This window comes from Carcharodon carcharias, chromosome 13 (genome assembly GCF_017639515.1).
Source record: "Carcharodon carcharias isolate sCarCar2 chromosome 13, sCarCar2.pri, whole genome shotgun sequence".
Taxonomy (NCBI): Eukaryota; Metazoa; Chordata; class Chondrichthyes; order Lamniformes; family Lamnidae; genus Carcharodon; species Carcharodon carcharias.
The window spans coordinates 104,766,947-104,839,035 of record NC_054479.1 but is presented as its reverse complement, the minus strand read 5'-3'; the positions used below and the strand labels follow the sequence as shown (position 1 = coordinate 104,839,035).

The 72,089-nt window shown below is 40.9% G+C and overlaps 1 protein-coding gene across 4 annotated transcripts; it reads left to right on the top strand.

The window, feature by feature from the left end:
* Nucleotides 1-36,314: 36,314 nt before the first annotated feature.
* On the top strand, nucleotides 36,315-62,485 carry LOC121285968 (inhibitor of nuclear factor kappa-B kinase-interacting protein-like). Of its 4 annotated transcripts, XR_005944857.1 has the most exons (4): nucleotides 36,315-36,786; nucleotides 39,617-39,734; nucleotides 49,487-51,764; nucleotides 61,410-61,449. XR_005944857.1 is itself a non-coding variant. In XM_041202959.1 (3 exons), the coding sequence occupies exons 1-3, from the start codon at nucleotides 36,596-36,598 to the stop codon at nucleotides 62,166-62,168; spliced, it is 1,068 nt and encodes a 355-aa protein (XP_041058893.1). In that variant the 5' UTR covers nucleotides 36,315-36,595; the 3' UTR covers nucleotides 62,169-62,485. The 4 variants fall into 4 exon arrangements, 3 of the variants coding, with proteins under 3 accessions (XP_041058893.1, XP_041058894.1, XP_041058895.1); XM_041202959.1 differs by lacking the exon at nucleotides 49,487-51,764 and having other exon boundaries at nucleotides 61,410-62,485; XM_041202960.1 differs by lacking the exon at nucleotides 61,410-61,449 and having other exon boundaries at nucleotides 49,487-52,236.
* The last annotated feature ends 9,604 nt before the right edge of the window (nucleotides 62,486-72,089 follow it).

Genomic DNA, 72,089 nt, shown 5'->3' with positions numbered 1-72,089 from the left:
GCTTATATTTCACCCCTTCCTGGGATTCACCTAGTTCTGTTGAAGGGTCATGAGGACTCGAAACGTCAACTCTTTTCTTCTCCGCTGATGCTGCCAGACCTGCTGAGTTTTTCCAAGTAATTCTGTTTTTGTTTTGGACTTAACTGTGATGTCTCTGTAAAGTTGAAAGCATACCAACACTCCCTTTCAAAGCTCACATATGAATCAACTTACTTGAATGCTTAGCACGCACAGAACCCTAACTCCAACAGGAATTCCACAATTTCAAGAAAGCAACGGTTGGAATTGTCATAGAACAAAAATATATGTATATTTTAACTGAGGAAATATTCTTTGAAAATTAAAATTTATCAGGGTAAATAGCTAGAGCCAGAAGTGTAAAGTTGTTTTTAACTATAAAAATTATGTACTTGTTTTAAACCTTGCACATGTTTACACAAGGGGAGCAGTTGAAATTGCAGTAAGATAACTATAGTGTTTGATGGAATGCAGAAATTTACTCATGTGCAACTGTGCTCATTTTTAAAACTAGAGTTACATATTTCGCACATGAGAGAATAATGAATGTTACTCCTTTTGTTAAGATAATGAATAATGAACAAGCCCCCTGTAATCTTGTGATAAACCACACAATGTGATTTTAGCATCTGATTACAAAACGCTTTATGTATCTGATATCTGAATACTAAGAATGGTATGATATATAAATGCTTAATGTGAATTTACATATAACCTGAAGGATTTGTCAAAGATAAAGACATCCATTTACTAGTAGTGTCCTTTTGGTACAATTTCATCCTTTGCCTTTTCTCTGACATTTTTTGTGAACAGTTTGAATCATGCACATGTTTTAAGGTCATTCAACCACCACACGTTTTAAGGTCATTAAACATCTCACATGCAGTCTCAAAAAGCCCCAAAAAGCTGACAGCTCTAGAATCCCTAAGTTGTTGCAAAGGCTTTTCAATTTAATTCCTTTACTTGCATTGGAAGAAGAAACATCAGCAGATGAAAGACTGAGGGGCTTTTGAAAGCTTGTGAAAGTATAAAATTGGTGGTGCGTTTCTTGAAAAACCCAAGAGTATGCTCTACTGGAAAAATTAGAATTGTTCCGTTAAAATAATGCAATCTGATTGTCTTAAGCATGTTTATACTTCATAAATTGATAGTTTTTTAAAATCAGAATAAAGACAGAAAACAAAGTGATACTTGGGCTTTTAATTGATCATCACTTCTCTGAAAGTCACTCTCCCAGATCCAATCCCAATCCTGGTCCAGTTCACAGAGGAACTCTGTCATCTCCTGGAATAATTTGTACATGCACTGTCCCACCCAACTCCTTCCCTTTCAAATTTGTTCTGGCATTCTCAACACCCTGGGCATCCTCCTCAACCACCAGCCAACCCCCAAATTCCCCCACCCTGCCACGTTAATGCTGACACTCTCTTTCGCAATGCTGACTCTCGCTTCAGTTCCATTCCAAAGTACACTCCCAGCTTCTCCGCTTTTTCCTTCAAAGACACTGCCTGCAGTATTTACCTCTTCCCTTGCCCTTAATTTACTTCTTCCTTCACTGCCATCTATTTCCTTCTTGCTTCTCTTCCCCCTGTATTACTATTTAGTTCTTCTTCTCCTTTTTATGGGTATCCATTGTCATTCATTCATTCCAATCCACATCCCTCTTCCTTCAATGCCACAATAAAGCTGTTGATGGAAGTGATTCCAAATGCTACATACTTAGTCAGAAATTCCACTATTGTGTTAATACCAAATGGGTTCTTGTAAGAGTGGTGCTGAAGAAGAGTTGGATATGGATTGTTGTCAGCAAGTGGGAATATAATGACTACAACCAAAAAATACTGCCCAGTTAAAATACTAATCATTAGCACACCTGCTTTTGGATTCGCCTACATTATTGGCAATATGGCAACTTTTAGCCAACCATCAAGATGTCCAAATAATGTGGACTACAAGATTTGCATCCGGGATCTTGTTTTATTCTCCAGGTACATATACATTTGAAATGACTGTCAGCCGTTTTAACCGCATTTTTCTGAAGCATACCTTCCTTATAAATTTTGGTTTGCAAACTGTTTTGTAGGATTAGTTCAATTGAAAACTGAGTGGCACTTGTTAACAAAGGTCAAGTGCTTCATATCCAATTGTCAAACTGGCAAATTTGCATAATGTCATCAAGCCAACTACTGGAATGGCTTAATTTACAGATGGTGCTAATCTATCATGTGGTAACAGAAAATTACAATCATTGCTTTGCAGTAATGTGCTGAAGTCCCTTAATGCCCCCACAGTGAAGTTTATCCTGCTAAGGAAACAAAAATTATATCAATCCAGCATGAAATCTCAGTACAGAATCAAATGACATGAATAAATAAATAAGGCCTGTATGTGCATCCAGAGGGACACTGAAAAATCAGTATTAAGATTGACAAGCTGGTTCTATGGATAAGCTGAAAAATTTGAAACAAGTAAATAGACACTAATAAGGAGGATAAATAATTGTATACATCACAGAAAATTTGTTTTACAATAATACATGATGTAATAGTTTTACATTCATCTTCTTCCTTTGGCCTTTCCCATGTCACATGGGACCACTACAATGCTGGTTGATCACCTTGATGTAAGCCATCATTTTTTGGATTTGGTGGGTGGTTTTAGAGCTGGATGCCTTCCTGTCACTAACCTCACCCAATTATTCAGGGCTGGGAACTAGAGCATGGCTGATCAGGAATCTCTCCTGTTCTTACGGCCTGCTGGGAGGATTTGCACATTGCCAATCAACCTGTTTAGCCATGTTATGAATACACCTTCCTTGGTCATCAAGTCCTGGAATGAGATTTGAACCTGGAGTTTCTGGCTCAAAGTGAGCGACGCTACTCACTGCACCTCAGAGACCTCCACATAATAGGTCTACATTCATCCTATTCCCAACTGTTTAATTCTGTAAGTATGCATATACAATTCAGTAAGTCCTTGCTTTAAGTCACCTGGCTTTATTTTGTTTCATTTTAATGTTGTTTATTCTTTATAGCCTTTTTCCTGATTTGTGTCACCATTCTCATTTTTACTTCATTTATTTGTATCGTTGGCATTGCAATTCCACATCGCCATTGTCATCGGCAATGGAAGATTGTTGGGAGGTGTGTCTGCAACCTCAGGTGATGGCTTGGGGAATTCACAGATTAACCCTGCTCCCACCCTGCTTGTTGCTTCGTTCCTGCCCTGCTCAATGCGCCACTTCCACCCTGCTCACTGTCTTGCTCGCTGCACTGCTCCCATTCTGCTTGCTGCCTCACTCCCGCCCTGCTCACTGCCTCGCTCCAAATGGCCAAAAGTACTACAGTATTGATTCATTGTTTCCACAGGGGAGACTCACTGGGGATCAGAGAGAGACTTGCTGGGGATCGAGAATGGAATCAGTGGGGATCAAGGAGAGGCTTGCTGGGGATCAGGGGAGAAACTCACTGTGGAACCTAACTCCAATTTATACATTAATTCTTGTGGAAAAATCTGATTTGCTTATTGTTTCACTTAAAGTCACACTGTTAAAGGACTCAATTAGGGCATTAATTGAGGAATTATTATCCTTATTTGCTAATATTCAAGTTTCATGCCTCAAAAGAGCTTCAATATAAGATTGAGGATGATCAAATAATCAATTAATCTTTTTGCTGATGAATTATTTTGGACATTCTTTCACAAGACTTGAAATATACCAATTCAGCTGCAGTACCATGGAGTGAAAATCAAAACGAGGAACAAATGGTCCCTGTCACTGGCTTATCTAGCTGTATAGAATTTAGTTTGCTTCAAGGCACCGAGATGGAAGACTCTGCTGCTCCTGCTGCTGCTGCTCCTTCGAGAATAATACTCAGTGAAAATTGAAGAAAGAATTAACAGCTGGCCCATAATTAGTCTCTAAAGGGACTACAACTACTGCCACCGATACTTCTGCATGGATGCACTGCAAAGGAATCTCCTGTCAGATTTCACTTCATCACGTCCACAGAAGAAACTAGTACTGATGATATTTTATTTAACTTAAATCTGCAAAGAAACAGAGAGGCGCTCCATCGGTCATAATCACAAACTGATAGCATTTTCTAAAGGGTATTTCTGTCTTAAGTTTCTGCCTTGCAAAACAGAAAGTAACAAAAAAAATAGTGATTGAGAAAGGTCATTAAATACAACAAGATTGTCCCTTTCTGATAGGTCAACTCCACCTATCCCTCATCACCATTTCTCTTCATTCATGTCTCTGATCAATTTCCCAGTCGCTGATTGTGAAGAAAGGGCTGATTCATGGGCGATTCAACATGGAGATAGAAGTGGAATATACGCTACTTCACAATGACATTGAGAGTGCATGGAAATTCCATGAACCACCCTATATTTGCAACTGTCAGTTTCTGCTATTGCCAACATGGCTATAATTGAATCCAAGCCAACTGCGTTTAGCAAGTCAGCAGTGACTTTACAGATGTTCCCATGAGAAAATCTATGCAATAAGTCTCTTTTTTGAGTGGTATTGGACAGAAAGTGGAGGGAAAAGGGCAGGTAAGTCTACCATAGCATTCCATGTCCTAAAAATGGCCACTGGAATTTTTTGGAAACTACCACAGAGACAGTCCTGCTACCCTCTCTATCACAAGTAAATAGTGGATGTGGCTTTCTTCTTTCTCAGCCCTACCACCTTTTAAGGAACAACACCAATATTAAAAGAATATTTTGTTTTTTGGCAGTGGAATGCATTTGATTTATGTGCCAAGAATTAGCTAGTTCCTAAATTTTACAATTAGAGATGAAAGAACTTTGTTGATGCTCTTTTGATTGCAAATGATGACCTCTACAGTTTTCAATACACACATGGAAAGTAAAATGTTAATGGTATGTTAATTATGTTGTTAAGGTATACAGGTGAAGATCATTATTCACTTAAGTACCTAGAACACATAAGAAAGATGGCTGGGACACTGGGATTGTGGGGGTGATTGTGGAGGGAGGGTAAGTTGAAGGCAGCCGTATGTAATGCTGCATTGTGTAAATTAATCTAGTATCAAGAAAAGTATTATCATCTAGTTTTATACTTTACCATCTGGCTACAGATCCACTTAACATGGTAGCAGAGAATGGTTGCCTACAAGTGAAGATTGGAAACAAATAACTTTTTTTCAGACAGAGGATTGTAATCAGAATTACTTCTGTGGTGAATGGCTGAATCCAAATGCAAATTGTCAGGGTATGATTTCCAACCAATGTTCTCCAAATCTAAACCTTATGACTAACGGAAAAATGAAGTGAATATATAGACACAGGTTACAGCCTTACCAAAGTGAAAACTAAGCCTGGCTTGGCACTCTCACTTCCTAATGAAAGTAAAATCAGAAGCAAAGTATTTTGTGAGTTCGACGCCCATCTGTTGGATACTGAGGAAGGTTTAGAGCTTATATTAAGCTTTATAGATAAAATTTACACAAAAGATGATCAATGAGACATGGTCAGGCTTCGATAAATTTCGGAAGACGGATGGACATAGGGGAATATATCACAGACTTTAATAAACTATACAAAAGATTGAAGAAGTTCCAATTTGAAATTCCTTGTTCAGTTCAGTGCTCACTTTCAAATTGTTGGATCGCGCTAAAGTGTCAGAAGAGACGCAATTTTGGGTCAGATGTCTGATGCTTTAAAAAAATCCTGGGAAAGCAGTTATTTCCAACAGCTTTTATGGCACAAATGGAGCATTCTGCAGAGTCACAGAGGATGGAAGACTCAAGGATTATGGTCTTTTGAGGTCATTTAAATATGGGGCGTAGGCATCATCATAACAGACAAAAAAAATTAGGATGAAGGCATTTTTGGCAGATGGCAGGATTAATAATAACAGATGAATGAACCCCAGGTATGCCTGGGGAACTGTTAGCAGGTGTTGCAAATGTGACTAAAAATATAATTTTACAGTAAATTACCCAAACTGGAATAGGAGGGTTTTTGAAGCAACTCGACGCAGAAAGTTCAGAAGTAGAAGATGACGATATTGATCAGTCTGAGGGAATTATACTGGTCACAAGAAGCTTCAGTCAGTAATGAGTGTACTTGTCGTGGATTCATTTAATTGCACCATGTTGGACAGCAGTTGCAACTCAACAAAATGTGGAAAGGTTTGGTTAAAATGTTATTCAGATTCACTCTTCTTGCACTCCTGGTCTACGCATGCATAAAAGATCTGAGGCCCATCGGGAGTTGAAGTTCCCGACCTCCGCTCTTAACGTTAAGGAAAGTTTGACTTTCATAACAGATCAGAAACAAAAGTCAGTACATGTAACAAGTAGGATTAGCAGGATTTAAATATCATAGAACGATCACAACTCAAAGCTTCTGTTTTTCTTTCTCATTCCCATTCTTTAACTTGGCAAAGAATGTTTTATATAAGTCCACAGCCCAATTGTCATTGTTTTCATTAGTTGTAGGCATAATTTAATCTTTAAGCTCATTTTCCGAACTTAAACGTGATAAATTCTCATTTCAGGACAATAAGATCAAAATGGCTTTTTTGTGAGCTAGCAACTCGTTTCTCCTCTCATTGAAATCTCTTTTAGCTGTTTTAAGGGTGTTATTGAGCATGTTCACATGAAAGGGTTTGGTATCCCTGCTTGGTTTGATCTTTGAACATTATAAGGGGCAGAATTTTACCCTTGGCATGCAGGCTCGCCGGGGGCAGACCTGTGATCAGCAGCGCACCGCAATTTTATGCTGGTGGACCAATTAAAGCCTGCCCAAAGTAAAAGGTGGCTGAAGAATCTGCAAGAAGGGGCAGGCGGTGGGGGGGGGCATGACATCCGCCGGGTCCAATGGCAACCCAGCGGCTGATTCAAAAATGGCTCAGGCAGCCCCTGGAAGGCTGCCACGGAAGGATGCTGATGTCTCCATGGATCCTGTCGCGGTTGGACACAGCAGGCGGGAGGGCAGGTTGGTGGGCAGAAGGATCCATGTTTCTTGGATGAGTGCCTCGTAGCCCTCCTGGAGGAGGTTGCAGCCAGGAGGGAAATCCTTGTCCCCAGAGATCAGAGGAGGAGGCTCCCACATCTTGCCAAAAAGGTCTGGAAGGAGGTGGCATCTAGAATCAGCAGCCACGACATGGTGAGGCGTACATGGGTGCAGTGCCGGAAGTGCTTCAACAATCTGCTGCGATCAGGAAGTGTGAGTACCGTGTTGACATGGGTCACTTTGCAGAACAGTTAAGAGCTGCCCATCCCCCCGTGGACCTCAGAGGTGTTAGAGTGTCATCTCTGTGGACTCCTTTCAGGGTGCTCCAGATGATAGCAGCAGCTCCTCCACCTCTCTGCCAGTGACCATGGCATCTGATGAGGCTGCAGCTGCTGGGACAGTCCTGTTTGTGGATTTTGGGTAGGAGGTAGAAGCGGGCCATCCGAGGTTGGGAGACTATGAGGTTGGAAGCTGTGAAGGGAAGATCTCCAGAGGAGCTGAGGTTAGTGACAGTCCTGGAAACAATGGCTTGATGTTCAGTGGTGGGGTCATGATCCAGGGGGAGGTAGGAGGAAGTATCTGCGAGTTGACACTCAGCCTCTGCGAGGTAGAGGTCAGTGTGCTAGACAACAACAGCACCACCCTTGTCAGCAGGTTTGATGACAAATTCAGGGTTGGACCTGAGAGAACGAAATGCGGCAAGTTCAGAGAGAGACAGTTAGAGTGGGTGAGAGGAGCAGAGAAATTAAGATGACTGATGTCACGCCGACAGTTCTCAATGAAAAGATAAAGATCAAGAGCAGGTAAGAATCCAGAGGGAGGGGTCCAGGTGGAGGGAGAATATTGGAGGTTGGTAAACGGATCCATTGAACGGGGAGAGGACTCCTGCCCAAAGAAGTGAGCACAGAGGCAAAAGCAGCGGAAGAAGAGTTCAGCATCATGCCGAGCCCGAAATTCATTGAGGTGAGGGCGTAAGGGTAGGAAACTGAATCCTTTGCTGAGCACTGAACGTTCAGCATCAGAGAGGGGAAGGTCAGGGGGTATGCTGAATACATGGCTGGAGCTGGGATTGGAAGACAGGGTGGGGACAGAGGGACTGGCAGGGGTGGAATGTCTTGGATGGACGTTGGTGTTGATGAGTTATTGGAGTTTGCGTTCCTTTGCATCGGAAAAAAAGAGACAAATTTTCTTGTTAAGGCGTCGGATGAGACAAAAAATAAAATGAAACTGGGGGCAAGGACAGCTTAGAAATAGGGTGCGTCGGCGCTGCTGGAGTGAGAGGTTGAGTGTGTTCATATGGCGGCAAATGGCACTGAGTGTGGCTCTCAGGATGCGACAAGAATAGCAGTCCGAGGAGCGTTGTATGTCCCAGAGATACTTGTAATCCTGGGTGGGTTCGAAACATGAAGGGTGGAAATTCAGTTGGAATCCATGTGGGGTAAGTTGGAGACGGGGACAGTCACTGAGGAATGAAATATGGCTGTGAAAGCAAGTTTTAGTAAACACCTTGTCAAACACCAGGAGAGAAATGGAAAGCAATGAAGGTGAACAAGGCAAAAGAAATAGGCGGAAATCCTGTCAGAGAGAAGAGCAATACTTCTTCAAGGTAGACATTCCTAGAAAAGAGATGGCAGTCAAATTAAATACTAAGATAAAAGCAAAATACTGCGGATGCTGGAAATCTAGAACAAAAACAAAAATACCTGGAAAAACTCAGCAGGTCTGACAGCATCTGCAGAGAGGAATGCAGTTAATGTTTTGAGTCCGAATGACTCTTCGTCAGAACTAAGGAAAATTAGAAAAGAGGTGAAATATAAGTTTAAGGGGGTGGTGGGACAGGTAGAGCTGGATAGAGGGCCAGTGATAGGTGGAGATTGCCAAAAGATGTCAGAGACAAAGGGACAAAGAGGTGTTGACGGTGGTGATATTAGCTAAGAAATGTGCTAATGGGGACATTAAGGGTGGAAAGCAAGACGAGCAAGTGACAGATAGCCCTAGTGGAGGTGGGTTGGAGGGGAAGTCGAAATTGGCTAAAAGGTAGAGATAAAACAATGGATGGAAATACATTTAAAAATAATAGAAATAGGTGGGAAAAGGAAAATATACATAAATTATTGGAAAAAGGGGAACGGAAAGAGGGTGAGGAAGGAGAAGTGAATTCATGATCGAAAGTCATTAAACTCAATATTAAGTCCGGAAGGCTGTAAAGTACCTAGTCGCAAGATGAGGTGCTGTTCCTCCAGTTTGCATTGAGCTTCACTGGAACATTGCAGCAGGCCAAGGACGGACATGTGGGCATGAGAGCAAGGTGGAGTGTTGAAATGGCAAGCAACAGGGAGGTCTGGGTCATGCTTGTGGACAGACTGAAGGTGTTCCGCAAAGCGGTCACCCAGCCTGCATTTGGTCTCTCCAATGTAGAGGAAACCATATTGGGAGCAGCAAATACAGTGGACTAAATTGAGGGAAGTGCAAGTTAAATGTTGCTTCACTTGAAAGGAGTGTCTAGGCCCTTGGATGGTGAGGAGGGGGAAGTAAAGGGGTAGGTGTTGCACCTTCTGCGGTTGCATAGGAAGGTGCTGTGGGAGGGGGTTGAGGTACAATGGGTAAGACACACACTTCTCATCAACACCCTGTATTAATACATTCTGCTTCAACAAACTTTCTGTCCAAATCATTTACTAAAAATAAGCTGAGTTGAACCAGTACCTCTCAGGATAACAATTTTTCTGGGCTCTTTCTTGGACAAAAATGAAGTGACTTCCACTTCCACTATAAATCCCTTTTCATCTTTTTCAGTCTATCCACCCCTACTGTAAAAACATTAATAGCACTGGATTTCTAACAAGTTTCACTTTCTGGTATAACATTCTCTGTGGTAATCTCTGTTACTTGCACCAGTGTCACTGTTTTAACTCAGAAACATAGAAACTAGGAGCAGGAGAAGGCCATTTAGCCCTTTGAGCATGCTCCGCCATTCATTATGATCATGGCTGATCATCCAACTCATTAGCCTGCTCCCGCTTTCTCCCAATATCCTTCGATCCCTTTTGCTCCAAAAGTTATATCTAACTTCTTCTTGAAAACATACAATGTTTTGGCCTCAACTACCTTTTGTGGTAACGAATTCTACAGGCTCACCATTCTCTGGGTGAAGAAATTTCTCCTCATCTCAGTCCTAAATGGTTTACTCCGTATCCTCAGACTGTGACCCCTGGTTCTGGACTCCCCCACCATTGGGAACATCCTTCCTGCAACTACCCTGTCTAGTCCTGTTAGAATTTTATAAGTTTCTATGAGATTCCCTCTCATTCTTCTGAACTCCAGTGAATATAATCCTAACCAACTCAATTTCTCCTCATATGTCAGTCCCACCATCCTAGGAATCAGTTGGGTAAACCTTCGCTGCACTCCCTGTATAGCAAGTCCATCCTTCCTCAGATAAGGAGACCAAAACTGCACACAATATTCCAAGTGTGGTCTCACCAAGGCTCTGTACAATTGCAGCAAGACATCCCTGTTCCTGTACTCGAATCCTCTGGCTATGAAGGCCAACATACCATTTGCCTTCTTTACCGCCTGCTGCACCTGCATGCTTACCTTCAGCGACTGGTGCACGAGGACATCCAAGTCTCATTGCACATTCCCCTCTCTCAATTTATAGCAATTCAGATAATAATCTGCCTTCCTGTTTTTGCTACCAAAGTGGGTAACCTCACATTTATCTACATTATACTGCATCTGCTCTACATTTGCCCTTTCACACAGCTTGTCCAAATCACACTGAAGTATCTCTGCCTCCTCCTCACAGCTCACCCTCCCACCCATCATTGTGTCATCTGCAAATTTTGAGTTATTATACTTAGTTCCCTTATCTAAATCATTAATATATATTGTGAATAACTGGGGTCCCAGCACCGATCCCTGTGGTACCCCACTAGTCACTGCCTGCCTATCGGAAAAAGACCCGTTTACTCCTACACTTTGTTTCCTGTCTGCCAATCAGTTTTCCATCCATCTCAATACACTACCCCCAATCCCATGCGCTTTAATTTTATATGCCAATCTCTTATGTGGAACTTTGTTGAAAGCCTGAAAGTCCAAAGAAGCCACATCCACTGGGACCCCCTCATCAACTCTACTCGTTACATCCTCGAAAAATTCCAGTAGATTTGTCAAGCATGATTTCCATTTCATAAATGCATGCAAGCTCTGTTATAATAGACTCTAGAATTTTCCCCACTACCATCGTCAGGCTGACTGGTCTATAATTCCCTGTTTTCTCCCTACCTGTCTTTTTAAATAGTGGGGTGACATTAGCTGCTGTACAATCTGTAGGAACTGTTCCAGAGTCTATAGAATCTCAGAAGATGATCACCAATGCATCCACTATTTCTAGGGCCACTTCCTTAAGTACTCTGGGATGTAGATTATCAGGCCCTGGGGATTTATTGGCCTTCAATCCCTTCAACACCATTTCCCTACTAATACTGATTTCTTTCAGTTCCTCCCTCTCACTAAAACCTGTGTTCCCCAACATTTCTGGTATGTTATTTGTGTCCTCCTTTGTGAAGACAGAGCCAAGATATGTATTTAGTTGGTCAGCCATTTCTTTGTTCCCCATTATAAATTCCCCTGTTTCTGACTGTAAGGGACCTACATTTGTCTTCACCAATCTTTTTCTCTTCACATACCTATAGAAACTTTTACAGGCAGTTTTTATGTTCCCCGCAAGCTTACTCTCATATTCTATTTTCCCCTTCTTAATCAATCCCTTGGTCCTCCTTTGTTGAATTCTAAACTGCTCCCAATCCTTGGGTCTGTTACTTTTTCTGGAAAAATTGGTATGCCTCTTCCTTGCATCTAATACTATCTCTAATTTCCCTTGTAAGCCATTGTTTGGTCACCTTTCCTCTTTTACTATTGCACCAGACAGGAATAAACAGTTGCTGCCATTCACCCATGCGCTCTTTGAATGTTTGCCATTGCCTATCCACTGTCATCCCTTTAAGTAATGTTTCTGAATCCATCATAGCCAACTTGCGCTTCATATCATCGTAGTTTCCTTTATTAAGATCCAGTACCCTAGTGTCAGAATCAACTACGTCACTCTCCATCTTGATGAAGAGTTCTATCATATTTTGGTCATTTATCCCCAACGGGCCTCGCACAACTAGATTGCCAATTATTCCTTTCTCTTACAGAATAGCCAGTCTAGGATGGCCTGTTCTCTAATTGGTTCCTCAACGTATTGGTCCAGAAAACCATCCCATATACACTCCAGGAATTCCTCCTCAACGGTATTGTTACTAATTTGATTTGCCCAATCTATATGCATATTAAAGTCACCCATAATTACAGATGTTCCTTTCTTGCATGTGTCTCTAATTTCCTGTTTAATGCCATTCCCAGCTTCACCATTACAGTTTGGGGGTCTATATACAACCCCCACTAACGTTATTTGCCCCTTAGTGTTTCTCAGCTCTACCCATACAGATTCCATGTTGTCTGGGTTAATATCTTTCCTCACTATTGCATTAATTTCCTCTATAACCAACAATGCAACTCCACCACCTTTTCCTTTCTGTCTGTCCTTCCTAAATACTGAATACCCCTGGATGTTCAGTTCCCATCCCTGGTCACCCTGCAGCCATGTCTCCATAATCCTGACTATATCATACCTGTTTACATCTATTTGCACAGTTAATTCATCCACTTTATTGTGAATGCTCCTCACGTTAAGGCACAAAGCCTTCTCTTGTCTTTTTAACATTACTTGTCCCGTTCCTACTATTTCTCACTGATGCCCTATTTGATGCTTGCCCTTGATTTCTCTGCCTATCACTTTTCTTATTCCCTTTTCTGTCTTTTGCTCTTGCCCTTGATTTCCCTTCCTCTGATTCCTTGCATAGGTTCCCGTCCCCCTGCCATTTTAGTTTAAACCCTCCCCAACCACTCTAGCGAACGTTCCCCCTCGGACATCAATCCCGGTCCTGCCCAGGTGTAACCCATCCAGTTTGTACTGGTCTCACCTCCCCCAGAATCAGTCCCAATGTCCCAGGAATCTGAAACCCTCCCTCTCACACCATGTCTTCAGCCATGTATTCATCAGAAATATCCTTCTATTTCTACTCTGACTAGCATGTGGCACTGGTAGTAATCCTGAGATCACTATCTTTCAGGTCCTACTTTTCAACTTACTTCTTAACTCCCAATATTTTGCTTTTAGGACCTCATCCCTTTTTTTACCTATGTCGTTTGTACCAATGTGTATCTTGACCACTGGCTGTTCACCCTCCCCCTTCAGAAGGTCCTGCAGCCGCTCTTAGACATCCTTAACCCTAGCACCAAGGAGGCAACATACCATCCTGGAGTCTCGTTTGCGGCCACAGAAACACCTATCTATTCCACTTACAATTGAATCTCATATAACTATTGCATTCCCACACTTTTTACTCCTCCCCTGTGCAGCAGAGCCAACTGCGGTGGAACGAATTTGGCTGTTGCTGCTTTCCCCTGAGAGATCATTCCCCTCAACAGTATCCAAAACAGTATATCTGTTTTGCAGGGGAATAGCCACAGAAGATTCCTGCATTGCTTGCCTAGTCCTCTTGAGCTGCCTAGTGGTCACACATTCCCTTCCTACCTGTGGACTCTTAGCCTGAGGTGTGACCACCTCTCTATATTTGCTATCCACAATACTCTCCACCTCGTGGATGCTCCACAGTGTCCCCAACCGCCGGGCTTCCAGGAGCTGCAGCTGGAGACACTTCCTGCACACTTGCTAGCCTCGGGCATTGTAAATGTTCCTGGCTTCTCATGTAGAGCAGGAGGAGCGCACCTGCCATGACTTACCCCTTTAAATTAAATTAAACCTTTTGGAAGATACTTAATATCAAATAATATCAATTCTTCTCAGGCCCTTCTTCCCTGCTCCTCATTGTTACAGAATAAAGCCCCACAAACAATGAACCACAAAATAAGACCTTAAAAACTATAAGCAATAAAAGTAGTAAATACTTACCCAACCTTACTCATGGTACTCAAAGGATCACCTTGTTCCCTCCTCACCGAACTCCCTCAGTCACCTCTGCTCTCCCAGCTTCTCCTCATCTCCCAACTCCTTTCGCACTTATCTTCAACTCCTCTCGCGATCTTCTTCACCTCCCGTCTCCTCTCGCGCTCCTTTTCAACTCCCGGCTCCTCTCGCACTTCTCTTCTGTTTCCTTTGCTGGTACTGTATTTTCTGAAAACTCCATGAGCGTTCCTATTCATGTCACTGGTTTACTGTTTAGCTTCCAACAATTGGCTTTGAGATGCCCTGTCTTATGGTAATAAAAGCATACTGGTTTATTTGCATCACTTTTGTTCCCTACACTATCATTCTATTGACTGGAACAACTTCTGTGTTCTCCATAAAGCTAGACCCTTTTTTATGCCTCCAGATTCTCTGTGGGTTTGCAAATGAAATCTACTGCCTCTAACTGCCTATGTGGTATATCATACCCATGTGCCAAAACTGCTGCTTTCCGTTCCTTAGAAACCCTTCAGTCTTCCAGTTGCTACCTAATCACAATTGGGATGCTATTTCAAAATTCTTTTAGTATCATTAGCTCCCTCACATTCTCAAAGTTTTGTTCAACTTCAGGGATCGAAATCGCTGGTCCCATGACATTTCTTTCTCCCTAGCAAATTTTACCAATGTTTCATTTGGTTGAAAGTCCAAATTTCAACTGATTTGCCTCAGGGACAAGCATTAAGTACTGCAGTTTTAACTATCTCATAATCTGAAGATTGTTCTTCTGAAAGGCTAGAATACACATCCATGGCCTTCCCAACCAAAACACTTTGCAAAATGAGAATCCATGTGTCCTTTGGCCACTTCAGCTTTGTAGCCACCTTTTAAAATTACATAAAATATCTCAACTCCATCTTCAGTGAACTTAGGCAATCGGCAAATACTCTTTATTATATCAAAGCTTGGAATGGGACTTGATTCCTCATCTGAACTACTAGACTCTTTTTCACCCTGTAACCTAAGCTTTTCTCTAGCCAGTTCATGCTGTCTGATTTATTTCTCTCTTTGAAACTCAAGCTTTCGCATTTCCATTTCTTCATTCTTTCTTTTTCTTATTCCTCTTTTTCCAATTTCTCTCTCTCGAGTTCAAGATCAATCTTTCTCATTTCTTTTTCAAGTTCAGTTTTTTCATTTTTCTTTCTTTTTCCAATTCGAGCCTTTTTCATTTCTTTTTCTATCTCAAGCTGCTTCATCTGCAATTGAATTCTAGCCAACTCAATTGAATTGCTATCTGGATCAACTTTCTCTTCTTCCAATCACAAATGCTGTACTACTATCTCAATTATGTCTGCTTTCTGAGCTTTTTTTAACTCTAACTCTTTTGCTAGTGCAATTAACCTATTCTTGGTTAATCGTTGCAAATCACTCAGGAATAAGTCTTCCCTCTCCAGAAAAGTTAGAACAATTGACAAACCCATTCTGTGTTTCAATCAGTAAATTAAAATTCACTATGGAAATCTTATCAACCTCAACCTCAGAAAGTACCAGCACTCATATTTGTAAGTGAATTCAAGATCCCACAAGAACCTCCAATTTATGTCATGATTCCAGGCCAGACCCCCATGTTGTTGGTAAGATCTGTTTAGGAACCAATAATATTTTGTTTCAAGTAGTCAAAGTTTGAGATTCAAGATACTTGCTCAGTGAAGAAAGTTACACCATTCCATGGCTTTTGAACAATTAAAATAAACTTTACTATACAAGGTCAGAAAGATAAAACAAGTTATAATGCCTATCCTATACTCCTAAATTCAGGATAGGTATAAAGTACATGTGAATTAAAAAGTCAACTGTGGTTGAACATACCATATTATACAATAAGTGGCAAATGCGACCAAGACAGAGTCCGTGGATTTCTCAACCTACTCAGACATCAGTAACATTGAATTTCACTGAAATGCTGTCTCTTTCCTGAGGGATTCCAGTCTTCACCTTCGAAGATCTAACCTTGGAATTCTCTCTAAAAATCGCTCCAACTCAGACAGAATCAATGGGTGCTGACCTGACAGAGTTTCGATCTCATCTACCATGATTTTGTTCTCCTGGATTCCTGGGTTACCTTTGCTTCAATGGCCCACAGCACCAAGTCACCAACTTTTAGCTACCTTTATCACTTGAAGCCTGATCCCCACAGCCCTTTTCCTGTTTTGAGCCTGCTTCTCTACTCCTTTTTTTTAAACTGAACTGGGACCTTTTCCTCCCCCTGTCCCCTCTCCCCTTTGGGACTTCTCCTTGTCCCTTTTCCCTGTCCCCTGTCTGGGACACCGGTCTTACATGGTACTCTGCCCTTGGTCACTGCCTCAGGTTTTCTCTCCATTTTTCTCCTTGCACATGTGTGTTGGGCCCAAAGAATGTAAAAATGCCGATCTGCGAATATGCAGCCCGTTCCCAGTCTGCTATCTCTATTAGCATGTTTTATGCTAAATACTTTCTAACACCACGTGTAAAACTTGTTTTTTATTCAGTGCTAAATACAATGTTTCTTCCCTATAAAGATAAGTCTTCATGCTTGGATTTTTGCAATGATCACTATTAAAACATGGAAACTTGTGCAGTGAGCAAATTTGTACAACTGAAAGGATGCATTGCTCATCCTGAGCAAGTATCAATATTCACGTATGATTCATTTTAGAAGACAGTGTATTGTGCACCCAGAAATAAAGCGCCTCTTGTGTAAATCTGGATTTAATTAACTTTTGTTTTACTATTTTGCTAAAACAAAAGGGGCAACTCTTTTGGAATCTGTCACACCAAGGGTGTTGTTAGTGTCTCATTTAATGTTTTGTTTTAGAATGTTGTCCGGTCCTGCTGTTTTTGTCTGTGGATGTCTATAAATGTCAGCCTGTGGAGAACTTTTGGCATGGAGATGCTGTTTTCCAGATCTGTCAGAATTTTCTGTGGGGAGGCCATGTTCCAGCCAACAGTGCTCTGTGGTAAACCTGTCCTGCAATAATGATTGAAATTAGGGAAGAAAAAACCCCTATTCTGATGAGATAGTTATAAGCATTTGGGGCATATATATTGTTTTGTTTCCCAGCCTGTAGAATTTTCACAATGTTCTTGTCGAGACATTGAAATGCAAGCACATAGCATTAACCTTAACATTGTAACCTCCACCATAACTAAAACTTTGGCGCATTGCATTTGTTGTCATTGGAGGGATGAGGGGAAATGCTGTACATCTGTTCTTGAGTTTGCTTTTCCCACTGGTGACGCCAGTGACATTACACATCTATCTAGGTTGGGATGGTGGTAGTTTCTTTTCATTTTTTCTTATGATGGACCGAAATTAACAATTACTGTTTTTACGGATCTCTGCTAGTTTGTCTCAGATATTTTCTTTTGCAATTTTGTCCAGTCCAATTTGCTTCCTATGCCCTTCATCTCCGAAAGATGGTGACCCATGGTGGAGTATGGTTCCACAAGTATTTTGTCTGACAGTTATTTTTTAAGGTATATGGTGTTTTAATATACTATTTAGAAATGGGGTCAACATATATGAGCCCCATCTTGTGCTGTGTAACATCACACAACAGGGTTCAACTTACCAACAAGCAAGATGATCCACTGGACAACTCATTCTTTCCAATGATTGATTTCCTACAAAGTAAGAGCAAATTGTTTTGAATCAGCAGTTAAAGTTTCAAAACCAGCTTGACGTTGAACATTTAGATGGATTGTTACAAAAAAAGGGTCCTTCAAAATATGCGAAGAGTGTACAAAATATGCAAATCTGGGGGAATAACCAGAAATAGTGCAGTAGGAGAAAGCTCATACATATCAAAAGAAGGTTGGGACAGACTATTAATCCAGAAGCAGAACACATTCAGTGCAGAGTGCCTTAAAGTTGACATGGAAATCAGATACCTTATAACCTATATTTTGTGAATAGAATTGCTATTTGACAAAATGTTTCAATAACATATATCCATTAATGCACAAAATTGCATCAAAGTACATTTTTTAAGTGGTACACAACAGAAAAATATATTCTTTATTGAAATAGAATGCACATTGACTTTATCCCCTAGAGTATGAGGATCCCAAGCACACGTTGCATGAAATAATGCCAGCCTTTCAATGCAATCATGCCCTCATTAGTATTCAAGTCAGAGAGTATGCTGCTGTAAAATTGCTTCTTCAATTTTATCCTGGACTGGCAGCTTGAGACAAGAAGATCATTCAGATGCTCAGTCCCAATGAATGTTGCACTATCTTTAATTAGTATTCTCTATTGAAGTTAATTAAGGGAGCCTAATTTAAAAACATGAGTAATGTTTTAGGAGAATCAAGTTCCAATTCTGTTTCTCTATCTGGTGAATCTCTAGGCCCAATTTGCACTGCAGTCTTTTTATTGGTATATGATTGGTGGTGAGATTGCACACTTGAAAATTTACCTTACCCCTAGTCACTGCCAAAATGAAACCGCTATCTATTTGTACCTGCCACTCTTTTGATTGAAGTCTACTTTAAAACAGGTATTTGTAGTAACAGCAAATTGACTTGACACTGATTCAATGTCCCATAATCCACTATTATCACCATGGAAACGCTGATCTCTTGGGTGAAATTTGTATTCAGACGACATGGTACCTTTTTGCATTATATTGGCTGCAACCCAGAAATCATAGTATGAGACTTTGCATGCTAGCCTGCTGTAATAGTATTGCAACTGGGGGCACTTCTCAATCGCTTCTGACAAATAATCTGAGATTGTTGAGTCAATTGCTAGAAAATAAAGAAGAGCAGTTGCTGTTCCTCAGTTGTTAATTGACCTTCTAGAACTTATTTTTGATATGGTCAAGAAATCAATTCAAGTTAGTATACAAAGCAAAGGGAACTCATTCAATGTCACTCCTTTATGGGTACAAATACATGCATTTCCCAAACAGATTATCTACATTGTCAATCTCTGAGTATTTCTCCCTCACTTTAGGATTGTTTTAGTGACTATTAGATGAGTGTTTAAGTCTATTTCAGATGGAAATATTACATTTAAGAGGATTATTTTAGACTTTGTGATTTGGTCCCATTTTTTATTTTATTTATTTTCACTTAAAAATGATTTGGTCATTTTTTATTTGGTCACCAGCGAGGTCATCATTATCAGGGAGCAATCCCATTTTAGGGTTCTGCTAGAACATTACCAAATGCAGAGCAATCGTTCCCCATATAGTTCCACCAACCTGAGGAAAGCACGGATTTGAGAGGTATTAACACATTCAAGGATTTTGGAGAGGAAAGGGAGATGACAGATTTGAAGGCCAGTACCTCAGAAAAGAAAACAGTTAATAGTATCAGCTAACAGGGAATACAGGAGGGGAAGTTGGGTGGTGAACAATTTGTTCAGTAGGTAAGCAGGCCTGTCCAAAGTGCACAAATGTTAATGCAGAAAATCATTCGCACAGATCATGAATCAAACTTGGAGTTCTCCTGGTCTTATTGCCTCAGTATCAAACATTACAATACTTTTTTCCATTGGGTTATGGTGGAAGTCCCAGTGCATTACATTTCTTTCCCAGACTTGATTTTCTCTTTCCTTCAGAGAAATGTACAGATGAAGACGAGTACAAGATTTGGTCCTGTTACTTAGCTGCTGATTTCTTTGGTCTAAGAAAATATCGAAGCTTCTTCCTATCCCACTATGATTTCTCTGTTCCTGGCTTCCTACACTGTTGCGATAAAACTCAACAGAAGCCCAAGGAACAGCACTCTACAGTCCTCTGGACTCAACATAAACAACTTCAAAACTACTGCTTCCATTTTCTCTGACAGCAGATGCTAGTAATGGTTCTATTGTTGTCATTTACACTTCCTCTAAACACATCTTCCATTTCTTTATTATCCCTTCACCACACCTGTTTGCCTTGCACCATCATTCCTTGTGTCACTGAATTACTCCCATCTTACACTTTGTCTCTTGTTCTGAAATATTCAGCAGGTCTGGTAATATCAAAGAAGAGAGAAAAACAGAGTTAATATTTCAGGTTAATAACCTTTTTCAGAACTTTTTTTTGTCACTTTCTCCCTCCCCTAGTTCATTGTCATTGGTTATCCCTCGCTTCAAGCATGACGACTACCCAGTGTCTCAAGTTTCTGTCATGAGTCTTCACATGACTGAACAGGCCGATTCTCAACCTGCGTATCTTTGGGCACAAAGGGCAGGATACCTCAAGAGGTAGTGGGATTCAGAGTCTAGGTTTTTCTTTCTTTTCTTTCCTTCTCTGCCGCCCTTCTACATCATCATTAAGATGTTGGGATTCGAAGCATGATGCAGCTTGATGAACAAATTGTCACCATTCTGAACGATTGGTAGCAAGCTCCTCTCAGTCATTAAGGTCAATGCCACTGCACTTCAAAGAGAGCTTCAGAGTGCCTTTGAAGCGTTTTCTTTGCCCTGTCCTGGAATATTGTCCATTTGAAAGAATAGGACCAGGCAGCGGAGACAGCTTTCAGCCATCCGGACACAGTGTCCAGACCATCAAAGTTGATTTTGCAAGTGTTTTGCTTGAGTACTTGTGGAGCTCGCTTCAAGAAGGACCCTAGCGTTTGTTCAACAGTCCTCCCCATTGAAAACGGAGGGTGCAGCTAAGGTATTGATGATGGAATTTCGTTAGCACTCTTACGTGTCGCTGATTCACAGTCCAGGTCTCACTGAAGTACAGGAGTGCAGTGATGACAGCTACTCTGTACAGCAGGACTTGTGTTGACTTTGTTGTCAAACACTCGCTGCCATAGCTTGTAGAAGGTTGAAGTGATGCAGATGAACTTGTTTTGGATCTTTTCGTCAATGGTGATCTTTTGAAAGAGGTGGCTGTTGAGGTATGGGAAGTGCTCAACATATTCCAGATGTCCTTCAACATATATTTGAGATAGAATATTTGGCTGTGGTTGCTTTATGAATTTTGTTTTGGCAGCATTCAAGGCTGAGTTTCTTGAATGTAGATTTGAAGAGATCAAGAGTGGTTTGCAAATATGCTGCAGAGTTGGCAACGATACTGCAGTCACCTGCAGTGGTCAGTTTAGTTTTGACATGGAGGCAACTGAGGTTAAAGAATTTTCCATCTAGACAGTATTGTAAGCTGACACAAGAGGGCATTTGAGGTGAATAACCCCTGTCAGATGGATTGTAAATAGAATGGGGACTATCACACAGCCTTGCTTGACCCCAATCTGGCTTTTGAAGGCATTTGATCCAGATTTCTCACTCAAGAAAGTTGCAGTTATATCATCATGAAGCAATTGCAGGATTGTGATTAAGTTTTTTGGACATCCAAATCCTTGGAGTACAATCGATTGAACCTCATGATTTTCTGAGTCAGATGCTTTGGTCAGGTTGATGAATCAATGAAGAGTTCCTGCTGTTTCAACATTGTTGCAAGACAAATCTAAGAACAAAGACTAGGTCAAGAAGGTCCAAAGTCACATTGTGTTTCTGGGAGGATTTCCTCAGCCACAGGAAGTGGGCGATTCAGGAGAATATGTCAGGATTTTCCCTGTTCTGGACAAGAGGAAAATGCCTCGATAGTTTCCACATTGTGATTTATTTCCCTTCTTCAAGATGGTTACAATTGTCGTATTCCTGAAGTTGGGGAGTGGGGTTGTGGTTGGGGGGGGCGGATGGGATGGTGGGGGGGTCGGGAGTGGGGTGATAGGGTTGTGGGGAGTTCTTTTTCCTCACAAATCCATAGGATTAATTCGCAAAAATCCATCATCTTTGAAGACCTCGGCTGGAATATCATTGGAGTTACAAGCTTTGTTGTTTTTCATGTGTTTGATTGCTTGTTACAGCTCTCCCATCAATGGTGGTTCACCAATGGATTCTACCACTGGGACAAAGATTGGAGAGTACCAGCTGCCACTGTGGATTCACAGTTGAGGGGTTGTTGATAATGCTGTTTCCAGTGTTGCTGGATGGCCTTGCCATGTTTAAGAGAAACACCATCCTATGAATGAAGATGATTTTGTCCATTTGACCTCTGTCTATAGATGTTCCTGGTGCATTCAAAAAAGCTTTGCATGTCATGATGATCAGCATGTTGTTGGGTCTATTGGTCTTTCTCTGCCTACCACATGTCCTTTATCTTCCAGATTTATCTCTAGTTATATGCCTCCTGTAGCCTGGGGTTGGGGGGTGGGGGGGTGTGTGTGTGTGTGTGTGTGTGCAGGGTGGGGTTGGGGGGGGTGGTGGGGGGTGGGGTGTCACAATGGAAACATAGCCTGACTCAAGCCCACAGTTAAAGATGCTTTTGACTAGCTAATGGGAGATGCAATTATAGAATTATGATTTAGGCACTTAATCAATCCCTCGGCCATAACTAGCCACTAAGAAATATAGAAGTGTGGTTTAGGATAATTCAGTCAATAAATTGTACTCCCTCTCTACAGAAAAGCATACAGTCTCTACTCTTGCTTTTCCTAATATCCCAGCTAAATTCATGGGGTCAATTTTAAGTGCCTCCATCTGGCATAGATCTCATGGACTGGCATTTCTGGACTCACCCTCCCACCCCCAAAAGGCAGCCAGTTTGGCACTCGCAGCCCTGTGAATACATGCAAATGAGGCCCAGGCCTCAAACTGCTGGCTGCAATAGGCAGGCAGCAGACACTCAGCCTGCCAGCCCATTGTACCCCTCAAGTTAAAATTGAGCCTACAGTGTGCAAAATAACAGCAGTGGAATCAGCTTCAACCATTCCTCAGGACATTGATTTGGAGAATTAATGTACTCTATTTCATTTTGCCCATACCAAAATATTCTGTCATTGCCATGAAGAAGAAATGGACAGTTAGCGGAACAGGTAACTTTCACTTAAAAGCACATTTCAATGGACAACAAAATGAAAAGCTCTGATAAATCACTCATTAGATCAAATTATTGCAATTTGCCAAGATTCCACCAGATGACAGCAAAGTTACTTCAGTACTTTATCTGAAAGAGAAGACAATGTCACAATGCTGGTGTAAACCTTCACCAGGTCTGGTACAAACAGCTGCGAGAAGCCCCTTCTGTTTACTCTTCTTTACCAATTTTCTTTTGTTTTACTTCATACCTAATACCACTTTTTTTCCTGACCTTTACCCTCTCCTGAAAGAGTCCTGCTGCAGTAAAATTGAGCTCAGCATCCCTTTGGACTCTCACTTATTCTTCAAGTGAGAGCTTGAAGAGTTAAATTATGAGGACAAAACGCATAGACCAGGCTTGATTTCCTTGAGAATAGAAGATTAAGTAGTGATCTAATTGCAGTGTTAAAGAAGATTCAAGGATTTGAGAGGGTAGATAGAAATTATTTCCTCTGATGGTAGAGTCCAAGACAAGGGTGCACAGCCTTAAGATTAGAATTGGTCTGTCCAGGGGTGATGTCAGGAAGCACTGCTTCACACGAAGGATAGTGAAAACCATAGAATCATAAAATGGTTTAGCACAGGAGGCCATTCAGCCCATCATGGCAATGTCAGTTCTTTGATAGAGCTATTAAATTTGTCCCACTCCCCTGTCCTTTCCCCACAGCCCTGCAAATTTTTCCCCTTCATGTATTTATCGAATTCCCTTTTAGAAGTGGTTTCCTCCACCTTTCCAGGCAGTGCGTGTCAGATCATAACACTAGCTGCGTAAAAACTGTTTCCTCATTTTGCCTCTGGTTCTTTTGCCAATTACCTTATATCTCAATCCCCTGATTACCAACTCTGCTGCCACTAGGAACAGTTTCTTCTTATTTACATGATCAAAACCTTTCATGATTTTGAACACCTCTTCCAAATTACCCCTTCACTTTCTCTGCTCTAAGAACAACTTAGTCACTTCAATTAATTGAAGTCTTTAATTCCTAGTACCATTCTATTAAAACTTCCCTAGAACCTCTCTAAGGTCTCCTTGATAAGGTGTGCTGCCCACAATTGGTCACTTGACCCATAATGGAGCTTAAGCAGTATTATATAAAGATTTAACATAACTTTCTTGCTTTTGTACTATATGCCGCTCTTTATAAAGCCAAGCATCTTATATTCCTTTATAATAGCCTTCTCAAATTGCCTTGCCATGTTCAAATATTTGTGCACTTCAGGGCGACCAACTGTACCTTATTTTACAGGATTATCCTGTAATTGAGTCCACTGTCTTGTGTCTCAGGTTGCATGCAGCCGGGATGCTGTTTTACATGTGATCTGGACCTTTAAATCTTGTGCGTGCGCAGTAGCCACTCTGCTCCCATATTTCCCCCCTCACAGCCCTGGCAGCACCCCACATCCCAAAGCCCTGGCAACACCCCTCGCCAACCCTCTCTGCTCTAACAGCTCTGGTTGCCCCCTTTCCCCCAGCTCTCACAAGCTCTGGCAGCACCTTCCCACCACCCCTCCACCCAATCCCTCACAGCTCTGGCAGTACCTTCCCAACACCCCCAATCCCGCACAGATCTGACAGCACCTCCCCACCACCCCCAATTTTTCTAATGGACCCCCATGCCAGACTGTCCCTTATTTTTCTTCACCAGAGTTAGTCACCTTGGTGCACATACCCACCCATCCCCCAAAATCTCACTGTTCCTGCACCCTCTTTAAAATTGTACTATTTAGCTTGTGCCTCTCCTCGTTCTTCCTACTAAAATGAATCACTTCACACATCTCCATATTGTCGGGTGTTGGTTATCGTTTGGTAGGTCTTAATGACGTCTTCATAGTCTTAAGTAGGTTAACTGCATGTATTTATCAACTGCAAGAACTATGTACATATCTACAATAAAGGATTCAAGCTAGGAGATGTCTCCATGCTTGCTTGTGCATACGCCTCTGTCCAACACTATAGACTGACCCCTAGGTGTGGGTCATGTGTTCTCTTACATCACTATGTGGGCGGTACTGTACTCAATCCCACATTAACCCTATGTGTGCCAGACCCTTATACTACACTCTGTGTTAAATTTCCTCTGCCATGTGTCTGCCCATTTTACCAGTCTATGTTCTCCTGAAGTCTGTTACCATCTGTTATGTCTTGTGGATCCCAAAAGTTTGAAATGATCACATCTTTAGACACAGGTACAAGAGCTTTTCATCAAATGTATTTCACAGATCTCACCATGTGTTTCAGACTGATACGTTGTTGCTCAGCACCTGACAACAGTCCAGCAGTGAATGTGGCACCCTGGACACACATGAACACACATGCACCACAACACAGCTCCCAAATCATACTAGAACAGTATAATATAACACTATCTTTCTCACAGTTCACTACATTTCCGAGTTTCATGTCATCTGCAAACTTTGAAATGATGTCTTATATATTCAAGTCGAGATCATTAATGCAAATCAATAATAACAGTGGTCCCAAAACTGACCACAGGAGGAAACTACATACTTTCCTCCAGTCTGTTGAACAAACATTCACCACTGCCCATGGCTTCCTCTCTCTTTGCCGCTTTCACATCCTTGCAGCCACTGCCCCTTTAATCCTTGGGGTTCAATTTTTCTGATAAGTCTATTATTTGGCACTTTATCAAATGCCTTTTAAAGTTAGTATACACATCAAATGCATTACCATCACCAACTCACTCCATTACTTCATCAAATAACTTAATTTAGTTAATCAAACATGATTTGTCTTTAAAAAAAAAACCCATGGGTATTTTCCATTTATCTCCAATGTCAATTAATTCTGTCCCAGATTGATTGTAAAAGTTTCCCCACCATGGACCTAAGGCTGATTGCCCTGTAGTTACTGAGTTTATCCCACTTCCCTTGGCATTCTCTCCCCAAGTTGAGTAAATGGAATTCAGATACAGATCAGACATTATTGAAATGAATGGTGGAAAAAGTTTGACCGATTCTATGCCTACTCCTATTCCTCTGAGACCTTATTCAGTGAGTGTCATAAAACTGATCAACAAGTCAAGGCAGCACAGGTACCTGATCCTGCCTTCAATTGACATTCACACAGATGCAGCTTCCAGCAGGAAATATTGGATACCAGTTGGGAACAGAATATAAACTATGTTTGTTTCCCCATTCTAATCTATTATTAATGAGGTTATAGCGGGCACTTAGAAAACCTCAATGCAATCAGACAGAGTCAACATCGTTTTGTGAAAGGCAATCCTGTTTGACTAATTTATTAGGGTTCTTTAAGGAAGTAACAAACGACATGGATAAAGGGGAATCTACAGATGTGGTGTACTTAGATTTCCAGAAGGCATTTGACAAGGTGCCAGATTAAAGGTTACTACACAAAATAAGAGATCATTGTGCAGGGGACAACATATTAACGTGGATAGAGGATTGGCTAACTAACAGGAAACAGAGAGTAGGGATAAATGTGTCATTTTGAGATTGGTAAACTGTATCTAGTGGAGTGCCACAGGGATCAGTGCTGGGGCCTCAACTATTTACAATCTATATTCATGACTTGGATGACGGGATTGAATGTATGGTTGCTAATTTTGCTGACCACACAAAAATATGTAGGAAACTAAGTTGTGAAGAGAACACAAGGAAGCTGCAAAGGGAAAAAGATAGGTTAAATGAGTGTGCAAAAATTTGGCAGATGGAGTATAATGTGGGAAAATGTGTCCACCTTGGCAGGAAGAATAAAAAAGCAGCATATTATTTAAAAGAAATATTGTTGTTTATTGCAAGGGGAAAGGAATATAAAAGCAGGGATGTTTTGCTACAGTTGTGTAGGGTATTGGTAAGACCACATCTAAAGTACTGTGTGAAGTTTTGGTCCCCTTATTTTAAAAAGGACACAATTGCATTAAAAGCATTTCAGAGAAGAGTCACTCAACTGATTCTTGGAATGAGGGGGTTATCCTATGAGGAAAGGTTGGACAGGTTGGGCCTGTATCCATTGGAATTTAGAAGAATGAGAGGTGATCCTTTTGAAATATATAAGGTTCCGAGGGGACTTGACAGGATGGATTCTGAAAGGATGGTCCCACTTGTGGGAGAGACTAGAACAAGGGACGCAGATTAAAAATAAGGGGTCTTCCATTTAAGATGGAGATGAGAATGTTTTTCTCTCAGAGGGCTGAGTCTGTGGAACTCTCTTCCCCAGAGTCTGGTGATGGAAGGTCAATGATTATTTCTAAGGCTGAATTAGATAGATTCTTTGTTGACATGGGAGTCAAAGGGTATCAGGGTAGGAAGGAAATTGGAGCTGGGGCCACAAACAGATCAGCCATGGTGGAGCAGGCTCGAGGGGCCAAATGGCCTACTTCTGTTCATAATTCATATGTATGTAGGTTGCTGTAGCCAATTGAAATACCCTACTAATATAAATAAAAACAGAAAGTGCTGGAAAAACTCAGCAGGTTTGTCAGCACCTGTGGAGAGAGAAACAGAGTTTCAAGCTGAATATAAAACTCTTCTTTGGCCCTACTAATATCATGATTGAGATCAGCTAGATCAATATGCACTCAGGATCAAACTTAGACTTCGCAATCATTTAACCACTGTACAATTTTCCATTGAGCTGCCAGGAAACCCTGTGGTGGCAAGGTGGACAAATAGCACTTCCTGGTGGATAAGTGGGAAATAGCAATCCTGATGGCCCATTAGCAAAACAACATCTCTGTCAAGAATTTCTCCTGACTGCTGGTGAAACTTCCCAGTTATGCTGCTGGAATTTTTTCCAAAAATACAACTCAATTTTTTAAAAATTTGCTCTATGAAACTGTTAGTCATTAGTGAGTGAAAATAAGAGCAAGATAGTGGACTGACAAGTACATAAAAACATAAGTAATAGCAGCAGGCATAGGCCATACGGTTCCACAAGCCTGCTCCGTCCTTCAGTAAGATCATCGCTGATCCTTGCCATCAATTTCACTTTCCAGCCCAATCTCCATATCCCTTGATTCCCTTAGAGTCCAAAAATCTATTGATCTCAGCCTTGAATATACTCAACGATTGAGCATTCACAGCCTTTGGGTAGAGAATTCTAAACATTCCCAAACCTCTGAGCGTGGAGAAATTTATCCTCATCTGGCCCCTTATATTAGACACTCCAGCCAAGGGAAACAGTCTCTAAGCATCTACCCTGTCAAGCCCTCTCAGAACTTTATATGTTTCAATGAGATCGCCTCTCATTCTTCTACACATTCTACTCAATATCTCTTTATTGGGTAACTCTCTGATTCCAGTAACAATCTAGAGAACCTACATTGTACCCCCTGTCAGAGAAGTACATTCTTCCTTAGGTAAGGAGACCAAGACTGTATGCAGCACTCCAGGTATGGTCTCACTGAAGCCCTGTACAATTGCATCAAGAATTCCTTAGTCTTGGGTATTTCAACCTCCATACAATAAAAGCCAACATCCAATTTGTCTTCTGAATTACTTGCTATACCTGCGTGTTAACTTGCAGTGTTTTCTCTACAAGGCTATATAAATGCCTCCGAATACTAACATTTTTAATAGTATATCACTATTTAAATTTTTTTTTTCTATTCTTCCAAACAAACTGAATAACCCCACATTTCCCCACATTATATCCCATCTGCCATCTTCCAGCCCACTCACTTAACCTATCTATATTCCTCTGCAGAGTCTGTGTCATGGCACCCCACTAGCTTATGATCTATTAGTCTGCTAAAATGCTAAATAATATCACAGGGAGTCTGTGCCAGAGAAAGATTTAAATGGGAGCGGTTTATCTGCTTTTTAAATGTACTCTTAGGCAAAGACTTACTCCATAGGGCCAATTTTCCAAGCTCTGCTTCCAGTAAGGAGCTTGATTTCACTGCTAATGTATAAGGAAAAATTACGGCACAAACTCAGAAAATTGCCCCATATGTGCTTTCAGAGAGATTACGTGAGCTACAAGTAATGCACAAGTAAATTCCCAATCAGTGTACACTTGAAGTAATGACGAGGAAGAACTTGACAACCAACTGAACAGATGTAAATGAAAAACTTAGTAGATTAGGCAGCATCTGCATAGAGAATGGGCAAGTTGATGTTTCATGGTTCTATTTGAAATTTTAAGCACTGGCAGCTTCTTGTTTTAGATTGAAGTGGTGTGAGTGTGCTAACCTATGAAAAAATGATGGAAGAGCACCGACTGTATAAAGCTCACTTCGGAAAATAAACCACAGAAATTATAGTTAATGGAGTGATGTTCTGGTATAAGTGTCCTCTTCTGGATAGGCTGCCAACCCATTACAAGTGGAGGAGTCAACAGTAAATAAAATGGCACCAACTGCTATTCTTGGAAGGATATTCAGAAGAAGTGCCAGACCTGAAGTAAAGTGCAAATGTGAGCAATCAAACTGGATTTGAAGAACCTGAAGTTAACATAAATGTAATCTAAGTGCATGGTCAACTGCTTCAGCGGAGTAGCTTTAAAAACACTCACTAATTCGGTTTATTCAATAATCTGATCGAATTGCAACACCAGCAAAGGAACTAATGAAGATTGTTCTGATGTATTTGGCAGCCAAGAAGGGAAAACATAAAAAGATGCAGCTGAAAAAGATTTATTCTTATACATACATGCAAAAGACAATACAATGCAGTCAGCTGAGAGAAGTTCAGCTGCCAAAGTACTTTAAATGCAGATGAGGCCATAGACAATGAGCTGCAGCCTAACACACTCAACACAACATTCAGTCATTTAAAACATATTAGTGTCTCCTTGTTGTTGATTGTGGTTTTCAATAAGAAACAACCCTTATGGACAGGTGGAGCCACTCAGCAACAAAAATCACTTACGCACTTTGAAGAAGCGATAATGAAGATTATAGACTTGGGATCCATAGAAAGCCAGAGTGATGCACAAGCCAAAGACAGCAGCATACTTTGGTTAGAGTACAATTGTACTCAAAACCTAACTGTGCCACTGAATATGATTTTCAGCAGGTGTAAGGTAATGAATTAACTTGCCTTGGGGAAAAATAGTACAAGGCATATATGTAACAAAATGCCTAACTATACACATGCACTTACAATTGCCAGCTTCTCTTTCCACAGCTATGTCTGATTGCTTGAGCGGTGAGTCATCAAGCCTCAATACAGCACCAGTTTAACATGATACTACGTCTGGTAAGATAGAATACATTGGATAGTTTCAGTGATTTAGAAGAGGGAACATAAAACGAGACACTCATTATGGGCATGGAAGAGGGATAGGTAGTGCTGAAGAAGAGCTGGAGGCTGTTGCTCAGTGGAGTCCTGGCATAACCAGGGCCCTACAAAGATACTTTGATTCTGATACAATCACCAATGAAACAGAGTCGGTTCATGAGTATGAATTTGTGAACCAGTTACTTATCTCCTTCCTAAGCAAAATGAAAGCTAATCTAGATGATATTCCTAAATTTGCCAACCAATTGCACACCATTATGGAGCAACTGTTGACTGCGCTGCAGATTGCCATCATGAAGCAACCAACATCAATGACAATTCAATGCAAACCTCAGACACAAAATATTCCTCCAAGTGGATGGCCTCCTTGATCTGAGATAATCATAGCGTTGTTAATGACTTCTACAATGTTTTGACAGAGGTCCAGAGGAAGGGAGCATGAAACAAATAATTCCTTGGAGATGGATGATATTCACTTTAGGCCAAGGAGACAAAGGATTAGATTTGCGAGATACTGGTGGTTATTTACAAGAGTCAATGACTGTTTGGAAGCTCATGTTACACTGGAAACAAGCTAATTTGGTACCTGTATTCAAAAATGGTAAAATAGAGAACTACAGAAACAACACCATCCCACATTTATATTGGGTAAATAACAGAATCATTATCAACGGTAAAACTGAATAAATATTAACCAGTATTGATTCAGAAGGAAGGACCCTCGCTGGTCAAACCCTTGACTTTTTTGAAGAAGTAAAAACTCAAATACACTGTGGTAGGTGTTCAAAATTCCACATGAAAGGTGACTACTTGCATTTAAATGGGTTGGAGTTCAAGGTAAAACCTTGTCTGAAATAGAAAATGGAAAATAAATGCTCAGCTAATTCTTTGTGCCTGGAGAGAACCCACTACTGTGAGGTTATCTATCAATCTCAATGTATTGTTAGGGATTGGATGGAAGGAAGCTGGGCTTAACCAAACTCCGTATTAATCATATCCAGCTGTTGAATACCCTTGTGAAAATAAATACTTCCTGATGTTCTTAAATTTAGCCTGAAACTGCTTTCTTTTTCTGGTGGTTGACTATTTTTAAACGTATTTGAGGGAATTTTAAAGTTGGGGTACATTCAGCCTTACCTCCCCATTCCTGCTGAAATCCAACTGACCAGCATTTTAACCACTTAGTGAAGTTTGGTGGCTGGGGTGTCTGCCAAGTATACTCAGATTGGAGTTGAATTACATCAATGGGATCTGTCTTAGATTTTAACTTGGGCCTGAGTGGAAAAGTCATCCCAATAATTCCACCATGTCAACAGCTGTCAAAGGACAAAGAGGCCCTGATTCTCCAAGACAAAACAGCATCCTTTCTTTGTAAAGCCAAGAGGAACGGGAAAGATACAGCCTCCCCTGCTTCAGCTTTGTCCCAAACCCACCAGGAATTAAAATCAATCCCATTGTCTCAAGTTTACTATATTGTCAGGATCCTATAAACTTACCAAAATTAAAATCAAATCAAATCTTAGTGAGAGGGAGGAACTGAAAGAAATCAGTATTTGTTGGGAAATGGTGTTGGGGAGATTGATGGGATTGAAGGCCAATAAATCCCCAGGACTTGATCATTTACATGCCAGAGTACTTAAGGAAGTGGCCCTAGAAATAGTGGATGCATTGGTGGTCATCTTCCGAGATTCTGGAACAATTCCTACAGATTTAAAAAGGAAGAGAGAAAAAAGGGAATTATAGACCAATCAGCCTGACGTTGGTGGTGGGGAAAATTCTAGAGTCCATTATAAAAGATTTAATAGCTGAGCACTTGGAAAACAGTGGCAAAATCGGACAAAGTCAGCATGGATTTAAGAAAGGGAAATCATGCTTGACAAATCTACTGGAATTTTTCGAGGATGTAATGAGTAGAGTTGATGAGGGGATTCCAGTGGATGTGGTTTATTTGGACTTTCAGGCTTTCGACAGAGTCCCACATAAGAGATTGGCATGTAAAATTAAAGCGCATGGGCTGGGGGTAGTATCTTGAAATGGATAGAAAACTGGTTGGCAGACAAGAATCAAAGAGTAGGAATAAATGGGTCTTTTTCCAAATGGCAGGCAGTGACTAGTGGGGTACCGCAGGGATCGGTGCTGGGACCCCAGCTATTCACAATGTATATTAATGATTTAGATGAGGGAGTTAAATGTAATATCTCCAAGTTTGCAGATGACACAAAGCTAGGTGGGAGGGTGAGCTGTGAAGAGGATGCAGAGATGCTTCAGTGTGATTTGGACAAGCCGACTGAGTGGGTAAATGCATGGCAGATGCAGTATAATATGGTTAAATGTGAGGTTACCATTTTTGTAGCAAAAACAGGAAGGCAGATTATCATCTGAATGGCTATAAATTGGGAGAGGGGAATGTGCAACGAGACCTGGGTGTCCTCATACAGCAGTCGCTGAAGGTAAGCATGCAAGTGCAGCAGGCCGTAAAGGCGGCAAATGGCCTTCATAGCCAGAGGATTCAAGTACAGGAGCAAGGATGTCTTGCTGTAGTTATACAGGACCTTGGTGAGGCCACACCTGGAATATTGTGTGCAGTTTTGGTCTCCTTATCTGAGGAAGGATGTTCTTGCTACAGAAGGAGTGCAGCAAAGGTTTACCAAACTGATTCCTGGGATGGCGGGACTGACATTTGTGAAGACTTGAGTCAGTTAGGATTATATTCACTGGAGTTCAGACAAATGAGGAGGGATCTCATAGAAACCTATAAAATTCTAACAGGACTAGACAGGGTAGACGCAGGAAGGATGTTCCCAATGGTGGGGGAGTCCAGAACCAGGGGTCACAGTCTGAGGATACAGGGTAGACAATTTAGGACAGGGATGAGGAGAAATTTTTTCACCCAGAGCGTGGTGAGCCTGTGGAATTTGCTATCACAGAAAGTAGTTGAGGCCAAAACATTGTATGTTTTCAAGAAGGTGTTAGATATAGCTCTTGGGGCGAAAAGGATCAAAGGATATGGGGAGAAAACCAGAGCAGGCTATTGAGTTGGATGATCAGTCGTGATCATTAATGAATGGCAGAGCAGACTCGAAGGGCCAAATGGCCTACTTCTGCTCCTATTTTCTATGTTTCTATACAGGGCTAAAGGAGTGAAATTATGAGGTTGCATAGATTAGGATTATATTTTCAAGAGGTGATCTAATTGAGATGTTTAAGATGATCATAGAATGGTTACAACACTGAAGGAGACCATTCAGCCCTTTGTGTCTGTGTCAGCTTTCTGCAAGAGCAATTCAGCCAGCCCCATATTCCTGCTCTTTCACTGTCGGCCTACAAATTGTTTTTCTTCAGACGCTTATCCAATTCTCTTCTGAAAGTCATAATTGAATCCACCTGCACCATATCCTCAGGCAGTGCATTCCAAATTGTAACCACTTGTTGTGTAAAAATGTTTATCCTCATCTTGCTATTGGTTCTTTTGCCCTTCATCTTACATCAGTGTCCTCTGGTTCTTGACCCTTCCACCAATGGGAAAAGATTCTCTCCATCTACTTTGTCTAGATCTCTCATGATTTTGAACATCTCTATCAAATCTCCCCTGAACCTTCATCATTCTAAGGATAATAAGCCAGCTTTTTTAATTTGTCCACATAACGGAAGTCCCACATCCCTGGAACCTTTCTTGTAAACCTTTTCTGCACCCAGTCTAATGTCCTCACATCATTCCTAAAGAATGGTGTCCAGAATTGGACAAAATATTCCACTTGAGAGAAGAATGTTTCAAAAAGGTTTATCAAAGCCTCCTTGCTTTTTTACTCTATGCCTCTATTTATAAAGCCCAGCATTCCATATGCCTTTTAAACAACTTTCTGGCCTATAACTTTAAAGATGTGAGCAGAGATATCACCAGGTCTCTGTTACTGCACTTCTTTTTAAAATTATTTCCTTTATTATTTTTAACCTGTCTTCAATCTTCCTATAAACTGTACCACTTAACACTTCTCTACGTTAAACTTAATCTGCCATGTGTCTGTCCATGCCACCAGGGGCGGTGTCAACTGAAAATTTAAAAATTGAGATTGATAGATTTTTGTTTGATTAGAGAATTCAGGATTATGGAACCAAGACAGGTAGATGAAGTTAAGATACAGATCAGCCATGATCTAATGGAATGGCAAAATAAACCTGAAGAGACTAACGGGCCTACACCTGTTGCTTAGAGGAAATACTGGAGGGACTGCAGTACTTGAAGGTGGGTAAATAACCAGGGCCAGATGGCTTGTATCCCAGGCTGTTGAAGGAAGCCAGGGAGGAAATAGTGGATGCTCTGAGGATCATTTTCCAATCCTCACTAGATACAGGTGAGGTCCCAGAGGATTGGAGGTACACGAACTTTGTACCATTACCTAAAAAGGATGCAAGGGATAGGTCAGAAAATTATAGACTGTTAAGTTTGACTTTGGTGGTGGGCAAATTATTGGAAACAATTCTGAGACATGAATAAACTGTCACTTAGAAAGGCACAGATTGATCAGTGATATTCATCATGGTTTTGTCAAGGAAAGATCGTGTCTTATGAACTTAACAGAATTTTTTGAGTGAGTAACAAGAAGGATTGATGAAGGTAGGGCCAGTGGATGTTGTCTACATGGATTTCAGTAAGGCATTTGGACAAGGCTTCACATGGCAGACTGGTTAGGAAAGTGAGATCTCATGGGGTACAGGGGAAGGTGGCAGGTTGGGTCCAAAATTGGCTCAGTGACAGGAGACAATGGGTAATGCTTGATGGATATTTTGTGAATGGAAAACAGTTTCCAGTGGTGTTCCACAAGGCTCAGTGTTTGGGCCCCAACTGTTTGTTGTATATATTTACGATTTAGACTTAAATGTGGGAGGTATGATTGGGAAATTTGCAGACGACACAAAAATTGGCCATGTAGTCGATAGTGAACATAGTTGACTCCAGAATGATATGAATTATTTGGTTGAGTGGGCAGAGAAGTTGTAAAAGGAATTCAATCTGGAAAAGTGTAAGGTAATGCATTTGGGAAGCGCAAACAAAGCAAGGGAATACTCAATAAATGCGATGTTATTGAGAGAGGCTGAGGAAGTTAGACACCTTGGAGTGCATGTCCACAGGTCTGTGAAGTTGGCAGGACAGGTGGACAAGGTGGTCAAGAAAGCATATCGAATACTTTCCTTTATTGGATGAGGTGTTGAATACAAAAGCAGGGTTACAATGATGGATTTGTATAAAACACTGGTTAGGGCACAGCTGGAATTTTCTGTGCAGTTATGCTCACCACATTACAGGAAGGACATAATTGCTCTGTGGGGAGGAAATTTACAAGAATGTTGCCAGGGCTTGAAAATTGCAGCCATGAGGAGAAATTGGATAGGCTATGGTTGTTTTCTTTAAAATAGAGGGGGCTAAGGGGTGACCTAATTGAGATGTACAAAATTATGAGGGGCCTAGATAGAGTAGACAGGAGAGGCTTGGTTCCCCTAGCTGAGGGGTGAATTAACACAGGCTGATTGGTAGAAGGCTTAGACGGGACATGAGGAAAATCTTTTTCACCCAGAGGGTGGTGGGCATCTGGAATTCACTGCCTAAGCTGTGGTTGAGGCTGAAACACTCAACTCATTAAAAGGTACCTCGATCTGCAACTGAAGTGCTGTAACCTGCAAGGCTATGGACCAGATGCCAGAAAGTGGGTTTAAAATGAGCAGCTAGTTTCTTTTTTTCTCTTTTCGGCTGGCACAGATACGAAGGGCTGAATAGCCTCTCTCTGCACCGGAACTTTTCTATGGTTCTGTAACATGAGGACTGCATGATACCAAGAGGATTATTTCATAATCACCGTACAGAGACACATATATAATCACATCAGCTTTAGTGCCCATTACTGCCTCGTTTTCTTCCTCTGTTAAAATGATAAAAACATGTACCACTTTGGTACAGCACATAAATTAAACAACGTGATGTTTTCATAAACTTATGTTCTGCTGTAAAGAATGAGGTCGGTTTTGGAAGCGTGCGGTTTGATCCCCTTTTCCCCGATCTTTACTCATCCCCACCTGGTCCATTGCAGAGTGACAGTTCTCCCATTCACAGGGGCGTGTTGGATTTTACCATTTACAATCACACATAGGAGGTTAAAGCGACTTGTTGTCCATTCTATTCTTCATACGCTTACGCTGTTGCCACGACCAACAAACAATATATTGTTGGCGGTCGCGCAAAGGGAACTCGTAAAGGCAAATAAAAGTAACTCCCATCTTTAGCGGATGAGACGGTGGGCGGTGTCGGTCGAGGTCCCCTCATCCCCGCCAACAGTGGAGTTTGGGCAGAGATTTCTTCGGAAGTTTTGAACGGAGCATCTGGGCCTCTTTGACAAGGGGAGCTCGGGGGTCTGTGCGGGAAGATTTGTAAGAGAGTTCGACTTTGCGAGATGTCCAGTGAAGCGAGGCAGAGGAAGAAAAACGTCGCTGCCAGCAAGCAAAGCGACGGAGTGAGAGAGCAGGCTGTGAAAGGGAAGGTGTCGGAAGATCAGGAGCCCGAGGGCGGGCGATGCTGCCGGCCGCTCGGCGTGAGGAATGCACTGTGTTTGCTCTCACTGCTCGCCAGCGCGGCACTCGCTGGGTAAGGGAAAGGCGGCCGAAAGTGGCGCTCACCCCTTTTGTCTCCTTCGTCCTCGTAAAGTCATCATTGTGGCCCGACCCCCGGGTGCTTACTGTCAGATTTAATGCTTCGGAACAATTATTTTATCCCAGATGCTGAAGGAACTGAAAAGATCATTTAAAAAAAAGTTTTTAAGAGTTTAATCACCAACTCAAGGATCTTAATGGCAGTGTAAAATGTAGCTAGACTGACAGCTCAAACGAGCTGAAAGTATTTTAAAATCCGTTCTGTGTGTTCTTTAAAAAAATACAGCCAAGAATATGGACTACGATTTACCAACAATTTAGCGGAATTGAGCTCGATATGGGTTTTATAAGGTGGCTTATGTCGTCCAATTTAGTGTGGGGGCCACAAGAGAAATCTGATATTTTTCATTAAATTCCTGACCCCAAAACATGATGAAACATAAGTAGAATCTAGTTTGGGGGGGGGGGGGTGTGCTGAAGACGGCAAAATATTTGTAAACGCCCCAGAATAATCTGTCATCTTCCCGGAAAGGACCTCGAAGCAGATTTGTGGACGTGGCCATGTTCAACCCGTTTTTGCGAGGTTGACGCCTTGGACCGCACGGAATGTGAACCCCGTGTTCCATCAACTCAGATATAAAAGCAAAATACTGCAGATGCTGAAAATCTGAAATAAAAACAAAATGTTGGAAAAACTCAGCACGTCTGGGAGCATCTGGGAGAGAGAAAAACAGAGTTAACGTTTCAAGTGCATATGATTCTTCAGGGCTAAAGAGAAGTAGAAAAGTGATGGATTTAATACTTTAATACTGTTTGAGAGAGCCCACCCTCTCTTAAAATAGAAGGTCGGGGATAAGTGGGAGCTAAGGAGAAAGTCGACAAACATGTCATGGACAAAGGGAATGTTAATGGTAGTGTTAAAGAATAAAGAAAGTGCTGATGGTGACATAAAGGTAAAATAGCAGAATGTGTTATTAGCAAACTAAGGGTCAGTGCTCTATGAAAGCAAACCATAGGAACAAGTGACAGATGGCCCCGTGGGAGGGTTAGGGGGAAGAAAATTAAAAATTGGATTAAAAGGGGGTGAAGATAGAGGACAGAGTTCATGGTCTGAAGTTGTTGAACTTAATATTTAAGTCAGAAGGCTGTAAAGTGCCTAATCAGAAGATGAGGTGCTGTTCCTCGAGCTTGTGTTGGGCTTCACTGGAACATTGCAGCAGGCCAAGGATGGACATGTGGACACGAGTGCAGGGTGGTGTGTTGAACTAGCAAGCGACAAGAAGGTCTGGGTCATGCTTGTGGACAGACGGAAGGTGTTCCGCAAAGCGGCCACCCAGTCTGCATTTCGTCTCCCCAGTGAAAAGGAGACCACATTGGGAGCAGCAAATACAGTAGACCAAATTGAAGGAGGTGCAAGTGAAGCGCTGCTTCACCTGAAAGGAGTGTTTGGGGTCTTGGATGGTGAGGAGGTAAAGGGGCAGGTTTTGCAGCTTCTGCAGTTGCTTGGGAAGGTGCCATGGGAGAGGGATGAGGAGTTGGTGATGATGGAGGAATGGACCAAAGTGTCCTGGAGGCAACTGTCCCAAGGAATGAGGTGAAGATGTGTTTGGTGGTGGAATCATGCTGGGGTTGGAAGAAATGGTGGAAGATGATCTTTTGAATGGGGAGGCTGGTGGGGTGAAAAGTGAGGACAAGGGGGACATTATTGTGGTTCTGGGAGGGAGGGGAAGGGGTGGGGGCAGAGGTGCAGAGATGGGTTGGACAAAGATGATGCCCCTGTCAACCATAGTGGGGGAGACCCTCAGTTAAGGAAAAAGGAAGACATGTCAAAAGCACCGTTTTGGAAGGTAGCATCATTGGAACATCACATAAACTCTGCTTTTGCCAGAGTTGAGCTGACGAAGGAACTTTGGATGGATACATTTCAGAAACGTGTTTTGCAATGCTTTCCGTGCTTTAATTGAACATCTGCATACTTTTCTCACACTTCTACAGCCTGTGTATCTGTTGCAAGTCACGCTTTGAAACCGGTACCTATGTAATTGGATTGTGAGAGTAGCCAACAAGAAGCTTTTCTTTCAGCTCTGCATCACTCTCAGGCCAGGGAAGATGGAGTCATTCCCATTCTATTGGTGTCCAGTATCTTGATACAAGAAGTACTGTGGATCCTGGAAATCTGAAATAAAAAACAGAAAATGCTGGAAATACACAACAGGCCAGACAGCATCTATGGAGAGAGAAGCAGAGTTAACCTTTTAGGCTAGTGACCCTTTTTTTTAAACTACATTACCTTTGTTTCTCTGTCCCCACATGCTGCAAGAACTGATAAGTATTTCTGTGTTCGTCTGGATTCCTTTTTTCCCATAACAATCATGAGATGATGGAGTAGACTACTCACCAAAAAAGTTCCTACACAGTTACTTGGTGCCTTGAAAGTGGCTTCCTTGCCAAGGTTGGAATTATACTGCAGCACATTGAAAACTGAAGTATTGGCTGATGACTTCCTCAAAGTGACTAACCAAAATGTAATGCACTTTTAGGTCAGCAATGCCACTTCCTACGGCAATTTTTTTTATGACAATGTTTTTCTTGTTCAGTGAAAAAATTCAAGAGGTGAGGAGCTGGCAGTATAACGTGTTGCTAGCTGCTTGTATTTCCCTCAGTCGTATGAATGTAAAACTGATAGCTTATATCTTGAATGTTTTAAAAATGTAATCACCTGGATGTTTTTAATGATTGGCCTTTAGCTGCTGTTGGCTGGGAGCTGTAGGTTCAGAATTGGGAATAAGTTCAAAATTGTGAAACTTGTCAATTTTTTTTTGCAGGCTCATGTACCAGCAGTCAGCTAAGTTTGCTGAGGTGGAACAAAAGTACCAGCAACTGTACATGAGATCTGTAGCTGCCCAGGCCCTAGAAGATGAATTAAGCAAAGTTTCAAAAAAGGTAAATGCGATCAAGCACCTGCTGCCAAAAGTTTAGCAAAAAAGTGCATAGTAGACTAAACATGAATTCTTTTTAAAATTTTCTTACAGTTAGTTAAGAGACTCAATATTCACTGTGAGCACAGTGGATCTGACCCTGTGTTGGTAAACCAAAATTCCTGACATCAAATCCCGACAAATTGTGAAATTGAATTTGATACATCTGCTAATTTGTGGGCTTGATTGAATCAGAAGTGTTATGATGTGGCAGATGATATGTGCCAGGCAGACCAAATCCACAAGGGAAACTTGGTCACGCTATCAGAACAGTTTTGCAATTTGTATTTATTACGAGAAGATATGTGCATTGAACTCAGAAGTAATAAGTCCACCAAGACTTTTGGAGGGTTTAAAAATTAAATTAAAATATTTATTAACAAAATGTAAAAGATTTCAAATACATACATAAGACTACAATTACTTACCACGATAATAACTCCTAAAATTACTAATTAACCTGACCCCCAGTTACACCCCCTTTGGGGCAACAGTCCAAAATAGATTTTAGATTTGAAACAGACTAGCAAGTTAACACAATTGGCAGTGGAATTCCAAATGGCTTTTCCCCAATTTCAGTTTCGTTACATAGCGGACTCATGCACAGATGGCTGAAGACTTCATTAAGGCAATTTCACATACTCATGTTAGATCTTACATGGCCTTTTTCTACATAAACTTTCATTCTCCTTTATATATGTTTCTCTCTTTTTAATATGTAAATTCTATTGTTTCATGTGTCTTTGAAACTGTATCTTCCTCATAACATAAAAACATTCATGTTGCCAATATTGTCAGTAACCTTTGGGAAAAATAAACACACTCCTTAGCCCTACTTCTCTGGCTAGTTGTCAACAAACTAAGATCCCTTTGAAAACCATATAATCCTTTCATTTATATAAAAATGCAAATTCCCTTCACACCTTACATGCTAAGCCAGCATCTATGTTTACTCATCACATGTCAAGCACCTAGCTCCTTTTGATGATTGAAAGCTCCCAAATGGAATTAAATCGTACAGACAGAGCCAACTATACATACCCCCATAAACTTACTTCACAATAAACCAGAAAAATATGATAAAAATTATTTAACTTTCATCACAGAAGTCAACACAATAGTTTCAGGATTGTTGTAATGGTCTTTTAAGGAACAAGATTCACCACCACGACCTGACTCCAGTTCCACAATCTGTGCTTTACACGTGGTACCCTCTAAAGCAATTCCATCAATATAGAAGAAATCTTCTACTGCCCTTTTGCGGCATGTAAGGTTGGGCAATGGATATGGCCTTGCTTGTGTAGCCTACACCCACTGAACAAATCAAGGAAATGAGTGAAGAAGCCCATAAAGAATCCTGCAGATTAAGACTTTATTTCTGTTTCTATAAAGCATGAATACTTCTGTTTAAATTCAATTTTAGTTTAGATGCTTTGCTATTGTTATAATTTTTCCAAGAAGTGAGACCATTTTTTATTAATAATATCTTGAAGAACGATAAATTCCTTTATATATTCTAAGCAGCGAAGACTTGCATGTTCATCATACTTTTTTCTGCCTCCCAGAGTTATCTCAAAACACATCTCCAATAAATTACTTTCAAGTTCAATGATTGCTGTTTGTGCAAAATGGCTGCCAGATTCATTACTAAAGATCCACAAACAAAATACATTTGGCATCAAATAATTATAACTAAGGCAGCTTGGAATTCTTTTTAAAGGTGATTCATTTGAGATAGTATCTTTGCTACACATTTCACTTTTTATGTTTGTTTAATTGAGTTTGTAAAACGACTTTATAATTGAATACAATAGAATGCAAGATGTATAGTCTAGCTGTAGTTTTGTATAGTTGTGTACGTGATTATAAAGGATGAAGCCATGACTTCCTGGTGCCTAATGATATGAAAAAATATTGCACAAAAAGGAGTTTTAGTTCAATTGAACCTTTCTCCCAAATAATCCATACACAACTCTGACATTACCTTAGCCTCTCTCAGACTAACTTAACTTGCTGATAGAGGTGAATAACCTGTAGGCAATTTTACTAAACTATCATGAAATATCTGCCTGATCGCAAAGAATTAAAATGAAGATTTGAGTAGAAGTTATTTTGTGACTGATGCAGTTGGTAAAGCGGAGTTATTTAAAAATCCCAGAGGGAAACTTTAAACAACTGTCATAACCTATAACTTTAAGTGTTATGTTTGAAATGCAAATCTAAAGTCTGGAATCAGACCGTTAGTTCTCGAGGTTTTACATTAAACTAAGTGAAACATTTTTATTAATTTACACAGGTTAAAATATATACACATGGCTACAAATTACTACTATCATAACTTTTAACAAATTCCCAAACTCATCTCCATTAAGGCAACAGCAGCACATAGACTTAACCAAACACCAGGCAAAGCATTTTCACCTTATGAATTCAAAATGAGGTTCCTTTCACTGTGGAGCCAATTGGAGGCTTGCAGCTGCCTTCTGATCTTACTTTGCCTCTGCCTGTACACCTGAAAACTACTGAAGTTATACCTACACCACTGATTGAATTCACCAGTCTCTTTGAACTTTACCTTTTAACAATGAAATCCATTTCATAGTACCAATTTTATTAGTAATCTAAACATATGGCATGGTATGTGTTCGAAAGGCATCAAGTTTTTACCCCACTTCTTGAATGATCTCTTCAAAAAATGCAAATGCACGTTATCTCTCTGTTTACATCTCAAACGAGTACATCAATTCACCCAGACTAGCTGGCTTTAATCCAATCAAGACATACATGCAGACTAAACCTCTATTTTAAAGAAAAATATTTTCCGAAATATTATATACATTAATAGCTTCATGACGTTCCCCTCCTTATCAAAAAATGAATTCTAAAAGACAGCTTCTCACACTATCTCCTATACTTATTACACGATTACATTACCAGATGCATGCATTAACATAATACATATCTACGAGTCCTTGGTATCAACAGAAATCACTCCAGCTCAGTGTCCATGTTTTTTTAAAAATGTCCCAATTTCCTTTAAGCATCAAACTCTTCAAAATGCATCTGCAAACGGATTTTCTCTTCCAGCAATATGTATAATACGTTGATTAAATGGTTGCAACAATAGACTCCATCAGAAAAGCCTTGCACTTTTGTCACAAAATTTGTCCAAAAACTTCAAAGGATTATGGTCTGTATAAATGATTGTTTCTGATGAATTGTTTGCAACATAAATTTCAAAATGCTGCAGTGCTGACACCAAACTCAGTTTCTTTTTTGACCATTGAATATCTTCTTTGTTGTACATTCAGTTTCCTTGAAAAATACCCTCTTGGTTTTTCAATTCCAGTGTCGTCATCTTGTAATAGTACAGCCCCAATGCCTATATCGCTTGCCAACTTGAATTGCTTGGCATAATTGGGTACTGCCAAGACTGGTGTCATAGATAATACAGTTTTCAAACTATCAAATGCATTCTGATAGTGTCCATTGAAACTTCGTGTTCTTTTTTAATAGTTCAGTCAGTGGAGCAACCACTTGGCTAAAATTTGGTACAAGTTTCTGGTAGAACCCACTCATGCCCAGAAATCTCAAAACTTCTTTTGTTATAGATACTAGGAAATCCACGATAGCCTTGACTTTCGCATCTCTCGGAGCCACTTTACCATGTCAAATGGCATGGCCTAGATACGTAACTTGCGCTTTTGCAAATTCGCTTTTAGCCAAGTTTAGCACCAAATTAACTTCTTGTAGCTGAGTAAATAATTCTTCCAGATGCGATAAATGCTCCCCCCACATCTGTCTGAAAACAATTAGATCATCAATATAAAACGCACAATTGTTTAGACTTGCAATTACTTTGTCAGTCTTTGAAATGTAGCAGGTTCATTCTTCATACCTAATGGCATGACTTTAATCTAATATAGTCCACTTGGCATTACAAAAGCTGATATCTCCTTTGCTCTCTCCAACAATGGTACCTGCCAATATACTTTTAGCAAATCAATTTTTGTGATAAATTTTGATTTGTCCCACCTTCTCAATACAATCCTCCAACCGTGGTATGGGATATGAATCCACTTTTGTCACTGCATTCACCTTTCAATGGTCCACACACAGTCTTTGTGCTCCATCTGGTTTTGGTATCAGTACAACAGGCGAACTCCAGTTACTGCAACCAGACTCAATGATATCATTTTGAAGTATGAAATCAATTTATTTTTGTACTTGTGATAACTTTGCCGGATTTAATCTATAAGGTTGTTGCCTTACTGAAGATTATATCATGTAAAGCTAAATGTGTCTTTCCCAACTTATTTCCACAAATAGGTTTGTGTAACTGCAATAACTTTTCCAAATCACTTTGACACTTGCTTGGAAGGTAATTCAATATTGCGTTTAAATTTTCAAGCATCCCCTCATTATCCAATTTGATTAGAGGAAAGTTAATTTCAGAGTCCTGCACTACTTCTACCTCTTTCTCACCATCCACCATCACTAACATCTCTTTTTGTTCCTCTTTCCTGTCAAAGTACTTTTTAATCATATTTACATGACACACCCTCAGCTTCTTTCTTCTATCTGGAATATTTATTAAATAATTTACTTCACTCAATTTCTTTTCAATCCTATAAGGCCCACTAAATCTTGCATTTAAGGAATCCCTTAGTACTGGTACCAAAACTAATACTTGCTCTCCAGAAACAAAGCTGCAAATTTTAGTTGTCTTATCTGCTTTCATTTTCATCACTTGCTGTGATTTTCCTGTTACTTGATGTATATGACAGGTTCTACAGAATTTGACTACATCCCTATGCAGTTCTGGCCAAAAAAATACCTCTGTACCTTTTCCTGTGTTTTCATAATTCCTAAATGTCCCTTCATTGGAATTTCATGAGCAATCCTCAGAATCTCATTTCTATAACCTAATGGGATAACAATCTGATGCACCTCCCTCCAGCTTTCATTTGCTGAGATGTAATCCAATCGCCATTTTCTCATTGATATATTCCCTCAAAGATAATAACATACTGGAATACATTTTGCTTCGGTTTCTGAATAAGCTTTCTGATATAACTGTTTTAATTGCAAATCATTTTTTGTAACTTCACTAACTTCTTTGAGTTAAATACTTCAACTTAACTGTCCTGCATTCCTTCCTCCTGAACAGTGTTATCAAATACAGTGCCAGCTAATTGGATTTCGACACCACCTTCTTGTCTTTGAACTGCCTGCTTATCTTGGTTATTTTGTTCTTCCCGATTGGCCTTTGATCTTGTTATAACACAATCAGGAAACGATCCAAGATGTTCCTTCAGTAGCACTTCTGTTGAAAACACTTCTACAGGCTGCTCAACTACCATAGGCATCACTCACCTTTGCGATCCAACTATATCATTACCCAGAATAAATTGAACCCATTCAGTGGGCAATTTTTCCACCACTCCAACGATAACTTCACCTGTCTTCCATTTGCTCTTTAAATTTACCTTCCACAACGGAATAGATTTAGCACCTCCATGAATCCCACTTACTATTACCATCTCCTGCAACGCTCCTTCTGAACAACAAATATCACTATCCCAGAACATTAAGGATTGACTAGCCCCTGTTTCTCTTAATATTTTAACATCCTTACCTACTCCACCCTGTACACATGGAAAGACTTTCCCTTCACATACAAAGTCTTTAAACATTTCTGTGACCTGCTCCCCAGAATTCTCTTGAGTAAACTGTGAACACATTCCCACTTCATTATCTTTCACTGATTTTCCCTGTTTCACCTCAGAACCTACAGTACTTTTACATCCAGAGCTTTTCTTACCCTAATAATTCCAACAGATTTGTCCTGCAATTTCCAACACACTGACTTCGTGTGTACCTCTTTATTACAATGAGAGCACCTCAATTTTCGAATGTCATTTCTGCCTTCAGCACCTTCCTGGGAACTTCCAGCTAGTCCTATTCCCTGACTACCTACCTTCCTTTCACTTTCCCACTTTTTATCCTTTTCCTGTTTGAAATAGTGACAGAAAAAGGTTTAGCTCTCTGAACTAACTCATAATCATCAGCTATCTCTGCTTGTCTTACAGAATCAACCCTCTGTTCCTCCACATGAGTTCTCACTACTGAAGGGATTGAATCTTTAAATCCTTCCAAAAGAATGACTTCCCTAAGAGCTGCAAATGTTGTCTCTATTTTTAACGCCCGCATCCACCAATTCCTAACCAAACGAGGAATTAGAAATATAATTTATCCTGGCACAGCCCCCAATTGTTATGACCAATGCAGTTGGTAAAGCGGAGTTGTTTAAAAATCCCAGAGGGAAACTTAAAACAACTGTCATAATCAATAATTTTAAGTGTTATGTTTGAGATGCGACTCTAAACTCTGGAATTAGACCACTGGTTCTCGAGGTTTGACATTAAACTAAGTGAAACATTTTATTGATTTACACAGGTCAAAATATATATGCACTTGGCTACAAATTACCACGACCATAACTTTTAACAAGTTCCCAAACTAACCTCCATTAAGGTAACAACAACCCATAGACTTAACCAAAACACCAGGCAAAACATTTTCACCTTACAAATTCAAAATGAGGTTCCTTTCGCTGTGGAGCCAGCTGGAAGATTGCAGCTGCCTTTTAATTTTACATTGTCTCTGCCTGCACACCTGAAAACTACTGAAGTTATACCTACTACCACTGATTGAATTCAAATTCTCATTGTATCACCAGTTTCTTTGAACATTACCTTTTAACAATGAAACCTCTTTCTTCGTAACAATTTTATTAGTAATATAAACATATGGCTTGGTATCTGTTAGAAAGGCGTCAAGTTTTCACCCCACTTGAATGCTCTAGTCAAAAAATACAAATGCATGCCATATCTCTGTTTACAACTCAAACTAGTCCATATGAAAGCACCCAGATTAGCTGTCTTTAATTCAATTAAGCCATACCCGCACACTAACCCTCTATTTTAAAAGAAAAATATTTTCCAAAATATTATATACATTAATAGCTTTATGACAGTTAAATGTTAAAGTTGATATTATTCAGCCCTGCCAATTAGTCTTGCCATTTTCCCATTAAGATTTAAGACCCACTATTTATGTCCATAATCTTTGAACTCTTCAGTTTTGGAAGCATTTCCCAGAACTTTCACAGTGATTTGACTGATCTGCTGCCATAACTTTGATTGGAACCTTGGAGAAGTGGTGTAAGAAGTGGTGCAGTAATGCTGTTTCTGCAGGGTTTTTGACAAGGTTAGAGTGGGAGTTTAGGAAAGTTAAGCAGAAATTCTGCTCTCAGATTTTCCTCCATTTCTTTTCCAAAAGAGGTAATCAAAACAACATTAATCACTTGACAAGGGTCTATTACACATACCTGTTCATCCGTAGTGACCAAAGAGACTTCTGCTGGATAGTTTTGTCAGTTCATGTTGCTGGCAAGTATCTTTTATCCTTTGGCAATGCATGTCTCAAATCTGGGTCAATACTGAAACTTCTGAAATGGACTGGTGCAATTAAGAAACCTGATCAGTAGTGTGGAGTTGTAAAAGATCTATCTAATTTCCAGCCCTACTTCAGTGTAATTAATTTTATATTTCTGTTTTGAAAATGTGCTGTAATGGGTGAAAGCAAGCACACTCCTCCCTTCGATATAAACGTAGACAGGGAAAATTTCTTCCATTCACCTGGAATAAGATCAGATAATTGGCACTCCATTTATCAGAAAAGCCACCTGGAGCAATCCACACATCTTGTAAAAAGTCTTTGCTTCATTGCTGATAAAGACTTAGGCGAGAATTTTTTCGGGTTCCCTCGATCTGCGGCTGTAACTTTGGAAGATATATGGAGACTCCAGATGGATGTGTAAGTGTTGTTTCTGCTGAAGCCATGGCAAGCAATTGGGAGAACCTATTAGAAACTTCACAAGTGATGAATACTTGAAGAGCTGTGCTAAGCACTTGGCCCCATGAAGGCAAGTCTTCTCTGCTCCACTTGCGTTAGTCAAATGAATTTGCCCGTAATGTCTTTTGGTCTTTCATTCTCTTGTAATACTTACCTTATTCACCTTTAAGTTTAGGAATAGTCACTGTTTAATAAAAGGCTCAACTCCATATGCCACAACTCCTGCTTTATTCTTTATGGTGTGGTGCATATTTTCCCAGAAGCTAATTTTTTGACTAAGGCTTATGAAAGATTAGTATCTTGTTGAGCATCCAGCAATAGCCAAAACCAATGACCTAAAACTGTTTCAAGCCATAAGTAACAAAGAAAAAAGGAATACAACAGTTTTGAGTCTATTTGACTTTTATTGGGAATATATTGCAAGATTATTCTCATGCAGAAGGCAGGGAAATTATCTGTGATTTTTGATCAGAGGGGAATGGGCCCAGTGGTGTCTGCAGTACCTCATGTTGAGAGATTCTTTCTGGTTAAAAGAATTTGATGATTCACCAACCATATCTGAAAACTGTTGATTGACAGATATCTTTCTGATTTTCATATCACACTTAAAAAAGGAAATAAAGTAGAAATCACATAGCAAGCTTTTTACATCTGAATATACAAAGCATAATTTTCTTTATCAAAGTATAATCTACAAATATAACCCTTTCATGCAGCAAGAAGGATGAGACACTTATTCATCAAAAGATAGTTAATGCAGGTAGAGATACAAAGTAGTTTTATAGAGAATAAAGTTCCTTCTACTCTGCCCTGAAAATATGCTGCAACCTTAGAGGAGGAGCAGTCATTTATCGTTTTCCAGCATCCACTATCTTGTAGCCTGTCTAAGTGAGTTTGCCAATTTGATGCCAATAAATGTTTATAACTGGGCCACTGCCTTTTAGGAACTGCATATGAAACTGTCCAAATCCGTTTTGTAATGGACCTCTACAGCTAGCAGACAGAGGAGGCTTTTGCTCCATTGGTCTGGGCTGAATTCAATCTGAGGTCACAATTGAAAGATCACTACCATCATACACTGTACCATGTTAATACCTATTTTGTTTTTGTAGTGTAAAATTAATGTTATAGTGATAAAGCTAACCATAACCTCTTGCTAATATACTATTAGAGTAACTATATTACTGGAACATTAGTGTTTGTGTAAGCCTAATAGTGTGTGAGATGGAATCTTCAAAAATGGCAGGTCAGGGAATCTGGAACATTGCACACAACACCATAGCAGGTTGTTTTTACTCTCATCACGGTGGTCTAATGAATGGACTTCTGTGGCCTAATGAATGGTCTTTAATCACATGATTGGAGGCTGGCTCCAAAAACATAAACACTGTGTCCCTTCCTGCACTCACGTACAACTGCGTTTGCCCCTTCCTGTTCTCCCACCACCTACTTGAGGGCCTCTGCCATTGTAGAAGCTGACCCAAACTGGAGTTCCAAACACTGATGAACTGCCTCTGGAGGGCCAATGGATGCCCTCAGTTCACTGGAAATTAAGATAAGGCCCTATTTCTGATATCCCTGGCTTCTGCTGTGCACTCTGAGCGTGTTGCCCATTCTGAGCCCTACAATAAGCCTAAACAAATTTCTAGGACAATGTCTTAAATACAATTTTTTTTTAAAAAAAAAGAGGTATGCAGGTTAGCAAGAAGTGTATTTACCATTTATTTTAGAATGAAATTGGTCAAACTTTTATTGTTGATTAAGTAGATCTGCCCCTGTTTTGTGTTGTGGATACAGCTGGATTCATCAGAAGAAGTCCTGCAGAAAGCACTGTCATCTAGTTCGGTCATGACCCTCTTTGAACAGGAGATGTCAGAACTCCGTAGCAGTATGACTAGCTTACAGAATAAAGAACAGACAATAGCAAGAAAAATGCAGAATGTCAATAAGAACTTCCAAAATATTTCAGATACCTGGAAACAAAGCTTAAATGAAATAAACAGTGAGATTGCAAACTTGAAGTCAGAGTCAAAGAACATGCATAACAAAATATCATCAGAAATTAATACAGTTGAACAAGGTGTAAAGGATCTCACTGAAAAAATGGAAGATTTAGAAGTGAGCACCATAAGAAATACAAAGGCAATCAAGCGACAAGAGGAGGAGGATTTAGGTGGCCTTGAAAAGCAAGCAAACTGGAATACAAGAACCATTGAGAGATTAGTTGAACAACAGATCAATTTGATTTCAAAGGATAGAGAGTTAGTAGAAAAACTGACTGAGTATGAACCTAAACTTAAAGAATGTCAAGAGCATCTTCCATCAATTGATGATGGTGTCCATTCCATCCTTAAGGTATCCAGTGATCTCCTTAACACTGAAAAGAAAATGGATGACATGACTGTCCAGATATTTAACTTGGAGGATAACATGCTAAAAGTCGTAACTGAGATATTAGATATAAAAAAAGAGCTGGAACTGTTACTGTCTGATAATACCATTTAAAAGCCAATAAATAACCTGAATACCATGAAAGTTACTGCAATGGGACATAATAGAACTATAAGAAAAAGGCAAGAGTCCTGAAGAAGCATTCTACAATTAAATGCTCCATTATAGTGCGTGCACAAGTGTAATTGAACAGTGATATGCAAGAGGCACAGTTTGATACATTCTAGCTTTGCTTTTGGGAAAAGTAAAGTTCTCTTGGTGCAAACGTAATCATCTGCATCAAGTGCTGGTTATTGTGCTTCAACTGCTGGTAAAAGAAATGACAGGACATTTCCGACTTCTGCAAGATAAGCATCATTGGTAATGGCGCAACGCAGAAGATTGCATTGGATTAATGCAAAAAAGCTTTATAGATGCTGAAAATTAGAGTCTTTGAAGAGCTTTTAAAAGGTCACTGGTGAATTAAGATTTTGAGTTGATCTAACATACACCAACGCTTTAATATTTTTCTCACTCAATATGTAATTAAGGTGATTTACAGTGATTTAGAATCAACATAATTAACACTTTTTCACACACAGCATTTTAACTAAAATTAAACGAAAGTGCAAATTGCTGTGTTGGCTCAGTTCTAAGGTGAGAGTTGAGGAAACATTACAATTTGTAATTTTCTAAAATAAAAATCATAATATTTGTTTTCTGCCATTGTTCACAGAATAGATACATTACTAATTTTACGTCAGTGATGACGTCTCCACTGAATGAAACATTGGCGGCAATTTGAAGGATGTGTTTGTTGTGATAAGCAACTCGTGTGTGCAATTGCATCCATGCCTTTTAGAGAAATTCAAGTATAGTGAGCTCTGAGGGGTGACTTTAGATTAACTATTTAATATAATTGGAAAAGTTCAATTAAAAGGCAGATCAGAAGCACAAAGTTAAATTAATCCTTCAGGGATTGAGGATGGAATCTTCCAAACTTTTAAAATTCTCTGACGTCGGGGCATTTTCCAAGTTTGACCCAGTTCGTGTCTGCAATGTGCTTTATGGCACAATATTAGGGGTGGCAGCCAAACAACAGGCTGCCTCCATATTTGCTGCCCAATTAGGGAAGGTTGATTGGGGGTTTCTGAGGTGAGAGCTCAGGCCAGTGCTTCCCACTTTAAGGGAGGCCAGCAGCTCCCACTGAGGCTCTAGCAGTAGTAGTGTCAGGGGAGCTCTGCAGCCACCAGCAGCACCAGAGGAGTGGCTGAGGCGGGAACCCCATGGCAATTAGAGACAACTGTCTTCACAAATTCCACGCTCAACAGCAAGGCTGTGCGATGAAGAACAGCAGCCTTGCCATTTTCTGCTGGTATCATTTAAATTTCAATCCACCCTCACACTGTGCAGCTGCCTCCTTCTATGGGGTGTGGACACAGCGGGAGGGCCACAACATTGCTGAGTGTTTTCCAAGTCTTCTGCATATGGACATGGACTGCCAATACCTGAGGAGTTGCAAATGATGCAATCATCAGCAAACATCCCCACTTCTGACCTTATGATGGAGAGAAGTTCATTGACGAAGCAGCCAAACATGGCTGAGTCCAGGACACTACTCACACTGCATGATTATATAAAAAGTGTAAGAAAATAAATATATTTTACAATAGAAGACCATAGGAGCTCTAAATTAAGATGGAATTATTTTTTAAAAAGAGAAATGTACGACAGTAAGTCAGAGAAAGCATATAGGAAACTTTCATCAGGAACTGCGGTATTACACAATTATATGAAATAACCTGTTGTCCTGTGCAGTAAATAATGGCATCCTATTCTATGTATGTACCAAATGGCGTGGTGACTTTGAGTTAATAAGAGACATATTCTAAATAACCACTATGTAACAATTATTCCATTCAGCAAACCCTAAGCAAGCATTGAATTTGAATTGAATTTGCATAACACATTTGCAAAAACAGGCTACATTAACACTATAGCTATAGTACAGTTTTTGCAACTTTTAATAGTACATTTCAGTGTGTTTAGTAACACAACCTATGTCCTGTAAAGCTTCTACAAGTCAGTTGTGTCTGTCAAAATACAAACTCATTCTAGATTGATTACTTGAAGAATTGTTATTTCTTTTAATTATGCCTGATATTGTCACAACTATTTCTCAAAACATTAACCAAGCATAACAGTCTACAGTAGTTTATACAGAAATTTTTATCTGGGTTTCACAGAACTCCATTCTGTTGTCACTGTACCACATGCTCACACTGAGCATTGGAACAATTTCTTTAGCTGAGACCAAAGCAAAATTTGAAATCTCCTTTTGAGAAATCAAAATGAACCCAACCATCTCATTACCTGTTTTCTCCAAATATTTATTGAAATATAAAGGACATTTAATGGAACTTACTTCCTCTTTAAACACAGCTACCCCAAATAGAGAGAATCTTCAGTACCTTCAGGCTCGTTTCTGCAACAAGCTCAAATTATGCAGCATGAGCATGTGGATGCTGCGCAGGTGCAAAGTGCAGAAGGGCTCCCTGCTCAGCAGGGACAGGAGTGTGGAGAGGGTGCAGTGCTCTAAACAGCAGCTAAAGACTGTCAATTCATCATTCTATGTCAGACAATTAAAAATACCTCCCTTTTATTTACACCAACATTCAATGATTACTTCCATTGGTTTTTTTTTGATATTGCACATTTTATATCAAGGCAAATAGCCAAGTAGGTTTCTAAGTACACCACCATGTAGAATAATGGATTACCTTTTTCAAAGTCAAGTTATTTTATGATAATAAAATTGAAGTAGAATTACTTTAGAAGCCGGAAATATCAATCTGCTTTCACCATTGGAAAACTAGAATGAATCTTCATATTCAACTCCTGTTCAGTTGGTTTACTGATTATGACTTCAGATACTCTCAATACTGATTGCAAGCAGACATAGAGTTGTAGGTACAGTCGGCAATACAATTGTATTGAGGAGGAGCTGAACAGAGCAAGTCTTGGTCACAGAACAAAGTCCAGGCAAAAAAAAAACACAGGTGGTTGGTGGTGGTTGGCAGGGGGGCGGGGGGGGGGGGATTCTACAGTGGATTCCTACAGGCCCTGACCCCAAATTCCCAATGCTACATGCCACCATGATTATTATTGCATTGAAGGATATTCTACATCCTACACTCAATCCCTGCACCATGCTACAGAATTGGAATTGCAGAATTTCAGTTGCAGGAACTCCCACATTAAACACAGCCTATAGATACAAATTGTGAGAGGCTTCAGCAATTAACCAAGTTACCCTGGGGAGCAAATGAAAAGTCAGCAAAATAGAGGCTTTAGCAGAAAGCTCAGAGGAACAATACAGCCTTTCCCTTAGGTGAAGAAAGTCCCTTTCTACATTGAGAGAAGAAATATAATAGAAAAATAAAAATAACTTGGCGAGATTCTCCACTGGGATTACAAAGTCAGAAAAGTATATTTATCATAGCCAGCCATGTAACACAAGCACTATCTTCACTCATAAGTTTAAGCTTAATCCATCTGGGAGAGTGCAGCACTTGTGGAAATATTTCTTGCCCTAACATATTACACATTAATAACATTTGTTTTTTCCACATGGGACATGGAATTCATGTGAGAATCACCACTACTTTCACAAACCATCAACAATTGAAAACTGAGAAAACCATGAACTGGCTTTGCACATGTCGGTAACACCACTAAGGACTCTGTGTTCCAGTTTCCTGTCTGTACAGGATGAGCAATTAAACTCTTTCTGTGCTTCACTCTAAACCCTAACTTGATAGTAGTTTTCTTACTCCCAATCTCTGCACACTTTACTGAATAAGTGGACTCATTCAACCATTCACTCTTGTACTTATTGAACCCAAGTAAAACAAGCCACCTGAACTTCCTACAATAACCATACATATTCTTCCACAACCACTTAACCAGCGATGTTATGTCAAAATGCTCACTACAAACCATTCTGGGGAAGAAGTGGCCATACGGGAGGAAAAAAATAGACTTCCGCTAAAAGGTAAATTTATTTTTCATGAAATTACTTGAAGGAGAATCTGAAGGAGGAAGTTGTTTAATTTGATCGGTCTTCCCAGTAGTGAAGAAGACCTATATAGCTGGCTTTTGACTTTGTCACTTGTGAAATACACTGCCCTTGATTGGGGATTTAAATATTATACTTAATTTCTTATTCATTCTACATGTCAGTTTGCTGGCTATGAAATGTCCTGTATTTCTGCTAGTTTGAAAGCCATGTGTAACCTGCTCTGTCAGATATGTTCCAGCAAGGGACAACTACACCCATTAAAAGTGAAATCAGTGGAAATTAACTATTCATAGAGTAGTAATGGACCATTTCTATTGATTGAATGTACCAGAAATACACCTCATTGTCATGTGAGAAAATATAATGCTCCTAGAGCAGTTTTCTGAAAGTGCCTTGTTCTTGTTCATGTGCTGTATTACTTATAACAGTATTACAGGAGAAATAGCACATCTTGTGGCAGGGTATTTTTGTCCAATTTTCTCACTCAACAGTCCTGAACGGTTTTCGTTAGCAACCAGACCACTTTCTATTTGTAAGTTTATTAAAGACATTGATAGTTATTGCAGCTATGATGCATCTACTGTACTCAGCAGATCTCTGCTGCACTCTCACACTCAGCTTGGACAGACAAAATAATCAACAAATGCCACAGGTTTTTCAAAAAGCGAAAACAGTTTAACAAATTTCTTTCCAAAATTAGGCGCAATTATAAAACTGCAAACTATTAGAGCATTAAAAAATGGGGATGGGAAACCAACCTGCTTGCAGGAAGTGGGTTGTCAATTTAAGTAATATAATGAGGCCATGTGCCTTATATTCAGCCACCATTTTAAATTTGACGTTGGCTGGCTGAGATTTCTGCGCCTCGGGGAATCAGATGACTAAAGAGAGGCAAGGACTGTTGGATTCAGGAGACAAGTGTCTTTCCACTTACCTGCTGGATCTAGTATATTGGCTATGCCAGTGTCCCACAATCGGACACCTCCAATCCTTCCAACCTCTCACCTCCCCTCTCCCCACCAACCCTTTCAATCTTGCCTCCAGCACCTGTCATGTGTGTTATGAAGATATAGAAAGCACCAATCACTCATAAGGGATTGTGCAAACACGTTGTGTGTCCATTTATTAATTCTAGGCACATGTAAACATATATACATGGATAGAAAGCTTAAGGACATCAGAGCTGCAGAGTTGTGTGTGCTGTCTGTTCTGGGCTGAAGTGAAACTGAGGCTGGATCACATGCCACACTTCCCTGAAAGCGATGGCATTCTGCTATCCCTTAAAGGCATATTACAACACCACCCCCTCCCCATCCTGATCTGGCCTACATTCTCCACAAGGCTTCGGATTTCCCCCTCTACAGTCACCAAAGATCCTGCCGTATGCCCCTTTCTCTGGCCTCCAATGTGGTCTATGATCTTTCCTGACCCTGGCCTGACTCTAGGTTCCAATCGCCCCTAATCCAGCCTACAATCTGTTTCCAGACTTTGGTCTTCCACCACCACCTTCCCCATCTTCCCCCCACATGCCTCACCAATCACCCAGGCTCTGCATTCCCGTAGCCGTCCCTCCCTACTCTTCACTTCCCAGTTGCAGCCTGGTGCCAGATCCCGACCTGCCTGTCGTCCAGTCAGCCTCTCATGGCTGCTATGGCTGGCAAACGGAGACAAAAAGTGGTTATCAGGGTCTGCTGTTAAATTCAGCAGGATTTGAGGGAAACCCATTTTTCCAGGCTTCCCAACTTCAAAGCCACACCAGCCCCTTCCCAACCGCTGTGTTAACATCCTTGATTCTGACATTGGGATGATCTGGAATTAAGTAGGGGTATAGAAGTGTCTCATGTTTTTCTACTCATACTTCTGCTCTCTTGACGTATTTTCTTTCCTGCTCTTTCCCTTTGTTCCGGTCCTGTTTAAGTACTGCTCAGTTCTACAATTTTTCAGTTTGAATGTTACAACCCCAAATGTTCACTTGTCTCTTCTCTCCACAGACGCTGTTGACCTGCTTTTTGTTTCCAGCACTTCCTGTTTTTGTATCTTTTTAAACATTATTTTGAAAGAATGCTGTTGGTAGCATTTTCATGCCCACATAAGAGATCACAAAGTTCTCAGAACATAACAGATTGTGATGTTTCAAGCTTAACACAAGCTTAATTTTGCGGTGCACATTTTCTTCTTTTTCATTCATTCTCAGGCACTGGCAAGACTTGCATTTATTATCCCTAGTTACCCGGACTGATTGGCTTGCTAGGCCACTTCAAAGGGCAGTTAAGAGGCAGCCACAATGGTGTGCGACTGGAGTCATATAAAGCCCAGACTGGGTAAGGATGATAGGTTTCCTTCCCTAAAAGACATTTGTGAATAAGTTGGGTTTTTACAACAATTCAACAGCTTCACCGTCACTTTAATTGAAACCAGCTTTTATTTCCATATTTTTTCTTAAACTGTATTCAAATTCTTAAAAATGCCATGATGGGATTTGAACTCACATTCTTTGGATTTGGATTATTAGTCCAGGCTTCTCGATTACCAGTCCAGTAATATTGTTAATTGATTCCAAAATCAGCAGCAATATATGCACTGAATATTTCCAGTTGATGTCTCAATAGAAAATGTAGTTATGGTAATTGCAAAGAAAACACTAAAATCAAATTACCTTTATAGATTCTCCCTTTGAGGCAACTTTGGACCTTATTTGAATCTTCCTTGATGGGAACCTGATGTACGATCGAATCCAGATTCTACCTGTTCATGACGCAGCGCATTACAGGAGGATTGAATTATTTCTCTTTGTTTAATCTTTCTCTTAGAAAGTGTTCTTATGATATTTAGCTTGAGTTGTGAGTCCTGATGCCATTTGGCTCATACTTCCACAATTACCTTTATGGACCATATGGTCCATTGAGCCTCACCCACCATTCAATACAATCATGGTAAATCTTGGGCTTCAACTCCACTTTCCTGCCTGCTCCCCATATCCCTTTGAGGCATGTAAGCAGCATAACAATAATGAAGAAAATAATGGCAGATAAAGAGTAACAACTTCCTAGGACCAGATGGTTTTCATTCCAAGATTTAAAGGAAGTAGGTGAGAACATTGCAGCTGTCCTAACTATAATCTTCCAAAAGTTTTCTTGATATGGTAACTGTTCCTTTAGATTGGAAAATTGAACCTGTTGCTTTGCTATTCAAGTGAGAGAGAGAAAACCATGGAACTATAACCCTGTAAGCCTAATATTGTTATCAGGAAATTGCTAGAGTCTATAATTAAGGATGGGATGATAGAACATGGAATTAAGGGCAAATTATTGACCAGGTTAGGAAATTGGCTGAGTGGCAGGAGACAGAGTTAGGAGAATGGATAAACACTGTAATTGGCAGGATGTGACCAGTGGCGTCCAACCAGGGTCTGTGTTGTTCCTCAACTATTCACTATTTATTAATGATATAGATGGCGGGGTAGAAAGTAATCAGGTTTGCCAATGACACAATGACAATGGCATTGTAGGTAGTGCAGATGGAATCATAAAATTACAAAGAGATATTCATAGATTAGCTGAATGGGCAAAACTATAGATAAATGGATCTCAACGAAGGCAAACGTGTTGTCATCCACTTTGGACCTAAAAAGGAAAGATCAGACTACTTTCTAAGAGCTAGAAACAGTGGAGGTGCTAAGAGAGTCAGGCGTCCATCTGCATTAATCATTGAAATATTATGAAGAGGTACAGAAAATAATCAGTAAGGCAAATAGAATGCTGGGCTTGAAAGTTAAAAGGCTAGAATACAAGGGGATAGAAGTTATGCTACAGCTGTATAAAGCCCTAGTTGGACCAAACCTTGGGTACTGTGATCAGTTCTGGGCACTGCATCTTAAGAAGGGTGTATTGGCCTTGAAAGGAATGCAGCGTACATTTACAAGGACAATACCTGGACTCCAAGGAAAGATTACAGAAACTAGAGTTGTTTTTCCTATAATTTAGATTTTAAGGGTGATTTGATCAAAGTTTTCAAGATATTAAGAGAAACAGATATAGAGAAACCATTTCAGTTGGTTAATTACTTTAGGAATAGATGCCATATGCCAAACATTCGAGTCAGACCTTTCAGAAGTGCAATCAGAAAATACTCCTACACGCCAAAGGTGGTAAAAGTTTGGAACTCTCTTCCGCAAATGGCATTTGATGTTAGATCAATTGTTAATTTTAAATCTATGATTGATAGATTTTTGTTAACTGAAGTAATTAAGGAATATGGGGTAAAAGTGGGTATATGGATTTAAGTCAGAAATCAGCCATGATTTCATTGAAGTGTGAAACAGGCGTGAGGATCTAAATGCCTACGCCTGTTTCTATGTCACATTTTGTCCCTTGCTTAGCCCTTCAGCACTTCTTCCGACTGCTAACTGATGAAGTGTTGCAGCAATGTAACAAAATTGAAAATGCAAGGAGAAGCTAAAGTGTTGGAATAAAACAGTTAGAAATGCAAGTTACTACCTGGATTAAAAAATACGTAATAACCAAGCCAAGAATGCACAACTGTTTTGATTATTTGTAATGTGAGGTTTGTTGACATTCTGTAACCTAAGGACATTATGACCTAAAACAGGATCCATTGTGATGTAAATTTACCTAAAACATAGTTAAGAATAACAATTGGTTTATTTAGAATTTTATACATAGCTGGTTTTATGAACAGCATTGTGTATCTTTATACTGAGATTTTATTTAAGTAAATGTATAATTAACAATTCATGTGTAATAGAATGATTCCTGTTTTAATGCTAGACAAAAATGCTTTGAGTCAGTAATTCCATATTAATGATGGCACATTGTGTAAGTAACAATTCACAAAGGCAGCTGTAGAGTAAGATAAGTTTTGATATCTAATTGTTTGGCAGTAGTATACTATTTGTATAACTTAAATGTGTGTTAGCTTGGCATAGATAGCCCTCTCATCTTGAAGAATCAGAGTCCAGAGTTTACATAGGATTACATAAGGTATATGGCATAGAAACAGACCATTCAACCCAACCAGTCCATACCGCTGTTTATGCTCCACTTGAGCCCCCTCCCATTTTTCCTCATCTAAATCTATCATCCTAACCCTCTATGCCTTTCTCCCTCATATGCTTGTCTAATTTTGCCTTAAATGCATCTATGCTATTCACTTCAGTCACTCCCTGTAGTAGTGAATTCTACATTCTCTTTGGCTAAAGAAGTTTCTGCTGAATTCACTATTGGATTTCTTGGTTACTATCTTATATTAATGACCTCTGGTTATGGTTTTCCCACAAGAGGAAGCATTCTCTTTAAATCCACTCTATCAAAACCTTTCAAAATTTTAAATACCTCTGTTATATTATCCCTCAGCCTTCTTATTTCAAGAGAAAAGAGACCCAGCCTGTCAACCCTTTCCTGTTATGTGTACCCACGCATTTCTGGCATTATCATTATAAATCTTTTCTGCACCCTCTCCAGTGCTTCTAAATACTTTTTATCATACGGCGACCAGAACTGCAAACGTGATCCAACCGAAGTTCGATACAGGTTCAGCAATACTTCCCTATTTTTCAATTCTATCGCTCTAAAAATTGTCGAGTAAAAATAGTTGAGGACTTGGCTTGCTTTTTTTATGGGCTTGTTAACCTGTGGCGAAACTTTAGTGATCGGTGTATTTGTGCTCTGAGATCCCTTTGTTCCCCTATCCCACTTATATTTGCACATTACAAATAAGAATTTATCTCCCTAATCTTCTGAGTAAAATGTACTACCTCACATTTACCTGTATTGAACTTCACTTGCCAGTTATTTGCTCATTTTGCAAGTCTATTAATGTCCACTTGTAATTTGTTGCAGTCCTCCTCATTGTTGATTATCCTCTCCAAGTTGGTGTCATCTGCATGTTTAGAAATTGTGATTTTGATTCCAAAGTCCAAATTGTTAATGTAAGTTGTGAACAGCGTCATCCCAGTTCTGATCCTTATGGAACAGCCATTCTGAATAACCATCCTTTATTCCCAGACTCTGCTTCTGTCTTGAAGGCAACTAGCAATCCATTTTGCCACTTGTCCCCTGACTCTGCATTTCCTGAACTTAATCATTAGTCTACTATCATGGAGCAACTTATTGAAGGTCTTTTGAAAATCTAGATAAATTACAAGAACTGCAATACCATTATCTCCTTTCTTACCTCTTCAAAAAACTCAATAAGGTTGGTCAAGCAACATTTTTCCTTTTGAAATTCATGCTGACCATTCATTATTTTATTTTTTGTTTCCACAAGTTCTTCTATTCTCTCCTTTAATCAAGATTCAATTATTTTTCCCACCACTGATGTTAAGTTGATTGGTCTATAATTCCTTGGGCAAGTTTTGTCCCCCTTCTTAAATATAGGAATCACATTAGCTGAGTGCATAATCTAGGCTGATATTCCAGTACAACAGAGATGCTGCATTGTCCTTCTGATGCGATAACATGTGAGTGCTTGCACTCGTGACTAAGATGGTTTTTAAATATCCCATGGCAGTATTTGAGGAAGAGCAAGGTGTTCTCTCAGCCAATATTTCTCCATCAACCAACATAGACTAAAGACAGATTAACTGTTCATTTATTTCATTACTGTTTATGGGAACTTGTGGGCAAAATGGATGACATGATTGCTGCGTTTTTTAAATTCTTTCATGGGATGTGAGCATCACTGCCTAAGCCAGCATTTATTGCCCATCCTTAATTGCCCTTGTTCAGAGGGCATTTAAGAGTCAACCAAATTGTTGTGGGCCTGGACTCACACATAGGCCAGACCAGGTAAGGATGGCAGATTTCCTTCCCTAACGGACATTAGTGAACCAAATGGGTTTTTATAACAATCGGCAATGGTTTCATGGTCATCATCAGACTTTTCATTCCAGATTTCGATTGAATTTAAATCTCACCAATCTGCCAGAGCATTACCCTGAGTCTCTGGAATGCTAGCCAGTGACAATACCACTATGTTACCACCTCCCCATCTGACATTATAACAGTCGAAACATTTCAAAGTAGTTAATTGTTTATGAACACATTTTGAGATATTCTTGAAAAATGTGATAAGATGTTCTATACTTATTAGTGCTTATATAATAAAGGAACAAATACTCAAAATAAGTAAATTTTCAGTTTTATTTTTAATGTACAATCACTGAAGCGGTTTGTTTCTCTGTCTATGCAGTGTGAAAGTGCACAAGAAATTATGAGCAAACTTAAAGACCATTCATTGCTGAAGCAAGTAGAGTACCTGCAGATGGAAATCATGAAAATGAAGATATGGTCATCCAGCATCACAGAGAAAAGAAATGAGTTGGATGAAAAGCTAGTTTCTCTTTCTGATACCATTGAAAGGATAGACAAGAATACAGTTCAAATATCAAGTGATGTCACCACAAAACTTTCTGGTATCAGAACTGACATTCGGCGGATATCTGGTCTGGATTCAGATATTAGTTTGCTGAAAGATTCTTTGCATGAACTGGAAAAGAAGGTGACTAATATAGAGAAGACTGCCATTCACAACATAGGAAACTTAATTGCAACCAGTGTTGAAAGAGTCACCCAACTTAAGAATTTGATATCTGGAAATACAGAAAGAATTGAGTCACTACAGAAGAAGTTGTCGGAATTTAAGGCTGAAGATACTAAACTTTCCGACAGACTTTTAAGTCTGGAAAATAGTCGAGCTAAACTTATTAAAGCAATTATGTTTGCCAATGACCTTAAACCTAAAGTTTACAGCCTCAGAAAGGGTTTCTCTCTCCTCGAGCCACAAGTGAATGATCTCATTGGAAGGATTGGTCAAATTTCTTCAGATTTACTGAGAAGAAATGAGGAAATTGCCAACTTAAGGAAAGAATTAGCTAACTACACTGTTAATGCAAATGACAATAATGGTGCAAAAGATCGACGAAGTCAGGTCACTACTATGGGTCAGTGATCATAGATTTTTCTTACAACAAGATAAGAAATTGGAGATTTTAAGTACAATTATCTAAAGTTGTCAATCTGATTTGCTGTTTTGTCAAGGTTCTTTTTTTTTCTATTATTACTGGAGTTGTGTTGCAGTATGGCGAGCATTGTGTTACAAAATATTTAATCCTCTTTCTTATTTGATGCTGATAAACTCAGATGCGGGAAACGCAAACAAGTGACATTTCCTCAGATGGAAGCAGGGGTTGGAATTCACATGATGCAATATACTTTTAGAACAAATTATGTTTCTTTTTAAAAATAAAATGTTTTATGTTGTATTGCTACAAGTGTTTCATTGATGCTGCAGTATCATTGAGTCGTAAAGATTTACTTGAAGAATTTTACCAGGTATGTTTAGAAGTACGGTTAAAATATACATGTGTATAATAGTAGAAAGATAATAAATAATGACCCTAAAACAGAACCATGACATCCTAGCATAACACTTAATGTATTCATCTGAAATTCCTCTTTCATTATTCAAACTGAAATTTTAAGACAACTGTGTTGGCATCTCCACTAAAACTGCAGTGAGAGAAATTTCAGACAATATGTCCAGCGTTTGTCCACTCGTATTCCATAATGCAATCCCTTTGCCAATGCTTTTGTCGATGATTTTTTTAGCATACTTTCTTTATCTTACTTGGATTGTTCAGTATCATTCACCATTCAAGTAAAGCAACCCAGCTGGACTGGAGTTGCATAAGCATGGTTGAGGCTAATATAGTTTTCAGCTTACGCTTGTGGTGGAGTGCCTGATATTGTTTAGTATTTCCTCAGAATAATGTGGTTGAGCTTGGGAACTCAACAGCTGAAAGACACTGGAATATTTGGTTCTGTAGTGCCCTGTGGAATAATATTTAAGACTTTGCCAAATGGTGGCAGAGTAATGATTTGCACAATGTTATTTTTAATCTTTTATGTACCAGTGTCATTGATTAGATACTTGCAGTGTATCGACTTGCTTATTTTTAGCACCTAAAAGAGATGTGTTTATTCTAGAATTAGTTTTAAATTACCTTTAATTGACTCTCATTGCTGAAATTACTTACGTTATCTAGTCACTGCACTTCAATGTAAGTTATTGACTGTGAAGTTCTTTCAGATAGTTTGGCATGTGATAAGGTACATGAGAAACAGGAGCAAGAGTAGATCAGGCAAGCTCTCAAGCTTGCTCTGCCATTCTATAAGATTATGGCTGATCTTCTACATCAGACCCACTTTCTCACTCTGTTCCCATATCCCTTGATTTCTTTTGTGTCTGAAAACCTAGCAATTTCATTCTTGAATATACTCAGTGTGTAATATCCCGTTAAGGGATATCAGCAAAGGCTGAACATTCACACCATTCTGGTGTGGAGAATTCTAAAGATTCACCACCCTCTGTGTGAAGGAATTTCTCTTCATCAGTCCTAAATAGCTGACCTGTTGTCCCGAGACTATGGGCTGGATTTATTGCAGCACATCGCAGCAGGTAACATGGTGGCTGGGCCCATGGAATCATCAGTCTCCCGGGGCAGGAAAACCTTACATGATTAAGCTGGAGATGGGATCAGGGCCATGGGTGAAACTCACCTGCTTGCAGTAGGTTGTCAATTAGGCTCATTATTGAGCCAATTGACACCAAATATCCCTGAGCCCACCAGAATTTAGAGGTGACTCAGGGATGACATCTGAGTGGCGTGGCTTTCACATGCCTCCAGGAGGCTGCCCAGCAAACCCTATTGGGTTGCGACCTGGTATTGGGCAGGAGGGGAGGATGCTGAAGCCATCCTCCTGTCATTGCCTCCGGCCACCGCCCCTCCATCCCCTTCCCTTGACTCCTATCCTCCCCTCACTCGCCTGTGGCCTGGTTCCCCAGGGATCCTAGATTTCTCTCTAGGTGTATTACAGGCAGTAGCCACTGTTTCCAGTGGCACCGCCAAGAATGGAGAGCTGCCATTTCAGCCCCCAGTGTCCTAAATCCTGGGGAAGGCCTGACCCTAGACAGTTAACTTAATTTGGTCAGGCCTCACCCTCAGAAATGAAGTGGATTTCTCACCGATTCTCCAACCAATGGGATGAACTGACACCAGTTATACTCAATTCTGCCCTATAGAAATATAGAAAATAGGAGCAGGGATAGGCCATTCAGCCCTTCGAGCCTGCTCTGCCATTCATTATGATCATGGCTGATCATCCAACTCAATAGCTTGCTCCTGCTTTCTCCCCATATCCTTTGATCCCTTTCGCCCCAAAAGCTATACCTAATTCCTTCTTGAAAACATACAATGTTTTGCCCTCAATTACTTTCTGTGGCAGCGAATTCCACAGGCTCACCACTCTCTGGGTGAAGAAATTTCCCTTCATCTCAGTCCTAAATGGTCTACCCCGTATCTTCAGACTGTGACCCCTGCTTCTGGACTCCCCCACTATCAGGAACATCCTTCCTGCATCTACCCTGTATAGTCCTGTTAGAATTTTATAGGTTTTTATGAGATCCCCCCCTCATTCTTCTGAACTCCAGCGAATATAATCCTAATCGACTCAATATCTCCTCATATGTCAGTCCCGCCATCCCAGGAATCAGTCTGGTAAACCTTCGCTGCACTCCCTCAGAACATCCTTCCTCAGATAAGGAGACCAAAACTGCACACACTATTCCAGGTATGGTCTCACCAAGGCCCTGTACAATTGCAGCAAGACATCCCTGCTCCTGTACTGGAATCCTCTGGCTATGAAGGCCAACATATCATTTGCTGCCTTTACCGCCTGCTGTACCTGCATGCTTACCTTCAGCGACTGGTGTACAAAGACGCCCAGGTCTCATCGCACATTCCCCTCTCTCAATTTATAGCCATTCAGATAATAATCTGCCTTCCTGTTTTTGCTACCAAAATGGATAACCTCACATTTATCCACATTATACTGCATCTGCCATGCATTTGCCTACTCAGCTTGTCCAAATTACACTGAAGCAGCTCTGCACCCTCCTCACAGCTCACCCTCCCACCCAGCTTTGTGTCATCTGAAAATTTGGAGATAATACATTTAGTTCCCTCATCTAAATCATTAATATATATTGTGTACAGCTGGGGTCCCAGCACCGATCCCTGCGGTACCCCACTAGTCACTGCCTTCCATTTGGAAAAAGACCAGTTTATTCCTACTCTTTGTTTCCTGTCTGCCAACCAGTTTTCTATCCATCTCAATACACAATCCCAATCCCATGCGCTTTAATTTTACACACTAATCTCTTATGTGGGACTTTGTCGAAAGCCTTCTGAAAGTCCAAATAAACCACATCACTAGCTCTCCCTTATCAACTCTACTAGTTACCTTCTTGAAAAATTCCAGTAGATTTGTCAAGCCTGATTTCCCTTTCGTAAATCTATGCTGACTCTGTCCGATTCTGCCACTGTTTTCCAAGTGCTCAGCTATTAAATCTTTTATAATGAACTCTAGAATTTTCCCCACTACCGATGTCAGGACTATAATTCCCTGCTTTCTCTCTACCTCCCTTTTTAAATAGTGGGGTTACATTAGCTACCCACCAATCTGTAGGAACTGTTCCAGAGTCTTTGAATCTCGGAAGAGCCTTAGTTATAGGCTGTAGTCAGAGGAAATATCCTCTCAGCCCTTGGAACATTTTCTGTTAAATATATTTGAGGCACTATATAAATGCAAGTTGTTGTTGACTGTTCCTACATGCCTGATTGTCAGTTACTTTTGACACATAGCTATAGAATATCATTAGGTTGTGCGCACTGACTTGGTTTTGGATGCTCCTATCAGAACATGTAGGGAAGAATGAGGAGGAGTTCACAGTATAGAGAATTATTCATCCATTTGAAGAATGAAAAATATGCCACTTGGGTAAGCAATCTAATTTTCATTTTGATTTCAGCATTTTCCTCATAGTGTGTACACATAGCATCTTTTAGAACAATATTGCCTAATACATTAGACTAGCCACATGTGGCTTATTGGGAATCTGGATGTGGATAATTGCCTTTTTTACTAGTAAATAGAAGTGAGCAATAGACACCATCTTTGGAAATGTGATCAGAATAGTCATATTTGCACCCTTTTTAGGCGTTTGTGAAATGTTGAGACAAAAATCAGGATGGCAAGTGTTTTTTGATCATATCGAGTGCCATTCTTCCTTGGTTACGAATGGTGCTAAAGATTTGCTTCATAAGTATGCACATATGAAGTACATCCCCCTGTATTGTGTCTGTATCTAAAGCACTTTCTCCTAAAATTAGTGTGTGTGGCTATAACAGTGGTGCTGGACAAGAGTAGGACAATAGGCCACAGGTTAAATCAGTAAAGGCGTATTTAGGACAGAAATGAAATTTTTCATGCAAAAAATGAATATAATGTTGGCAACAAAAATCCCTGAAGTAATTTAAGAACCATTTTTTTACAACAATGATGGAAGAGCTTCAAAACTAATTTCAATGGATTAGCAAAACTATGTTGAATTTCCTTCCCCGTCTGTAATTATAATTGAGTTCACAGTTCACCACCTGGCAGTAACATGCTACTCTACCTCGTAACCAAAGAAGATATGCAATGCCTAAGGGTAGGGGTGCCATCGGAATGGTGAGGGGTTGTGGTGGAGGTCAGTGTCGAAGAATGTCCAGGTAGTTTAGTACAAGATTATCAAAGGCTGTGGCAGTGCCATCAGTTGATTGTTTAAAATGGTCCAAGAGCTTCAAACAGCAGGTTGTGTTACCATGCTTTTCAGCTTTAAAGCCACATTTTTACGTCTGATTAGGCTGACAATTTTTATATAAATGACTGTTTAAGTATATAATGATTAAATACACATATCTGTAAGCTGTAGTACTGCACATGGACATTTTTGTTTGTATCTGCCTCTTCATTAATATTTATGAAACCGAAAGGGCTGAACAGGCTGCGCAGGTTGGAGAGCATCTTGGAAGAGACATTTCAAAACTGTCCGAACAATGTTAACCATGGCCCTGTGATCCACACTATTACTTCTGAGTAGGCAGCTTGAAGGTTAAAGTTCTACTTCGGACACTTGAGCACATAATCTAGTGCGATTTCAGTTTCAGTGTGATATTCTTTGTTGTTCCCCTCAGAATGTTCATTTACTCATGGACATAGGTCTTGCCAACCACAATGTCACTGTGGACACTATTTACTTCCTGGTTTTGGCAGAAACGTAGCTCACATGTATCACCACTTTTCCCCTTCATGCAGCATCCACATTTGGCTCATCCTAGTAACACCATCCTTTGATGCTGGCATGACCCAATTCACCAAGTGACGTCTTAGCATCTTGCCTTACTCCTCTGGTGCATCCTCCTCCTTCAAGCATCCCTCTTGGAGCTCCTTTAAAATCTTTGTTATCTACTGTCCACTTCCCCCTCAAGTTTCCACCCTATATCTTCCTCCTTTCTTCCTTCACTGAATAATTCCTCATCATGATGATTTTAACCTGCACACTATCTTCTTGTCCTCTGCTCTGAATTTGGTTCTCCATTTCCTCTGAACCTATCCTGACATATAAACTCTCATCTTTATTTATGATCACACTTTCTCATCTTCCTTAGCCTCTATGAAGTATTTGCTGTGACAACTTCTCCTCTTGTCTTGCTCAGTGAGATTGCTCTTGCTTATTTCCAATTGTATTTACACTGATGTATTCAGAGCTTCTCTTCTCAATTCTCAGAACATCATCTCAGCTGATGGTTTAAAATGGCCCAGAGTTACTAACATGATCCATTCTCGGCTCCCTGCTTTCTCAGTTCCACTTTGCCCCTTGGCACCATCATTTGCTGACGTTGGTCAGTATCCACATGTGTGCTGATGACGCTCAGCTATGCCTCTCCACTACCTCTCTCGATCCCTCCACTGCCTTTAATTCTGTCAGACTGATAATCCGACGTCCAATCTTTGATGAAACAAGGGGCAGAATTTTCCCATTGGCATGCGGGGGCGGGCCCAAACGCCGGTGTGTAAAATGACGCATGGTGACGTAGAACAAGCATCCCAAAGTCACAGTGCGCCATCACGATATTTTGGTGGGTGTGCACGCGATGATCTCCGATGTGCGCCCACCATTAATTAACAGGCCACTTAAGGCCCTTGAGGCACTATTTGATGGTGATTTTTTGGGGCCCCTGAAATCTTCAGGTCGTAACATGGGCGCAACGGGCGGTCGGGTAGGACACATTTGTATAAACCTCATCCACGGGTGGGATAAGAGGGCTCAGTGGGGTTGCGAATGTGCTCAGTCAGATATTTAATTTGAAAAGTTACTGATACTTGCCTGTGAGAGCAGAAATACTTCAAAACTCATTCCAGCTGCTTGGACAGGACTTACAACCTTCAGGTCAGCACTCTAGGGTGAAGATCCTTTTTGGGGCCTGCAGGTTTCAGGAAGCCTTCCCTTAGCCTGGGAATGGGAGTTGTACTCTCCACTGGAGGCACCTCCTCTGAGGAGGGAGGGTCAGAAGAAGCAGGAGGCCAGGAGTGCACATTCAGCCTCGTGGGGAGCCACCTTTGGGAGGAGGGGCGCAGGCACAAAGGGCACTGGGCCAAGAGGAAGTCCAAGGCGGAAGGGGCCACAGAAGACACCACTATCCTGCTGCCAGGATATACAGACGGTGAAGCAGCTACCTCAATATGTCTGAGGTGCAGTGCCAAAGGAGGCTCCATCTCTCAAGGGAGGCAGTCAACTCTATCTGTCGGATGATTGGCCCTGAGATCTCCCCTAATTGTGTGGGTGGACACCCCAAGCCAGTGGCTCTAAAGGTCACAGCTGCCCACAACTTCTATGCCTCTGGCTCCTTCCAGGAGTCAGTGTGTGATCTTTGTGGTGACTCCCAATCAGCTGTCCACACTTGTGTCAAGCAGGTGACAGACACTCTGTTCAGGCGTGCATTGACCTTCATCCACTACTGCTGGGACCAGGCCAGCTAGACAGAGCGAGCCAGAGGCTTCGTAGCAATTGCTGGCTTCCCCCGTGTCCAGGGTGCAACAGACTGTACACATGTGGCCATCAAGGTGAGTCCGGTGCCTTCGTCAACAGGAAGGGCTTTCACTCCATGAACGTGCAGATAGTGTGTGATCACAGGATGCAGATTCTACAAGTATGTGCAAGGTACCCAGGCAGCTCCCACGACTCCTACATCCTCAGACACTCCCAGGTGCCAGGGCTCTTCAGTGCTCCAGCCCAGCTGGATGAATGGCTGCTGGGTGACAAGGGCTATCCCCTGAGAAGGTGGCTCATGACGCCTCTCCAACATACAAGAACAGAAGCTGAGCAGCAGTATAATAGGAGCCAATAGACCTCCGCAAGGGCTGTGGTGGAGAGAGCCACCGGTCTTCTTAAGTTGCGCTTCCGATGCCTGGACCATTCAGGGGTTACATTCCAGTACCCCCCAAATTGTGCATCGCTGATAGTGGTTGCATGCTGTGCTCTCCACAATCTTGTGCTGGAAAGGGGCAACAGTGTGGACGATGTAAACGCAGTGGCTGTGGTTGCATACAATGTGTCCAGCAGTGAGTCCGAGGATGTGCACACTCACATAAATGCTGAGGGGGTAGACACTGACCCAGGCATACTCCAGAGAGGCAGGCTCACCCAGGAGGCTTTACTCTAATGACCCTTCAGCTAGAACACCACAGATGGGCCTCCAATACAAGTCTGTGCTGCAGGTTCCATACTCGATACCTGAGTGCTAAATCTGCCTGGTTAGGAACATTAACTAAGGGCCTTGTCAATGAAGCTCAATGTGACACAACTGATTTAACATAATGGGTAATCATCCACCTGCAGAGGAAAGGAATCACCCTCAGCCATGGTCACATGCCTAAATTTAATGAAACAACAAAATGAACTTAAGGAAGCAAAATGACAAAGGTGTTAAACAACACACCAACTAACCATGACCTCATTGTGGGGCAACACAAAAGCACCAGCGAGAAACCAATGATGTGCCTAAGGTGCCTTAAATTTACGCTTTCAAGTGCTATGTCTAAGCGCTCCCCCCTCGATGGCACTGGTATCTGAGACAGCCGGCTCACTGTGCTGTCCTGTTGGCCTCGATGACCTTGGCGGCCGTCCTCTGGCCCGTGGAGCCTGTGTTGGCCCTGCCTGGGAGGGAGCAGCCAGTTCCATAACTGGCATCTCCCCAGTCATCACAGCCTCATCGGATGCAACGGTCACTGACAGAGGGGCGGAGGAGCTGCTGCTCTCATCCGGAGCACTCTGAGAGGACCCCGCAGAGATGACAGGCAGCTGCTGCACTGACATGAGGTCACTTCGGACCTCCCTGCTTGCTGTAGTTGGATGGGCACCAAGCTGGGAAACTTGGTGTCCAGACCATCTCCCACACTGGCACTGACCAGCTGAGGTCAATGCCGATGTGAGGGCTTGCTGGTCTGAGCACATCCCCAGGAAGACCTGATTGGTCTCCTGGAGGAGCTTCTCCACAAGAGTCACCACTCTCTCCATGGAGGAAGCATGGCACTCTGCCATGAGGCTCATTGCATTGGCGATGGCCCACATGGACTCCTCACCACAGAGGCCAAACCAAGCATAGCCTCATGTATCTCCGTCAGATCCTCCCACACACCCTGGTGGACTTCCAGCGTTTGCTGCCTCACAGACAACTCCAGAGGCACATCATCAGCCACCGACTGAGCATGTGCCTGATCCCCTGCAGTACTCTGACTGCTGGTGCCATGGGCACTCTCTGTCTCCTCCAGCACCTGTGAAGTGCCCTCATCGCTGTGCCCCGGGACACTAGCCAATGATCTAATTCCCTCCGAGGTGCTAGTATCTGCGCTGGTGATTGCCTGGCAGGGATGGTGTGACGCTGGTGGGTCAGAGACTTCAGGGCCCTCAGCTGTGAGAGGGGGTCCCTGTACCTCCTCCTCCTGCTCCAGTGATGCTGAAAGGAAGAACAAGGACATTTGATTAGTTAACGTGGAGACAATGTCAATGTGCATCCACCCTGGATCATTATGTGCTCATCCTTCCATAAGCAATGGTCAAGCCATGTTGCAAACTTCAATCACTGAACATTCAGCAGTTGGGACTGCTAATGGTGACCTCAGTGCTGGGCAAACATACCTGCCCGTGGCACCTCAGCCTCACCAACACCAGTGGACCTGCCCGTGGCACTTCTCCAGATCAAGGGTCTCCTGCTCGAACCTGCTAATGATCGCCAACTGGGCTGGCCCTCCGCCAGTCCTCAACCGCTCGGCAGCATTATGAGCATTCTTCTCCTCAAAAGGAGAGAAGAGCATTGATTAGTGCAACTAGTACCTGGAATCTCTTCGCTGCTATCCCCCTCAACCAGAGTGGGACATTACAGGGCTTCAGTGCCTCCTCACCTCGCAGCTGCAGGACACTCACACAAAGATGCCAGGCCTGTCCCCACCCCCTTGGCCAACTGCTGTCTATATCACATTTGGCACCAGACAGTTTAACCTTGCAAAGCAAGGAAGCACAAGCACGTGGAATGCAAAGGGCAGCAGATGGACTGGTGCCCCGCCACCTGGAAGCTCCCCTCCCAGCATGTCAACACCCTGAATTTGGCATGTTTTGCACTTCCAGCACTGTGCCCAGGTGCAGATCCTGCAGGTTGCCCCCAAAACAGTAATGTGGGTGTCACTTTACCACATGCTGTGGGTGCAGAACCCATCTCATCACCACCCTCTCAGGGTGAACTCCGCATGGGCAATATCTGCTGGCCCACCCAGCAAAAGACACATGCCGTTAATGATTCAATGCAGTAACTACACTATGAGTTGGGGGCGTGGGGGCGGGGGAGGGGGGTGGGGTGGAAGCCTACCCGCTGGGTTAAGTGACCAATGCCAACATGGTAATCATGCTTCCTGAACACAAGAGGTCATTGAA

Coding starts and splice junctions, on each gene's coding strand:
- LOC121285968 (XM_041202959.1), top strand. CDS start 36,596: ATGTCCAGTGAAGCGAGGCAGAGGAAGAAAAACGTCGCTGCCAGCAAG. Junction 36,787..39,616: donor GCCAGCGCGGCACTCGCTGG/GTAAGGGAAAGG, acceptor TTTTTTTTGCAG/GCTCATGTACCAGCAGTCAG. Junction 39,735..61,409: donor TAAGCAAAGTTTCAAAAAAG/GTAAATGCGATC, acceptor CTGTCTATGCAG/TGTGAAAGTGCACAAGAAAT.